The following is a 72089-nucleotide window of genomic DNA, read 5'->3' as shown; positions in this document are numbered from 1 at the left end:
CTGCATCTTGTCCATGTACCCTATAAAGCACCACATATCTATTTGTCCTTATAATTATCTTAAATTTTATGTTAAATTTTGTCTACTGGTATCATTTTCTATTGTATTTATAACACAGATCAATGTATGATTTGTGGAATAGGTGCAATACACATTATTTGAATACATTTATCTCCATTTCTCTAAAAGCAAGTAATTGCTCAAGTTCAAAATCTATATACCAGAAACCATACTTTCTTCTCCTATTTACATGGCATTCAGCAATTACCATTTGTTTTATCTCCTAAATATCAAGAGATTTGTCCCTTTTGCCTTTCTCACTATTTTCATATTGGCTCACAAACCTAACACCTTGACTCCTACAATGAGTCTTGCTCCATCCTCTTTGAAATAGGGTCTCATTCTGTAGGCATGGCTGGCATGAAACTTTCCATGTAGACCAGGCTGTCTCCTAACTGATGGAAATCCTTTTTCTCTGCCTCAGGGATTCTGGGATTAAAATCATGTGCCACTACACTTCTTTTAATCTATCTCTAGAAAAAAAGTGTAAAAGAAAATACCAATATCTTTTATACAATGGTCACATGAATAAATGTAATTGCACGTTGACAATAGAGGTTACTTTGATGTTTTTAATGGTTGTGTAAGCTGATTTTTCACTGTGGCAAAATACCTAAAAGAATCCAATTGGAGGCAGGAAGGTTTGTTTCAGAGGTTTAAGTCCCTGGCTACTTGGTACTTGGCTTTGTTGCATCTCTATGCTAAAGATCATATTGGGAAGCATATGTGGGAGAAAAATAGCTTACCTCATGTTGTATAAGATGGGGGGGGCAAGGATATGAAATATCCTTCAAAGGCATATTCCTAATAAGCCATTTCTTCCACTCCCACCCAGACCCCACATCCTAATAATTCAGTATGAACTCATTAAGGAATTAAATCATTGGTGAAAATAGTGCCTTCATGATCTAGTTAGCTTGAAAAAGCACTACCAGTTAGGGACTGAGTCCCGTACACATGAACCTTTCAGTCTCCTTTTTTTTAAAAAAAAAATATTTTTATTTTCTATATTCTTTGTTTACATTCCAAATGATTTCCCCTTTCCCCGATCCCCCCCTCCCCATATGTCCCATAAACCTTCTTCTCTCCATCCATTCTCCAATCACCTACCTCCTTTTTCTCTGTCCCTATATTCCCCTCCAATGCTAGATCAATCCTTTCCAGGATCAGGACCCTCTCCATACTTCTTCATGGGAGTCATTTGTTATGCGATTTGTGCCTTGGGTATTCAGGGCTTCTGGGCTAATTAATATCCACTTATCAGAGAATGCATTCCATGTGTATTCTATTGTGATTGGGTTACCTCACTTAGGATGATATTTTCCAGATCAAAACAATTTGACCAAAAATTTTGTGAATTCATTGTTTCTAATTGCTGAGTAGTATTCCATTGTGTAAATATACCACATTTTCTGTATCCATTCCTCCTTTGAGGGACATCTGGGTTCTTTTCAGCTTCTGGCTATTATAAATAAGGCTGATATGAACATAATGGAGCATGTGCCTTTATTGCATGCCGGGGAATCCTTTGTGTATATGCCCAGGAGAGGTATAGCAAGGTCCTCTGGAGGTGTCATGTCCACTTTTCTGAGGAACCACCAGACTGATTTCCGAAGTGGTTGTACCATCTTACAGCCCCACCATCAGTGGAAGAGTGTTCCTCTTTCTCTACATCCTCGCCAACACCTGCTGTCTCCTGAGTTTTTTGCCTTAGCCATTCTGACTGGTGTAAGGTGAAATCTCAGGGCTGTTTTGATTTGCATTTCCCTAATGACTAATGATGTTGAGCACTTCTTAAGGTGCCTCTCAGCCATCCGAATTTCTTCAGGTGAAAATTCTTGGTTTAGATCTGTACCCCATTTTTAATAGGGTTATTTGGTTCCCTGGGGTCTAACTTCTTGAGTTCTTTGTATATATTGGATATTAACCCTCTATCAGATGTAGGGTTGGTGAATATCCTTTCCAAATTTTATGGTTGCCATTTTGTCCTTTTAACAATGTCCTTTGCCTTACAGAAACTTTGTAATTTTATGAGGTCCCATTTGTCAATTCTTGATCTTAGAGCATAAGCTATTGGTGATCTGTTCAGGAACTTTCCCCCTGTGCCCGTGTCCTCTAGGGTCTTCCCCAGTTTCTTTTCTATTAGTTTCAGTGTGTCTGGTTTTACATGGAGGTCCTTGATCCCCTTGGAGTGAAGTTTAGTACATGGAGACAAGGATGGATCAATTCTCATTCTTCTGCCTGCTGACCTCCAATTGAATCAGCACCATTTGTTGAAGAGGCTATCTTTTTTCCACTGGATGTTTTCAGCTCCTTTGTCGAAGATCAAGTGACCATAGGTGTGTGGATTCATTTTTGGATCTTCAATTCTATTCCATTGGTCCACTTGTCTGTCACTGTGCCAATACCATGCAGTTTTTTAACACTATTGCTCTATAGTATTGCTTGAAGTCAGGGATACTGATTCCCCCAGAATTTCTTTTGTTGTTGAGAATAGTTTTAGCTATCCTGGGTTTTTTGTTATTCCAGATGAATTTGAGAATTGCTTTTTCTAACTCTGTGAAGAACTGAGTTGGGATTTTGATGGGGATTGTATTGAATCTGTATATTGCTTTTGGCAAGATGGCCATTTTAACTATATTAATCCCGCCAATCCACGAGCATGGCAGATTTTTCCATTTTCTGAGGTCTTCTTTGATTTCCTTCTTCAGAGACCTGAAGTTCTTGTCATATAGATCTTTCACTTGTTTGGTTAGAGTCACACCAAGATACTATATATTGTTTGTGGCTATTTTGAAGGGTGTCATTTCCCTAACTTCTTTCTCAGCCTGCTTATCCTTTGAGTATAGGAAGGCAACTGATTTCCTTGAGTTGATTTTATATCCAGCCACTTTGCTGAAGTTGTTTATCAGCTGTAGGAGTTCTCTGGAAGAAGTTTTCGGGTCACTTAAGTAGACTATCATGTCATCTGCAAATAGTGATAATTTGACTTCTTCCTTTCCAATTTGTATCCCCTTGACCTCCTTATGTTGTTTAATTGCTCTAGCTAGTACTTCAAGAACTATATTGAAAAGATATGGAGAGAGGGGGCAGCCTTGTCTAGTCCGTGATATTAGTGGGATTGCTTCAAGTTTCTCTCCATTTAGTTTGATGTTGGCTACTGGTTTTCTGTATATTGCTTTAACGATGTTTAGGTATGGGCCTTGAATTCCTGTTCTTTCCAATACTTTTAGCATGAAAGGATGCTGGATTTTGTCAAATGCTTTTTCTGCATCTAATGAGATGATCATATGGTTTTTTTCTTTGAGTTTGTTTATGTATCTGTTAAATCTGTTAAATCTGTTAAATCTAATTGGTCCAAAGCTTCAATTAGTTTCACGGTGTCCCTGTTTAATTTCTGTTTTCCTGATCGGTCCATTGAGGAAAGTGCAGTATTGAAGTCACACACAATTATTGTGTTAGGTGCAATGTGTGCTTTGAGCTTTAGTAAAGTTTCTTTTATTTCTTGTATTTGGAGCATAGATGTTCAGAATTGAGAGATCTTTTTGTTGTATTTTTCCTTTGAGCAGCAAGAAGTGTCCCTCAGAGTCTCTTTTAATGACTTTGGGTTATCTGATATTAGAATGGCTACTTCAGCTCATTTCCTGAGACCATTTGCTTGTAAAATTGTCTTCCAGCCTTTTACTCTAAGATAGTGTTTGTCTTTGACACTGAGGTGTGTTTCCTGTATGCAGCAAAATGTAGGGTCCTGTTTACGTATCCAGTCAGTTAGTCTATGTGTTTTTGTTGGGGCGTTGAGTCCATTGATGTTAAGAGATTTTAATGAATAGTGATTATTACTTCCTGTCATTTTTGATGTTATTTTTTTAAATTTGATTGGTTATCTTCTTTTGGGTTTGATGAAAGAAGGTTACTATCTTGCTTTTTCCAGGGTGAAATTTCCCTCCTTGTATTGGTGTTTTCCTCCTATTATCCTTTGTGGATAATACTGTTTGTATTGTTTGTGGATAGATACTGGGTAAACTTGGTTTTGTCATGGAATATCTTAGTTTCTCCATTGGTGATTGAGAGTTTCTCCATATGGTGATTGAGAGTTTTGCTGGGTATAGTAGTTTTGGCTGGCATTTGTGTTCTCTTAGAGTCTGCATGAGATCTGCCCAGGACCTTCTAGCCTTCATAGTCTCAGGTGAAAAGTCTGCTGTGATTCTGATAGGTCTTCCTTTATATGTTACTTGGCCTTTTTCTCTTACTGCCTTTAATATTCTTTTTTTGTTTAGTACATTTGGGGTTTTGATTATTATGTGACGGGAGGTAGTTCTGTTCTGGTCCAGTCTGTTTGGAGTTCTGTAGACTTCTTGTATATTCATGGGCATCTCTCTCTTTAGTTTAGGGAAGTTTTCTTCCATAATTTTATTGAAGATATTTGCTGGCCCTTTAAGTTGTAAATCTTCACTCTCATCAATGCCTATAATCCTTAGGTTTGGTCTTCTAATTGTGTCCTGGATTTCCTGGATGTTTTGGGATACAAGCTTTTTGCATTTTGCATTTTCTTTGACTGTTGAGTCAATGCTTTCTATGGTATCTTCAGCATCTGAGATTCTTTCTTCTATCTCTTGTACTCTGTTGTTGATATTTGCATATATGTCCCCTGATTTCTTCCCAAGGTTTTCTATCTCCAAAGTTGTCTCCCTTTGAGTTTTCTTAGTTGTTTCTACTTCTGATTTTAGATCCTCGTTGGTCTTGCTTAGCTCTTTCACTTTCTTGTTTGTGCTTTCCTGTAATTCTTTAAGAGATTTTTGTGTTTCCTCTTTCATGACCTCAGCCTGTTGACCAAAGTTCTCCTGTATTTCTTTAAGTGATTTTTGTGTTTCCTCCTTATTGGCTTTTGTATTCTCCTGAATTTCTTTCAATGATTTTTGTGTTTCCCTTGTAAGGGCTTCTAACTTTTGATCCATTTTCTCCTGAATTTCTTTAAGTATGTCCTTCATGTGTTCCTGTAACAGCATCATGACCAGTGATTTTAAATCCAAATCTTGTTTTTCTGGTGTGATGGGGTATCTAGGACATGCTGTTAAAGGAGAATTGGGTTCAGATGCTGCCATATTGCCTTGATTTTTGTTATTGACGTTCCTGTGTTTGTCTTTTGCCATCTAGTTCTCACTGGTGTTAGTTGGTCTTGTTGTCAATGCTGGACTCACCAGTGCAAGCTGCCTCTTCCCAGCTGGCCTCTGGTGCGCAGCTGACCTCCTGCAGTGCCTGGAGACAGGGTGCTGTGGCCCAGGCTGTTCAGATCCAGAAGCAGAGACACCTGAAGGCTCCAGCCCAGAGGCCTGCTGGACCTACCAGAGCACACTGACTCCTCCCAGCTGGCCTCCCAGGTGCCCCTCGGCCTCTTGCAGGTCCTGGAGATGTGGTGTTGTAGCCCAGGCTGTTCTGGATCCCGAAGCGGAGATCTGAAGGCTCCCACCAGAGGCCTCAGGACTGGAACCTAAGCTCTGTGGGGCCGGACCCACCTGAGCAAGCTGTGTCCTCCCAGTCTGCCTCCGGGTGCACACCAGGCTCTTGCAGTTCCTGGAAACCGAGTGCTGTGGCCCAGCCCTTTCAGTCTCCTTAGATCTAGCCCATAACATTTCATTCGTGCCTCACAATACTTGCCAATCTCACAATGCACACAACCCACCTCCAAGAGTCCCCATAGCCTTAAACCCATTATTTCTCAAATATTCAATTTCCTCTGATAGTCAAGGAAAGCTCTTAGTTGTGAGTCCCTATAATATTCAAGAGAAATAGATGTCAGCAATATACAATTATAGAACAGAGTATACAATCTCATTTCAAAAATGAGGAATGGTGAAATCTAGAAATCAATAGGGAAAGCAATCAATTCTGTAGCACTGTGGCTGGTATCCATGGCACATAATGACATAACGTGAAATCTCAAGAACTTTGGGGAATAATATCCATACAGTTTGTAGCCTATATGACTTTTCTATTAGAGTGGTTCTGTTGCCTTTCTGAGGACTTCTGGGTAGGTATGTCATGCTTCCACTATCCCCATCTTCTTGTGGATTCACTATTTCAGTTTATGAAACATACAGCTTCAGTCATCACCCTTGCAGGAGTTGTTCAAGAGGGACCCAACATTGTCAAACTGTCTGGCCTGCATGTATTTCCTTTAAAATCTGGGCATTGGCTTTCACTTCTCCAAATACTACTAATTTCTGCATATTTTGAAAACCATCATCATTTAGACTACATATGATCATCTTGAGCAGTAGCCAAAGTCACTTGAAAAAAAGATTGAGATGGCTTCTAAGTGCCTAAATGTCTAAGTCCAAAGAAATACTTTCCCCAGGTGTTTCTGTGCAAGCTCTGTAATGTTTTCTGCTTAGAAGAAATAAGTTTCAAATAAGCTTAGACCTTTATATTCTTGGCTTTCAACTAACTCCTGAGATGCTCTCAGGGTGCATTTGTTGTTGTCACAGTCTTAACTAGTGGCTTCATTTCATGGGACTACTACCTTCATAGCAACAATATCTTCCATGTTCTTAATATTAAACATGCTTCTTTTTAGCATCTTAAAAAATGCTCAACTTCATTAGTCATTAGGGAAATGCAAATCAAAACAACCCTAAGATTTCATCTTAAACCAGTCAGAATGGCTAAGATTAAAAATTCAGGAGACAGCAGGTGTTGGAGAGGATGTGGAGAAAGAGGAACACTCCTCCACTGCTGGTGGGATTGCAAATTGGTACAACCACTCTGGAAATCAGTCTGGCGGTTCCTCAGAAAACTGGGCACCTCACTTCCAGAAGATCCTGCTATACCACTCCTGGGCATATACCCAGAAGACTCCCCACCATGTAATAAGGATACATGCTCTACTATGTTCATAGCAGCCCTATTTATAATTGCCAGATGCTGGAAAGAACCCAGGTATCCCTCAACAGAAGAGTGGATTCAAAAAATGTGGTATATCTACACAATGGAGTACTATTCAGCCCTTAGAAACAATGAATTCATGAAATTCTTAGGCAAATGGATGGAGCTAGAGAATATCATACTAAGTGAGGTAACCCAGACTCAAAAGGTGAATCATGGTATGCACTCACTAATAAGTGGATATTAACCTAGAAAACTGGAATACCCAAAACATAATCCACACATCAAATGAGGTACAAGAAGAAAGGAGGAGTGGCCACTGGTTCTGGAAAGACTCAGTGAAACAGTATTCGGCAAAACCAGAACGGGGAAGTGGGAAGGGATGGGTGGGAGGACAGGGGAAGAGAGAAGGGGGCTTATGGGACTTTTGGGGAGTGGGGGGGATTAGAAAAGGGAAATCATTTGAAATGTAAATAAATTATATCGAATAAAAAATCAAAACAAACAAACAAACAAAAAACAAACAAACAAACAAAAAACATGCTTCTTTTTTAGAAAATTCCAAGATTTTCCTTGTTACTCCCTGAAGATTTTCATTGTACATATAGATTAAAGCAATCAATAGCCCAAATGCTAGGCTTCCTACATTTTGTTCACTGTATTTATCTGTTGTTACCTTTAAATTAAGCCTATACAAAGTCCCAGGGAATGGGCAAAGTATAGATACATTTTATTGGGCACAATACATAAGCAATGGCCCTCACTCATTTCTCAACAGAGCCCCTTTTGCTTTCTGAAACCTCACACTGTTGTCTTTTCTTGTTCCTATCAGCATTCTGGTCATTTGAACTGATAATAGAATCACCAACTAAGTTCTGTTTGACTTTTAAGCATTCAAAGGTTATATTTTTTTCCTCATCTCTATCTTGAAAATTGTCTAAATTTCTCTGACAAATCAGATCCAAACACTTCTGAACACCTAGTTAGATACTATTACAGTAACAGCCCTACTTTTTCTTGTGACAAAAAACATCTGTTGTCAATAACATAAAGAGAAGAATGATTGTCACCCACAGTTTCAGAGAGGTCAATATGTTTATGGTTTTACTAGGAAACCTCGTGTGTTGAATAATTCTTTTCCAATTCATTTTCAGAAATAGAATTTGATGGAATTGATTAGACCATGACCTATTAAGTGCCACACTCTGTTTGAAATTTATAATTTGATGTTATTTTGGGGAGCCATAAAAACTAGTAAATATGGCTTAATTAGGGGTCATAGATCACTGGGAACATAACCGTAAAAGAGTTCAATTGTCCTGTTGATCTCCTTCTTTGCTTCGTGAATATGGTGAAGTGAGCACACAGCTCTGATCCACTATATCCTTCACTACATTGTCTGCAATATGTTGCTCTGATGCATTACAGAAACGGAGGTTTCCTAGTAAAACCATAATAATAATGTTTACAGGGTTTATAAGTATGCCAAAGAATGTGCTGCCAAATGAGGGAAATAATAAATAGTGGTACAAAATTCATTATGTGATCTTGTAATGTTGCAGGAGAAAGAAAGCAGCTGAACAAGCCAGCAAGCAATACCCGTCCATCGCTTCCGCAGCAGCTCTTGCCTCCAGGTTCCTGTACCAAGTTCTGTTCCTGTTCTGATTTCCTTCCTTTTCTTCTCAACTTGCTTTGGTGATGGTGTTCTATCACAGCAATAGCAACCCAAAATAGGACAAGGAGACAGAATGAATGTAGGACTTAAGAATGGCTAAGAGTGCTGCAAAGTGCTGCTTTCAGGACATGGCATAGGCATTGCACATATAAACTCACAGCATCTATGGTTGTACATGATCATGACAGCAAATAATTTTGGCATGGATGGCAATGGGGTCCCAAGAACCCACCCCAGTAAACTAAAGAGATGTTGGTAATTGATAGCTAGTCACAAAACCTTAAACCTGCAATCTGTCTTGCCTACAAGATGTGTTGTGGTAGCTTAAATGAAGTTGTGCCACTTGGGCTGACTATGCCCATAAGCCATCGACTAACAAACCCCTAATATTAGGCATGAAAATGCTCCTAGTAAGTTGTTGGTCAGGGAAGTCCAAGAAACTTCCCTCAAACAAAATAGGCTATTGCTTTTGCCCTTTATCTCTTGGAAGTGGAAGGTAAGTTCCTATTGCAGTAGACACCATCTATATTTAGACATAGGATCAAGTTACAGCTGACTGAAGGTCTCCTCCCTGAGGACTAGCTTTCATAGTACCAGAGGATACTTCATGCTTCCAAGGGAGGCAAGCAACCAATAGTGTCACCATGCTGTGATGCCTACAAACCTATCAATGACCTGCTAGGTAGGGATATCCTTAAATGTGAAATAGTGGCACTCTTATTTTGGCCAGTAACCAATAACAGTCTTGGTTACTTATAGCCCACTCAACAGGAAGAGTGTGGATCTGAATCCCCTAAATACCCAATGCAAACAGTTGCACTCACATTAGCTCCCTCATCACAGCTCAGCAGCCAAGTTAATCAGTCAGGTCAAAGAGAATTGTGTACTAAAGCAATGATTTTCAACCTTCCTAATACCGTGACCCTTTATGTAATATCATTCCCTGCGTTGTGGTGACACCCAACCATAAAATTATTTTATTGCTATTTTTGCTACTGAATGATGTCTCGGTTCCTAAGACCACAGAAATAATGGTTTTCTGATGGTTGTGACCCACAGGTTGAGAACCGCTTCACTTATTTCATGGTGTAAGCTCTTCATCACATAATGAAATCAAACCTCTAGAGTGCAGTGTCCACATCTAGAAACCCAATGCCCTGTTAAGTTTATTGTAGCCCCACAGGCCATGACTTACTTTCCTATAAAGACCTGTAGGTGATACACACTACACAAGTGTCAACTCAAAGTTTAGGTTGCATTAGCTGTTTGTTTCAGTGGCAGTAGGGGCTGAAAGTGGGATTTGTTTTTGTTCCCCTGCAATTTTTTTTTCCTTAATGTTGGGCCTTATTCGGCCAGATACTGAGGTCTAGGGAGGGAGCCCGAGCCTTTGCTGGAGTTTAGAGACCTGTATCACTCACTTCTGTACTGGAGCACAACCTGCTTAAGTCTACCTTTGCCTACCTAACGCTGACATGGAATTTGTTGGCTCTGTCAGTTACCCAATACCCTCTGTCACTCTTTCCCCTCCCCTTCCTGCTATGTCATCTCAATCTCACCTCAGCAAAAAGCCCCACCTCCTCTTTCAGCTCTTTATACACAAAAGACTGATAGAAAGTTCCTGCTTTGACAAACTACTGGCTTGGGGTGGTTATTCTCCTGAAGGCAGGAGATCTGAGCCACAACACCATGTGGCTCAGCCCAGGAAAGACTCGGCTGGACTAGGTACTCTCCTCTCTGCCTGGACTTGCCAGCAGAGTGGTCACCTTAGAATTTGCAAGGGCTGGCAGCCTTGTAAAGGAGTGGCAAGGGGTTAAATTATTTCAACCTGCTTCCTGTGGTAACCTTTCCAAAGCCTCCCTACATAGTAATAAGTCATAAACATGTTCACCAGAGATTTTATCTCATATTTATTTATGATGGTTTACACCGACTTTAAACTTATTCTCCTGCCTTCACTTCCTGAGAGCTGGCTTCTAGTTGAATACTATACCCAGTTCATGCAGTATTGGAAGAACTCAGGCTATCCTGAAATGCTAGGTATGCACTTCACCAACCACTTCACCAAGTGGTTGCCTTTCTGTCCCATTTTCATGTATTGCCACTAGTCTTATCTTATGAGGGGTTCTCATTTATGCAAGGTATGGTTCTGTTTGATACCTTCTATAGTTTCCAAAGGGAAAGTAATAGTTTGTACTGGTTATGCATCTTCTGAGAATTAGTGGGTTAAAGCAAACCACATAGCATATACAAGAAATGAAGGTTTAGTAAGGACAACTTACTAGCAAAGGGTAAGAAGAAGCACTCATTCATTCCATTCCATCTCACTTTCAAATTTTAAGTGCATTAGTTATACCAAACTTGAAAGTTTCCTGAAAATTCTGGGTTTTCCATATATAGAAATCAATGCCATTGCCAAACTCCATGCCAGTCCTGTTTGGATTGTGGCCCTCTTCTGTGGTTTCAACTAATTCAGTGTGTCTTGGCAGTGAAAATACACAATGGATAGGAACAGTCCATTAATTTAATAACTTTCCCATCATAATTTTATCTTTAAGAAGCTTTCTCCACATAAAACATAGCTATTAATGTGGAATAAGAACACTACCCCCCCCCTTTAATCTTAATCCATAAATGTAACAGCCTAAGAGATCAAATGACTCCTCCAGCATCACATGGCTTATTCTAAGCTATAGTCAAATGTGGAATACAGTTCCCCCTCTCCCCCTCTTTACTTTCAGTTATATTGTGTGGTATCTGTTCTATACCAACAAGTTCTAATGACGGATTCTTTGAGTCCTAGCACTGTTCCTTGACACAGTATCTTTTACATGTCCTGGTGTCCAGGGAAATCTGATAAAATGCCTTAGAATTTACCAAAGTAACTTTAATTTTGAACAAATGGGTTCAATTTTCCCGCCTCAGCAAGTATCATCTGAATCCTGTGTAATACTGAATGTTAATAAATTCTAATTATTAGGATTCCTTGGAATGACCTGTTGATATTTAAATTTTTTGTTTCACTTCTCAATCTACTCCAGTAATCAAGGATCTAGTATATAGAAATTGGTTACAAAAACCTTTAAACACTCAGTTCTGAAGTTTTTTTTTTATCACGTGGCAAGTGAAAACTTTAAAGGCTTTTATACCTTGCCACTAACGTAAAATTCCTTTGCATAAAAAAGAGAAGTATTTAAAATAGTTCAACAATACATACTGAAAGAAACTGTCCTTGACTTAAATCCTGCATCTGATTAAGCTTTGAGTAATTAAGAACTGCACCTGGTAAATGGATATTTCAAAAGAACCTGTGGATGTATAGACTACAGGCTCTAGAAGAGAAATCTAGTACTATTATTTTGATAAATGAACATAGTATTATACTGCCCCTCAAAATATGTTTTACACTCAACCCTCATCAGAGGCTTCCTCTTGTAGATAGTAGATGGGGTCAATACAGATTTACAATTGGCCAACTGCAGAGAGTAAGAGAATACACAGCCCTAATTGGGAGCTTGTTATCACACATCTAGCCCAAGGCAGAAGACTGTAAGAGCCAGAGGTAGGGAAGGACTTTTTATGGAGTGTATTTTGGACATGTTTTGGCTGTTGCATAAATGAACTCAGTGACTGATTATATGCATAAGTCTGGCCTCAGTATTAAGCCAGCCAAAATTCTAGCATTGCTGAAAGTCTAACCCATATCTGACTAATTTTGCAGTTGACGGCTGCTGGCTGCAGAAGTGTAAGTTTTCTTCAGGGGACCACAGACTACACATGCTCCAGTAGATGACCCTATTCCAATGAACATACTGTTAACACTAAAATATTAGTTTTGTTGTTGTCTTGAATTCAGAGTGTACAGTACATCCAATGAGCCTGAGGACTTGAGTTTGATCTCTGGGACTCACACCACAGAAAGATCAATTTCAAAACTGTCCTCTGACCTCTACATGCATACTTTGACACACACACACACACACACACACACACACACACACACACACACACAACACACACTGAAAATAATTCTTTTTAAGCTACAAAGGCCTGCTTACTTCCCCTGCCTCTCCAATGGCAGGGTGATCTGATGTGTGCAGACATGAGTGAATGCATAATATAGTTTACTGGAATCGTATGTCTCAACATAGGATCATAGTTTTCCCTATTCCTCCCAGGACTTTTCCCACCTTTTGTTCATCCATTCAAATTGAGTCATCCCCGCCCCCCCAGCCTCTCTTTAGAAAGCACACAAACTTTCACTTTTGCTTTTTAAAAGCACATAGAAGCCAGGATCCCACCCATATTAAATGCCAACATTCAGGAGGTAAGGCAAAAGACTATCACGAGTTTGAGGTAAGACCAGTCTATACAATGAATTCCAAGCCAGCTTAGGTTAGAGTATAAGATTGTCACACTGAGAAACAGGCCTGGAGGGATGGTTCAGCAGCTAAGAGGGCGCTTACTCTTCTCTTATTAAGACCTGGGTTCAGTTTCCAGCACCTACATGGTGGCTCATAGCAACCTGTATCTATAGTTTCATGGAATCTGACTCCCTCTTCTGATCTCTGTTGACACACACACACACACACACACACATCTGCACATAGGCACACACGCACCAAAACAAAAAGAAACATGCAAAATGATCATTTGGTTTGAATGATAAATATCTCCTCCAACCCCAACACATTATTTTTGTCATTTGTGTCGAAATTTAAAACAGGAGCAAACATCTGTCAGACTAGTATTTTGCTTTTTCATAAGTGCAACTTTTTAATAAAAATTTACATCTAGATAAGATAAACAATCTTCAGATTTTTGAAACTTTAATAAGATTTTAAAAACATGACTTTGAACTGAAAAACATACACATTTTGCACACAAATATTGTAATATGAATCAACTCCAACTCCATTTGAAAACATGTGAATCAAATTACAGTTTTAGAAGTTAGTAATTCACATTTAAGCAAGTTAGCGCCTTGCTGAATTCAGCCTTTGTAAAAAAGAGGCTTAGTGCATATTTTAACGGTACATTGTGACTGTGTACCAATTATTGATATTTCACCTTATTAAACAAGATTATGTTCTTGAAAGTTGGTAAATAACGGCTAACCTCCTATGACATGTAAAATTTCCAATGGTAACAGTTACATTTTGTAACATAACACTCTCTATAGGTTTCTTTCCTATCTTAAAAATTTAAAAGCAATCATTGTAAGGATTGCATCAACATCAATTTAGCAGAGGAAGATCAAACTTTATTGAAACTGCTTGCATACAAAATATATTGCACTATAACCAAACAAATGTCAACATAAAATCCAATCTGTTGTCGCTAATATGTACAGAGAATATTGCCCAAGAGCAGTTACATTACAAGGTCATTCTACCTTGGTTAATTATCTACAGTATTTTTAAACTGAACAGCTTACAGATGATGTGTGCAAGGTACCAATTTCTGTTTTCAAATACTATACATTCCCAGAATAAATAACTAGAAATCAACATTACTGTTTGGCAATACTTTTTAAAAGACATTTTAATATTTGTAAAATCATGTGCAGTTTGTTGCCATCTTATATGCTTATTTGTATGCAAGGAAAACTAAATGAAAAATGGAAATTCAAAGAAACAAATTCACATAGTACATCAGAGGCAGAACTTCGGTTTGTACGGCTCTGTACAGATTCAGTGGTACCCCTACTCGGAGTTATTTTTTAAGAAAAATATAACATCTCAGAGTGAAGGTCCTTCACATATTTTTCTTCAGTAAATTTCATTCATAAAAAAAGAAAAAAAATCAAGAAATAAGACTCAACACACCAAAAATGAAAAAAAAAGAATTATTTGTTAACCAATTATAGGTCTGCTTTTCAGTTCTGCTTATACATTAGACTTCTTATTTCAAAGTTACAAAAACATTTAACCTGCTTTCAATGTTTCTCAGACAAAGTACCTATATACTTTTGAGGGTTATTATGTATTTATGAAGATGACCTTCATATCTCCCCAAAATAAGCTTTAATGTAAAATATGAATGAAAAACTTGACAAAATTTGGGGAGGACAAAAGAAAAAGTTTCTAAGTTGAAATTTGTCATCAGGCCAAAGAGCAGGCATATCCTACTAACTTTCGACCAGGAAGATTTGCAAATAGGTGAAAACATCTTTAGCCTCTCTCAAAAGAAAAGATAGTTATTTCTTCTCCTGTCTATACAGAAAAATTACACATCCCTTCCAATAACACTATTTGTCATACTTCAGTGCAACAAAACAAAAACGAAAAACAAGTCCTATTCTTTATACTGCCTAAGCTGATGTTTATGTAAGGAAAAAAATATGGAAAGCATGCATTCTTCTATAAAGTACTAATGTTTGACAGGGTTTGCTACATCTTCAACATTTAGTGTTTCCAACTTATCTTCCCTGAACTCTGCATCCAAATATAATATTCCTACCTGCCAAGATATAAAAAAGGCACAGATCATACAACTTTTTTTGCTAATGAAAATAACAAATGTCACATCACACACATTTCAGAGTCCACTAAAATACTGGGAAAGTGGACCAAACATAAACAGACACAGGACATGAAATGGCACAGCATTTCATGAAGACTTTAGATGAGACTGAAGACAGAGATCTATTATGATTATCACAAATGTGATTTACTCAGAAAGACTGAAATGTACTGCTGAGTTATATAGCCCAATGAAGGAAAATGGTCCTAGTTAATAAAGATCACTGCTTAGTATTTTCAAAAAATAAAAGTAAAATCCTGCCCTGAAGTTTTAAGTGTACTTAAAAGTTATGCTTCAAATTTCAAGATCGTTTTGTGCAAATCTGGAAGATTGTTGATTATGGCCAATATCAAAAAAAATTCTTTGCAGAATTTGTGTTCACTTCATGCCCTGTGCCATCTTGCCTACTATTTGTCTTTGGCCTAACAAAGTTTTCTAAAATGGAGTAAGAATTACGGAAACGGTAGAGGAAATATAACTTCTGAATTAATGTAGTTTAGGGTACTCCATTCACGAGTGGTTGCAGCCCATCCACGCTGTCTGGCTTTTCCTTCTTCTGGTTACGATCTTTACCCGTGCGCAGTCGGTTCCCTTCACTGGAGGCACTCTGTAATGATTTAGTATGGACATTCCTTTCATTATTGCAGTTAACTCTGATCTAAAACAAGTTACAGTTGTTATAAATACAGACACAGTAGATCCTACATAAATGGCCTCACGAGAAATATTAAGCCTGAAATACACATTCCACATGTTAAAGGGGGAAACAGAAGCAGATGGATCTCTGAGTTCTAGACTGCCCAGTGCTACATAAGTAGAATCCTGTCTCAAACAAATAGAAGGGGAATGCAGATGAAAATAGAACTGTAAGAAATTAAAGCATGGTAGGCTCTTTATGGGTTTAAGTTTTTAAAACAATATTGTGAGGTAACCCAGACTCAAAAGGTGAATCATGGTATGCACTCACTAATAAGTGGATATTAACCTAGAAAACTGGAATACCCAAAACATAATCCACACATCAAATGAGGTACAAGAAGAAAGGAGGAGTGGCCCCTGGTTCTGGAAAGACTCAGTGAAGCAGTATTCGGCAAAACCAGAACGGGGAAGTGGGAAGGGGTGGGTGGGAGGACAGGGGAAGAGAAGGGGGCTTATGGGACTTTCGGGGAGTGGGGGGGCTAGAAAAGGGGAAATCATTTGAAATGTAAATAAATTATATCGAATAAAATATTAAAAAAAAACCAAAACAAAACAATATTATTTAGCGGGAAAAATAGTAGACATGCTATTGTGTCCAATCTATAAGAAGAAAATCTCACTTTGTATTCTAAGCAAAATAACACAGTAAGACCATTCAAAACAAATTACTATTATTGACTAAAAGAAGATACATAAGCTATAGGCAACGTATACAGCATATCATATGGATACACATGCACACACCCAACAACACCTCACAATAACATTACATTTCAAAAAGAATGGCTTATTCTGCAACAACTGTAAAATCTAAGAGAGACAAAAAATAATGTCTTCCTATGATGGCTTCACCTGAATGAAAATTCAACTAACCCATTCATGAGCTAGCCTTTTGTTCCTACCTTTACATATATATCATGGTATCAGTAAGTTTTTTCTATACCAAAAGTTCCACTCGATCCTTTAGAAACCTCTTTTATAACTGCTTCAAGGTCTAAATAGTGGGGGCTAGGAAGATGGCTCAGCAGTTCAGAGCCCCTGTTGTTCCAGAGGACCTGGGTTCAGTTTCATTGTGCCTACATGGTGGCTCACAATCACCTGTAACTCCAGTTTCAGAGAATCCAATGCCTGATGTACCTATATACTCATACACATAAATACATACGTAAAAAAAAAAACACACAAAAAGACACTGAAATTCAAAATAAACATAATAATAAGCATAAACTTTTCCAAATAAACATAAGCATTTAATTCCAAATAAACATAATAAGTATAAATTTTTGATTTTAGTTTGTATCAGTCTAGGAACTTGTACTTCAGTAAAGAGTCAGATGGCTCTCTAACTTGAACAAATTGAATCTCGAAGAACAGAATGGCAAGGGGAAATATGGAAACAATGATTTGTAGAAACAAACTCCTAGAAAGGTATGAAGATTAATGTAATTTAAAAGTAACATTCTTAGGGGTATAAACTATTTTAAGTGTTAATGGTGAACACTATTAGCCTTTTCTATCTGGTCCTTCAGAATGGAAGATGCCATGAGGCTAAGACACCCTTAGAGTTGGGATAGATGGAGAAGATTCTACTGTAACATTTTTGAGTTAAAATTAGCTAATCACATGTATTGGTTTCTAGGCAGAAAGAAACTCTTATCACTTGCTTTAAAAATTTAGAGTTAACATTACAGATAAAGTGAAAGAGAACATAAATTCTGAGAATCAAATACCAAAGTCTGAATGATTATCACTCCACCATATGCTAGCTAAGTAACTGTGGGCTCTGAACTGCAGCATCTACTTACTCTCTTATAAATTGGATAATAAAACTTCTCACCTAAGTAGATTATTTTAAGATTAAGTGAGATAAAATATATATGAAGCACTCGGTAAAGGTGCCTGGATGTATTCAGGGAGTAAAGCTGAAATTACTTAATAACTGTTTAAGCATTGACAATAGCTCACTTGAGAATGGATCCTCAGACTTGACTGTGCATGTAAATAAACAGCTGACCCACAGGGCATGAAAATAAGCTGGACATCATAAGCCCTTGACTACAAGACAGATAAGGACAAAAGGTTATCTCTGCAGTTAAAGGGAAAGGGTACCAGACTTGGGCCACTTAGTATATTTCATTCAGAATATTTTGTTTGAGAGGGTTGGAGAACCACCACTGAGTGTGAAAATTACAATGTGGCTGCCAAAGTGTTCACAAATACTTAAAACAATATATTCACTGGAAAAAATCCTCATACTTGTACATTTGTCGTGAAAGACTAAGACTGTCCACAACTGTAATGCTGAAGAAAAAATATTTCATATAGTATGAATTTATCATCTTTGAACATGCTGAAAAATAAAACAAAGTAACCTCTCAAATGGCCATATTCAAACTACTTAGATGGAAAGAATCACCTAAGTTTTACCTGCAGGGATCCATCAGCTGTTCTTCCTTTAGCCTCTCTTGGATTACGTGGACGATTATCTGTTCGGGAATGATCGTCGTTTCCTGTATATTTTAAAAATGTTTAACAGTTAGTGAGTCTTAAAACATTTGCTCATAATTCTCTATTTGCAGATTCCCCATTCAGAAGCTAAAATGTAATGAAGAGCCTACAAATTCCAATTATACAAGTTAATAATCTATTCTGGTAACAAGAAACAAAATATTCTGAAGGTATTCTCTGATGAATCAACAGGTCAATCTGGATTAACAATCAGATGCTGGTTAGGAATCACAAAGAATATAAATTAGTTATCACTATTTAATCATAGTTTCCATAAAGCATAAATTGTCTAATATTCTGTCACCCGAAGAAGTAATCATTTGCTATGATGATAATGATAAGCATAAAACAGAATATATCCCCAAGATTTTTTACTCAGCTTCAAACAGCTAACAGTTTACTTTTAATCTTTCTTTCTCTCTCTTTAAAAACATGGTTACATTTTTATTATTTTGGGGTATATCTGTGTAGAGGCACATATACCACAGTTCATGTACAGGGCAAAAGATAAGTAGCAGGAATCACTTCACTCTTTTCACCATGTGGGTCTTGGGGACTGAACTAGGATTTCAGGATTGACAGTTAGTACCTTTATCCATTGAGCCATCTCACTGGCCCTTAACCTTTACTTCTCAGCTATACCTTTGAAGCCTCCTCCTCTTCCTCTTCCTCCTTGTCCTCTTCCTCCTCCTCCACGTCGCCGTCCGTCTCCTCTGCGCAGGAAGCTCTCCCTCTCTTCCTCTGTTGGAGCTAATGACCAATCACTGAGTTCGTCTCTGTGGTCAGATTCTGTTTCAGAAGCATTTGATGCTTCAGAATTAGTTCCTATCGAAAGTTAAAAGTTATATACCATTGTCTGACTTTAAAAAAAGGTTAACAGAAGCTTCCAGAGATGAAGTTTCAGGGGTGATTCAATATTCTTCCCAATATAGAAGCCTACTAAAGAATATACTCATCTGTGTTTTAAATTCAAAGTGAAAGGCTTGCCATATTTGAAGTAATTTTTGTTATACATTTTAAAAAGGTGTTTTGTTAGCTGTCTAAGTTCAGATCTAAATGTGCCATATCTTTAAATAGCTGTGATCAATAGAGCAAAAATTGTCTAAAGCAATGTAATACTTTGATAATCAAAAACTTCTATAATGAGAGCTTTTAACAGATGCAGGGACAAAAGGATGTGCACATTTTGGCCAACTCAAAAAGCAGCCAATAAAGGCCACTGTGATTGTTGTGTTTCAGGGAAGGGGCTTTTGTGGGAATTATCCCCAATGAAAGGGGATATGCATTCCTGATGCATGGCCCACAATCTCCCTCCCATTCTCAGTGGGAATGACTGACCAAAAGATCACTATAAAACAACTGTTTATTTCTGAGGGGGTTAATGATATAGGGGATGGGGGGGAGAGCTGTATAGTAAGATGGAAATTCATTGGTCAAAAGAACAAACTGATAGGAGGAGGGTTAAGGGTTAGGTTCAAGGTTGGCCTTATGAGTAGGTGTCTTTCCCCACTCTGGAATATCACCTCTACTACCTCTCTCTCTTCCTCTGTTGGAGCTAATGAGCAATTATAGCTTCACCATTATAGCGTCACTCCTGTGGATCTTGAAGGCTTTTCCATCTTAAAGAGTTCCCTTTTGAAATGCAAATATTTGTGAGATGGATTATACCTTATACCATCATTAGCAAGTTACATAGTAGATACAGAGTTGAGCAAGAAAGACAGTAGGAACTCGTAGCTGGGCACTGGTTTCACTGAAAGTTACTGGGAGAAAAGAAAGAAGCACGGATAGAAGAGCTGGGAAGGCAAAGAAACACTTCGCCTACTTCTTGACTGTGCCTATGGCTGACTTTGGCCATGCCACTCAAAATCATCTTATGAGCCATAGGATGCAGACCCCTTATTTACACAGTCCATCCAGCAAGTATGACCAGCACATGCCTGACAAAAAATGAGCCACAGTACACAAATGAAAAAAGTTTTGGCTATACAGTAATAAAATCAGGAGAGGTCTTAGGTCATCAACACACAAGGGCTTAAGCAGATTTATCCCCAATTAGAATATGGACAGAACTCACAATTGCCCTGTGAACTATGTGTGTCATTAACAGGCTTTTACTCTACATGTCTCTTGAAACACAATTTGACCCACTGTGAGTTGGAAACCATGTAGTGAAAACTGTTATAATGGAGTTCTAATGAATATTAGAGATTAGCAGCTATTAAGTCTAGGAACAGATAAAGTTACTGAGGAAAATGCTTAGTTTGTACCTGAAGTATATCCAGGACCGCGTCTGCCGTGCCCCCTATTTCTGTAAGGTCTACTACCTCGACCCATTCCTTGACCATCATCAGTCACATAGCCTTTTTCCTTATCTGTACGATTTGGTGGTGGTCTAGAACTAGCTCCAATTTGTCGCAACTGCTCATCAATTTGTAATCTCTCCAAACGCAACTGGTCTACTTCCTATTTAAAATATACAAGATAACAGTAAAAATAATTTGACATTTTACTTAGTAATACCTTTCTCCTTTTCATCAGATAAAAAAAAAAGTATACTGGAAATATTTCGATTTCAGCTCTAAATTTACAGTAAACATTGTTAACCCAGAATTATTAGGAAATTGAATGGTTTCCTTAAAAAGAAAGATTACTGTTGATACACTTACTGATGTCAAGACTTAGAAATATAACAAAAACACTCAGTTTTAAAGTTATATTGAATAAATTTGAGTGATTTGGCACTGCTATTCAATCAGTCTATGGATAAGGCAGAGATACATTAGTTTGGGGACTCTGATATGAAATTGACTAAAACAATACTAAAATGTATAAAAATACAGATAAAGGACAGACATTTAAGGTTTAATCAACTAACCTTAAAAATCACACATAAATGAGGTCAATGAAATTATTTTGTCAGCAAATATTCTAATTTACTTAGTATTGCACTTGGGGTATATTTTTTAAAAGAACATGTAGTATATTTGGATTTAATTATATAATTAAGAATCACTTATTTTCAATGAAATATTTCTTTATATGAAGAAGAGGAAATCCCTAGGTTTCACATCAAAACACCTAACTCTCACATTATGCCTTGAAAAAGTTTAAAATGTTAAAACTCTGCTTAAACAAGTATTACAAACAATATACATAGGGTTGAACAAAATATATCAACTCCAGAATCCACTGATAGACCCTTATACATAAATGTACAGTAACACGGGATCTGTCGAATCTAGATGAAACTTTCACTTTAATCCTTGTCTTCCTAGCATATCCATGAGCTCACTTATTAGCTAGAGGGAATTAGATCTGTAACTACAGCAAATATTCAGTGTGTCAGTCAAGAAAAGGTAATTGAAACTAAGTTGTCAAAATCTTGGTTCTGACATGTGTGGGGAAAAAACGGTCAGACTGAGAATCCACAGAGAACTTTACTTGCTCTCTAAACCAGGAATCTGTAATAAACTGGGTAGGAGAAAGGAAAGACTAGCTGAATGAGTGGCTTCCTGCAAAGGTATATTTCTAGCTAATGGAATGTGTTATCTGGAAATTGCATAAGAGAATGGTATTCCAGTTATTCTACTTAGGTAAAGCAGTAAATTTTGGTGAGATGCTAGACCCAACCAAAAGATGATTTGGTGATGATAAGAATGGCAACAGAACAGCTGCCAGTAACAGACAAAATAGTCAATAGAGAAAAATAAATCAAAATATCTAAGAAAAAGCATTAATTGAAAGAACAAGGGACATGAAATAATGGAGCTCTGTCTATCTAGGTCACAATAATTATTTTTAGTGAAGATTATAAAGTAAAACATACAACAGATTGCACATAAAACACTGTCCAACAAAAAATAAATAAGCAAATCAAAGTGGCATCCTACCCATGCAAACCTTGCTGGATGAAACCTTCCCACTTTTATTTATTAACTGACCACCATTAAGAATGAACGAAATAACCAGGTACTGCACCATTTTTTTTCTTTTCACTCTTACTTACTAGAAGACTGATTCACATTTTATTCTTTAAGTCAGCAAACACATCTTAAGTTAAATAAATAAAATAGAACTTAGATTATTCTGTAGACTTTAAAAAAAAAGACCTATAGAATAAGTCTAATATATATTTTAACAAATAAGACGTGACAATGAAAACAATTAAGATTTCATTTCATTAAATTTTATATTTGGGCCAAAGGGAAATTGAAAAAGCATTTAGTCTAGGGTAGTGACTAGCCTAGGATCACATAGCTATTTCATAGATCTATTGCCAATCCCATGCTCTTTTTACTAATAGCCTCCAGGTTCCTACTTCCCAGCTTGCAAGCTAAAGGAGGCATAACAGTAAAATCAGTAAGATGAGCATATGCAAGAAAGCACAAATAGTTTATATTTTGATTAATTCAATATAGAGAAAAGCATGAAAAGTAAATATTTAAATAGAGGACTTCACGAAATGCCAGAATTTCCTTGATAAATAACATAGGAGGGACAACAAAGGCAAGTACATACAAAATTTAGATCAGAAAACATCCATAAAAGCTAGAAGGTTCAAATATATACATGCATATATATATATATATATATATATACACACACACACACACACACACACACACACACACACATATGTATATATAACATCATTACCTAAATTGTATCTAAAGGTTTAACAGAAGAAAAAAAATATATGAATGTATTGAGAACTGGGATATTATCCCTAAGATTTACAATTAAAAATTAGCTTAAGTTTTTAGAAGAAATAAACTAAAACAATGATATTTTATCTATTGTTTTTACAAGGTCATATACTGTTTTGCACAGCTTAGAAGGATCCTAGTTTTGGAAGAATTTATTATACAGTTTTTAATAATTCAGCCCAAGATTAGAAGTTAAAAGTCATCCTGTCCTCACCTTTAAATAGTTCAGGTGATAATCCAAAAGAACAGTGGCATTAGCGATGCTGTCTTTTGTTCCCACAAAAACAAATGGTACCATGCCCTGAAAAAGAAATTTTAACAGTGAACCTAAAGAACTAGTGATGGTTCATCTGAAAGCAAAAACAAAAACACCTAATGACTAAATCCCTAACATAAGGTCTGGTGAGCAATAAACACACAAACATCTGTTTAAAATATACATCAATATGTAAAACCAAGGGCAGATCAATGTAGTTATTTCTTAAATATCACATTGTTTTAGAGACTACCATTTAATGGTGACAAAATAACAAACATTTAACTAACAATTATGCAAGCTTTACTGTGGTAAGCCAGATGAACACTTATAGTTTAATTCATTAACTCTTAAGTTTTACCTAAATCAAATTCTGTTTAAAATCAGATACCAAGGATACAAATGTAAGAACCTCAATTTTGACAACCAAATCAACAAAATCCAATTCATGAAAATTAGAATTTAAATTAAAATACACTGAGTATTTTGTATAAGAACAAAAACCAAGGCAAAATCATAAGCATATTTAATAAGTACATAAAATTTCAAAAATGTTTTATGATAATCTTACAAAGTTCAATCATAAGAAAAACTTTGCTCTTCTATGTATACCACTTTATACAGGGATTGTTTTAAAGGTACAACCTAAATATTTATATTTCTTATCAGCATAGGAGAAGAAAAAACCCAAACCATTCCATATAACAACCAGTAGGGAAGCCTAGCCACAGGTGTACAAAGAGGAGACAAATAAGACACATTCTAAGCTGAGAAAAGTTCAATTGTTTTGCTACTGAAGAAATACATGATTATTGGTACTCATACACTAATACTGTAATACTATTAAGTAGTATTACAGTTATAAGTGTTTGGCAAAATATAGGAGGCCAAGAAGCTGTCCCTTGAACAAAGTGTCACCTTTCCTAAAGAACATTGCTTAGAACATGTAGCTATTGTTGGGATGCTTTCCCTGCTTATATTCAGTATACAATAGGTTTAGGATAGGAAGGGAAGAACACAGGATTTTCTCTATCCTTGTACAAGAACATTACTTTTGATGAAGAATAAAACTCAACCATCAAGAAATATTGCTTATAGGCTGATTATCATATAGTAGGCAAGGCAATGCTTCCTAGAAGCAGTGACTATCTGAACTATCAGGTGCTGAAGAAAACTTGTAAAGATTTTCTTTTTTTTGTACAAAATAAAAGATTCCCCCCCACAATACACCTTTTCTTTCTAGCACAGTCAACAAAGGCATTACATGTACTATTTCCAAGTGCCAAATATCAAGTCATGGACTACTACATGCTTTCCAATTAATCAAAACTAAGCTTTTAATTTTGTGCTATAGATTTAATTAGGCAGAATTTGAAGAACATCATTAAACCAATTTTCACTTATAACATGGTACAAACTATTAGAGTACCCAGTGACAACTCAAGTGTCTAATTAGAAGATCTGAATAAATAGAAAATATAGAATACCAATATTAGGACAAAGTGTTTTTCTTTTCTAAGATGAGAACAGGGATGTCCAACAGAAGGAGTATCCAATTCACTTGCAGTTTTAGTTTTTTGTTTTTTTTTTTTTATAAAATGGCATTTTGCTTTTAGTTTTTTCTGAGTTATACCATCCCTATTATAAGCAATTCTCATATACCAGGCAAGGGACCCTGACATCAAAGAGCTTACAATGTGGTTGAAGAGACCAACAAGAAAACATCTAAAAACATGCTCTGGGTGAGCACACAGGAGATGGAGCAGGTGGGAGACCTGTGGTAGGTACACAAGGAAAGCTTCACACACAACAGGGTCAAAGTGATAAGGCAAATGCAGGAAAAAGAACAGTCTGGGTAGAATAAACCCATACTTGGGTCTCTAGTGTATACATCTAGAAGCAGCAGAAATTATGATAAATTTTAGAGAATTCCACAAACTTTAGCAGGGATGAAACTTCCTATAAGACACAGTGGGACTGTAGAAAGACTGGTAGAAAATGACACTGGACATGTAAGGGAAGAACTTCTAAGTGGAATAAAGATGTTTAAGATTTAGCCCAGGGCTGTGGATCCAGATACCCACAAACACTCCTCTATCAGCCCCCAACCATGAGGCTAATTTGTAGTCTTTCTTAACAAGGGGGATAAACATTAAAATATCAACTTAAAATGTATTTTTCAAGGAATGGTTTCCTACCTGCCAAGCCTTGGGTTCAGGTTTCTGGGGTCCCCCTGCTACAATTGATGAAACCACTAACACCTAAAGCAGTATAAGGAATGCAAGTGATGTGATTAACTATAATGAACGATACACAGAAGCCTGAACGCAGGACTTTCACTGCAGGACTTCTAAATGCATTTCTAAATAGTTAGGTTAGTTCAAATAGTGAAAATCAGTTTCTAAAACATGGCTTAAGTTTAAGAAGTAACTAACATATCTAATAGAAGGTACACTTTGAGTTACAACACCTGCAAAATTTAAGGAGTTATAGCATGAAAAAAAAGTCCACCCTCAACAGAAAAAAAAGTGACCCCATTAGGTTTACAGCTTAAGATTTGTCACTGTGAATAAATTGAAAAATATGCATTATGCTGTTTTGTAATCTCATATGGTACCAAACCTATGTGAAAACAAAGAGTAAGAGTAGCCTACAAATCTAACCAGAGAAAACAGCCCAAATACCAAATGTGGAATCTGTGTCAAAGAAATTACTTTTAGTTTGGTTAGAGGTGACACATTAATTCTTACCCTCTGGACTTTTGTACTGTTAGGCTGAGAAAAATGGGTGTTTTCCTTTGAATCTAAATGTTTCTTTTCTTCAGAGGAATTAGGTCCAACCCTTGAATTACTGGAAGGTAGGGAACTTGGTGGCATAATTTCCTTGATAAAAAACATAAAACACAAAAAGGTTCCAATTTTATGAGTATTTAGTTCTATTACCCTGTCATGATGGTTTTTGTTAAGCATAGCCACTTAATTATTTATAAAGAAATCTGATAATTCAACCTATTAGGAACAAGCAATGTTTAAAGTTCACCTTTTCCCATTAACAATGTTGTTTAAGAATACAGATAACTGTAAAGTTTTTTGACATCTAAAATTACAGGCCACAAAAATTATGCAATTAAAGACCAAATCAGGGGTTAGAGAGAGATGGCTTTTAGTAGAGTTTAAGAGCATGTACTGTTCTTTCAGTGGAACCAAGTTTGGTTTCTAGCACCTGTGTCAGACAGCTCACAACTGAACTTTCTCCCCACCCCCCATCCCTACCCCCTCATACCCACAAACTTTATTGAACAAAAATAAACCTTAAAAAAACACTAGATTTAACTTCAATTAAAATAATCTTTCACAAAAGATAGCTAGTTAACATGAAAATTATAAGCTTGTGTGTGGACAGTATTTTGAGCGTACAATTGCATCAAGGGTTATGCTGTCCCTTTCCACACTCCATACAAATACTTAAAAGGTTACTCAAAGCCAGGCAGTGGTGGTGCACGACTGTAATCCCAGCACTCTGGGAGGCAGAGGCAGGTGGATTTCTAAGTTCGAGGCCAGCCTGGTCTACAGAGTGAGTTCCAGGACAGCCAGGGCTATGCAGATAAATGCTGTCTCGAAAAACAAAAAAACAAAACAAAACAAAACAAAACAAAAAGTTATACCAATAAGTGTATGTCCAGGTAGATAGGACTGAGAGTTATAAAAGTCATGTTGGAGGAAGTGACCTGATGTGCAGAAAAAAGTACACACAGAATGAACTCACTTATCATATTAACTAACAAAAGCATTTATAAAGGTTGTCCATGCATGCTTTTTTTTTGGTCATTAATGGCTGAACCAGTGATATATACTTTATAGTCACAAACTCATCAATAGTAGAGTACATGTCCAGTAGGCTTAAATTCCTGGATTTGATTCTTAATATCACAAAAAGAAAAAAAAAATGGATGCAATACAGGGGCCTCTGTACTAATACATTAAAAAAAAATCAAGACAAACAAAACTCTTTCCTCTTAGACAAGCCAGAAAAATAAGCACTATTACATACCTCTTCTTGTGGAATGTTTTTCTCATTTTCAGCCTCAATCCTCACCCTCACAACTCCTGACTTGTCCACGATCTCTTGAATCAGCTTTCCGTTTTTTCCTATTACTTTGCCTAAAATAAATAATTCATGTTTGGCTCTAAGACATCACTCAAATCATACAAGCATACTCCACTATAAACTATCTTACACACTCATATATATATATATACTGGATTGTAAGATTCAAAACAGAAACTTTTTTAAATGACAGTTTAATTATAAATTAGTCTCATTGATTAGGTCATTATTTAAACTCGTTTGGTCAGGTACTTCTAGCTGATTAATGTGAACTGACTGGGTAATTTTGAGATTACAATGGTAATTCAAAGAGAACCTTTTATCTCACATAAGAGTGTATACATGAAACTCATTGGTACTATGGTATTTAGCACTCTGTAAAGTTCTACAAAAGGAATTAAGGAAAAGAAGGATAATAAATGTATTTGTTTATTTCAATTCTCATCTAGCTCTGATTCACATTTCCTCATTTATACATAGGAACTATTACTAAAATTACATATGGCACATTTGCAAATGATGCTCTTAAGTTTCAAAGGAGCTTAGAAAGCTATCTAAATATCTAAAAGGTACAAAAATTCTTCAGGCTGGGGCTGGAGAAATGGCTCAGCAGTTAAGAGCACTGACTGCTCTTCCAAAGATCCTGAGTTCAATTCCCAGCAACCACATGGTGGCTCACAACCATCTGTAACAGGATCTGATGCCTTCTTCTGGTGTGTATGAAAACAGTGATACTGTACTCACATACATAAAAAATAAATAATCTTTAAAAAAATTCTTCAGGCCAATGTTACTAACAGAATATTATTTCTATGCATTAGTCACAATATACAGTAGCATATTCATAGATAAAGCACATTTTCAGGTAACTCAAAAACTACAATGAAAAGGATTATATGTATTCTTTAGTAACATCTGTTGAAAAATCTAATAGTAATAAATAGCAACTGATTGTTTGCCTTACTGAATAAAGTTCAATTATATATAAAATTAGGACATGGCTGCTTTCATAGCTACTGCCATACATGAGTGTAAAGCAAGAATTTATAAATTAAGCACTACTAATTCTAGAAACCTACACATGAGGCAAAGCAGATTCCAAGGGGAACCTAAAGCACTTATATAAGCCATGGGTGAAATGTTATTACATGCTTATTTTGCCTCCTCACTGGAGGAAAATTGGTGAAAAGGGAAAAGTTGTTTCCTAGCTATTTTAAATAACAAACTAGCAAAAGATCTTGCAGAAGGATTCATAGTTCTTATAATCAGAGCCACAGTTTTGACAGTATTGCTGTGTGTGGCTTCCTTACTCTTTTACCCTGAGCTCTTTGGTCTGGTCAGTGGCAAAACTCATGCCACTAAAGCAGGATTTCTAATCTAAAATCTATTATTATTTCTGCTCTACTCTACTTCAAATGAAATGCAAATACGTACAATAAAACCTACCTGGAGTATTCCCACAGTTTGTTTTTTCTTGTAAAATCCTTACATATTCATGAAAGTTGATCTTTATGTTATAGTAAATTAACATAAAGAAAAGTAGGATTTTAGCATGTTTCTATTGAGATAATATCTTAACTACCCTAAGTACTTTGTCTAAACAAATTCATTGTCCAAGTGTAGATAGAACATGCAAATTTTTAAGCAAGATAAATTGGTGTACATTCGGAAGAAGGCTTCTGAAAACTAGGTAATTGTAATGGTACCAAATACATATAAACATGTTCACCTACTATAGCACTATCAAAATAAATTTTAATGGACACCCATGGTTCTACCATAATCATCAGTTCACCTGTGCTATATATGTATTTTTTATACATCTCATATGTATGTTGGCAATACTACATTCACATACTTGTGTTGTAGCATATATGTAAACTAATTTTACTAGCATTTTTTCTTTACCGTCATTCTTTTCATTAATGGTTAAAAAATACCAGGACTCTTGGACACTTTTTTGGAGTCAGGATCTTGCTATGCCTACCCCATGCTATCCTTGAATTTGTGATCTTTGTGCCTCTGTCTCCTAAATACTGGGCTATTGCTAGTAATTTAAAATGACACTGGAAGATGATTACGATTAGCTATATACATAAACTACATAGGAAGTTTTATATATCTACATTCTATACATCTAATATATTCTATATTTATATGTCTACAAGAGGATTAAGAAGCAATATGCCCCAAATTCATTTATAAATTCAAAACATATTTTTAAAAATAAACCTATACCTGGTTTTGGTTTGTTCTATTAAAGAAAAATGAATAATTTGGGAATGTTTGTGAAAAAAGTGTCTATGCTAACACCCATCACAGTGCTGATTAGGAAACGGTATTTATCAATTTATAAAGAGCTACTATTGACTCCATAAAATCCAAGGACATTTGGTGTTAATTTATCTTTCAAACTTACTATGTCTAAGCGAGACATATCCAGATTTTGAACCCAGAGATAACTAACATGAATACTATCACTTTATCAAATATCACTAAACTATAAAAGCTTCAATATTTAGTCATTTTAGAAAAAAATCCAATGCTATGATAAAAAATATGCCTTGAGGAGGCTAGGTAAAAATTATCCTTTCAGACATTTATATGTCTGAACTAACAAAGTATTTCTTGTATATCTTCTCAAAATATAACCTTTGAATATATATTTTCTATACACTATAAGAACAGGCTACATCTTAAGACTGATTCAATCAGATTACATTTTTCAGTGATAAAAAGAGATTTAACTAGTATAGAAGTTTTGTGTACTGGAATTTTAATATTTGGGGTATATACCAATAGTTATTTTTAACTTACCTACTAAATTTCGTGGAACTTGAATGACATCTTCAGCAAATTCCAGAAAGCTTCTAGCCTTTTTCACTGCATCTTGATCCTAATAAAGAAGGGTGAGTGGGTGTAGTATCAAGACAAAAGATTTGACATTTGAAATACTATGTTTCCTTCTCTGAGGGGGGGCAACTGAATTATATGGTGAAATGATTACCTCTCCATAAATATGAAATGTGCAGGTATCCTCATCTAAATCAATAGCAGTGACGCCAGGTACTTTTCTAGCTTGCTGAATATTAGCACCATGAGTACCAATAGCTAGACCCATCAGATCTTCTCGTACGATAAACTGCTCATGAAATCTTGAGGCAAGCTGCCTTGAACTCTGAAGAGAAATGCCCAACTGATTAACATGTTTTATTAATTATTAAGACAATTTCATTTAGGTCAGCCATGCAAATTATCATGATCCTTTATTTCAGGGTCCTATAAATTGCCATAGTAGAAAAACTAACTTTAGAATCACATAAGAACACATAAGTTCTTTTGAGGCTACTGAAGGTCCATGCCATTTAAAACAGTTTTTTTTGTTGTTAACAGGAAAGAGCTTATTGACAGTTTTTCAAAGTTGTGTTTACAAACCTATCTGCAAGGTTGCCTTTGTTATTCAATGATATCCACAATGTAATAATTAAGAAGCAGACAAAATATCCCCAATTAAGAACAGCTCACTAGGTCTGACAGACTCCATTCAATTTAAGTACCAATTAAAAATGCTATCTTTAATAAAATTATTCACTGTACTTATTATGGATATATAAGTACTTTTTCTATAAATGGTGCCATTTTCATAATATATTACCAGGTATGGTGGGGGGTCTAAACATCCTTCTGCTGAAATGCGACATTAAGACAACACCCCCTTTCCCCAAACCCAAGGAAAAAAATTCCTAAAACTTTGTGATAATTTATTACAATAAAGATAAGTGAACACTCCCAGAACACAGAAATCTCAATTTTGTATTACTTATATGTTCAGCGTCTGTTAGATTTTATAATATGAATCCACAAAAACTTGATGAACTCTTTAAAATATTCAGCAATGACAAAATTAAGTTCCAATGACACAAAACATATGTGGATAACCACTCTTTAAGTAGCATATCAAAACTGAATGTTTATTTCTAGCATGTCATTAATGAAAACCAAGCAGATTAGTGGCTTATGTTGAAAATGGGTATTTCTTATAAGGATTTATGAACCTCTTTAATACTAGTAGTGAAAAAAATAGGCATGCACATAGTATATCATTACTCAACACACTAGATAATTGAATAAATATATCTAATGTAAGCAATTTTAAAAGAATAATAGTTTTTTTTTTTTTTTAATGTAATGGTAGTAAAGTATACAGAATCTTCGAGGATTTCCCAAGAAGTCACATTTTTGGATCTTGATTTATTACCCTGGTTCATTCTTCCCATTGATAATTTATGGATATAAGGAAACCAAAGGTATGATAAAGAACATTTAAGAAGAACTAGATGCTTAAGAAGAGATATATGAGTACATGTTCATAATACAATGAAATTAAGAAGGTTTCTATGGCCTAAAAGGTATAAAAAAAATCACTAAACTACAAAAGTGTGAACATGGGGATAACAAGAAAGAATGAGAGAAATAAAACTAATTAAACAGACCTCAACAGCCATTTGGCAAACAAAAGTAAATGTTTTCTGTTAAGAGTTCATCAATCACATACCAAGTTGGAAAGTGGCAATTTTCACAGCCTTGACAACCTTTTTTCATAATCTGCAATTTGAAACTCCCGTTTTCTTTTGCTGTATCAACTGATGATCCCCCCAACGAAATGAATAATGATGAGGGACTATTCAAATTGACAGTAATCTACTTGAGTTGGTACATTAAAACAAAACCCATTTAGTTTCTATGGTAATGAATGGAAGTACCAGATAGTTATCAATGAAAATAAATGCATGGTGATGGAAATTATTGGAGAATTAATAAAAGTAGATAAAATGCACCTTAAGAGACGAAATAGTAAGTTAGGAAAATAGCCTCTGGCAGGAATCTGAAGACAGGAGTTTTAAAGAGTGACAACCAATTAGAATGAATAAGTTCTATACCCTTTTAAACAGAGATAAACATACATAATGAAGATTATCTAATAAGATTAGATATTTAAATACTCTCCAGTACTTTAATGATAACATGTTACAAAGAAGAAGCATTGTCTCACTTTATAGCATCCTTGACAAACTTTTGGTAAAAATATGTCCAAAATTTCCTTAAAATACATGACTGCTGTGTAATTTCAAAAATCAGGCACGAAATTTTTAGTATGCTTATATTTTGTACAATTTAAATGTCCATACTGGAGGAAAATAGGAAATAGTAAAACAAGCTGTCCATACTTGAATTTGAGAACCATGTAATTATTTCTGGACAGCCTTACCAACAGTACTAGGGAAAGGAGCATACCTCCAGTTGTTTACTGGCTTCTTCATTTCTCAGTATAAGAGACAACTTGGTGCGCAGACTTCGAAAGTGCATGTCAATCAACATGTGGGCTCGCTTTGAGGTGACTTCATTGATGGACTGAGTGATTTAAAGTTAACAACACTGTTACCAAAGCAAATTCTCCAAATGAAATAAACCCAACTAGACAATTAAAAAACACTCACCAAAATTACCAGCTGATAATTTTCTGGATCATAAGTTACAGAGAAGGCACCAACTGCCTTTTTAAAATCCTTATGTGCTGATTCTTTGGCACACCTAGAAATAAAACATATTCATCATTAACATGAATGATCAACCAATCACTAGCACAAATATATACAGATAGAATTACACTAAAAACCAAAAATTTATACTAAATTTCTTCTATGTAAAATGCTAGCTCTATTTACAAAAATGTTCTTTTACTGTAAATCTGTGAAATAGAGCAAACATTTGACACAATAACGGGTAAAAAAAAAAGCAGCTAATTAACACATTTTTTATTTTTTGGAAAATTTTATTCATGAACACTGTACCTACATCACCCCTATCTCCTGTGTCACTCTAGCTATTATTTTAAGCATTTATTTACCCATGTGTTTCTGCATATGCACATTCATGATGTTATCCTAGATTAGTCTTAAACTCAATTACACAATTGAGGCTGGCCTCTACCTCCCTTGTTGAGACAACAGGTATGTACCATATCTGGCTGAACAGTTATGCTCTTAAGGAATTGCTATCAGGGTTATTAGATTGCTGAATAAACCACATTTGTGGGAATCACTTTTTTTCTGTATAATTCTTGATTTTCTTTATATGTCAATATTTTGTGTAGGCAAACTGAAAAATTATGAAGATAAACTACAGGGTATCTTAATTCTGTTTTTCTTTTAAAGAAGAGCAGCTATGTTTGTTGAAATAGAGTTGAAAACATAATACTTGCATACATCATCTCTAGAATTAAAAATAGAATTTCTATGTAGTCTGAATTATAATATGGCATTTATCTAGGGTAATAGTCCCACATCAAATTTATTGTACCTTTAAAAATTAATCTCTTATCTGAAGTGTTTAACATCATTCCAGATAAAAAATTAGAGACAGGATTTTCCAAGCCTCTTCAGCTCTAACTTAGTATGTATTTGTCCTGAAAATATTTTATCTAAAAGGGAAAGCATCAAGAGAAAACTTTGTAGTCTACAATGTGACTTTTGATAGAATTATCATTTTCAAAATCTTAAAAGCTTATGAAAAAATATGTTTGCAGAACTCAATGTAGATTTACAAACTTTAGCCATATATCAAGTAACAAATACAGGACTTGCTTGATTATATAACTAGGAAAAAAAGAATTTTTTCCCGTCACTACTGCAACCAAAGTACTTTTGCCAAATACAAAACATACTATATTAAAATTGACATTCTGAATTAGTAACCTGTATACAATATCTTAATTTATATATGCAAATATATATAGTAACCTGTACATAATATTTTAATTTATATATACCTATATATGTGCATATAAAAATGTGTATTTGTAAAAATACACACCCTTGCATGTTCCTAGCACTTTGTCATATAGCATTTTTTTTTTGTATATTAACTTACATTTGTCTTAAATCTTCTGGCACCTCCAGCTTGATCTTATGGAAAGTATCTTTAGTAGCAGGTTTGTTGGGATTAACGGATCGTAGACGCTCAATTGTGACGATCTCATTATATGTAGCATCACATGCTGCATATTCTATCACATAAAACTGAGAGAAATAAACAAGTCATTCTTAGCCATATTTTTAAAGGAAGGGAAACCTACATAACTTTTACTATTTTTTTGAGACAGGAACTCATAATAGCCCAGATTACCTAGTAATTACTATATAGCCACAGATGACTTTGAACCCTGATTTTTGTGACTCAGCCACTTAGTGCTGGGATTAAGGGGATAGATCACCATGCCTAGCTCCTATCATTTTAAAATATAAACTCTTGGGGGGGGGGACTTTAATCAATAGAAACAAATAGCATATAGTAAACTATCATGAAAATGTTTTTATAAAATGACTTAAAATTAGGCGGTAATTCAAAACAGACACCAAAATTAAAATGTGGGTTTAGAAAATGTAAATAGTATGAACAAATATGCATTTTCCTACCTCACCCTTTATCATCCTCACTTTAGCTAACCACCAACAGCAAGGTTCTTTTTCATTTGCTCTGGAATAAACCTACATAAAAATTATAAAACAGAATATTCATGATTAACATAATTCAGAAGCAGCAGACAATAGACATTGAGGACATCTTAAAAAGTCCTTATGTATCTTTGAAATCATATGCCATATGACTTCAACCAAACTGTATATTTATGTTGACTTAGACAAAGATACATAATTGGAAACAACTTGAGAACTCACGGTTAAAAGCACTTTGCTTACTTCTCTGATCTATGTCAGTAATATTTAGTACTCTTGACATGGACACTTGAGAAAAGCTGTTATCCATTACATGACTAGATTTTCTTCTGTAGGTATTCAATGATCTACAAAAATGTATCTGAAATCATGTAAGCATCATTTTATTTTATTAAAAAAATAATAAAACCAATCCAAAGTTATAGACAAAGGTGACAACTACCTGTTCACTAACAACTACCTGTTCACCTGTTCACTAATGATCGCTCAGCTCACTAGGGTCCTAGCCTTCATCTCTTCTGAAGGCTACTCTGCTTTTCTGGCTCCCCCTCTCCATGAAAATGGATAAATTTATTCTGGCAATCTTTGAATATCACTTTTCTGGCTTTCATACACTACTAATTTCAGCTCTAGTAATTATCTCTAAGGAAACCACTTCAAGTTCATTTGCAATAGAACTTAAGCTCCATGATCTGCTGTGTCATCTCACTAGCTTCTGGAGTAAGCTTTATAATGCATTTCATTGGGCTTCAACTGTCATGCAACTAAGTTGAAAAAACAAAATGATATTCTTTACCCCTCCAAAGTCTTACCATAGAAACAAACACATAAACTGGCCTTTAACACAGCAAGAAGACCACAGGGAAGGAGATACCCAAGGGTTTTTGAAAAAGAAAGGACACATCTATTTACTTGGTAATATTATGGGTACACATGTGGAGGTCAGAGGACAATCCCCAGGTTGGTCTTTCCTTCTACCATGCCAGTTCTGGGGATCTAACTCAGATCATCAGCCCTGGGAACAAGTACCCATATTTACTCAGCCATACCAGCAGCTTAAAGACCCACAGAGGTTTAGATGACATCTGTATTTACAATTAAGATTTCTTGTAAAGCCAAACCCAGAATACACTAAGTACAGTTTTAGGCTAATAAAAAGTATGTTATTTCTCATTTAAATTGCAGAGAAAAGAACACAGGTTTGAACATTCAGAGACCTCCAACTAGACCCTGAAATACCATTGCTGCCCCAGTATTATCTTCCATTTAGCTTTCTCTTCCTTCATATAACTTTCACCTGTTATGACATTAACTATTCCAGCTAGAATATAACCTCATCAAAGGAAGAAGACTGTCCCATTTTGATGTACCTGATAGCCTGAGAAGAAAATTAGCATTAAGGACCTAACTTCATGTTGCTTACCTCTAACAAGTACCTATTTATTTGCTTTCTTCATACTATAAATATGCATGAAACTGTAAAAAAAACAATGCATTTTTAAAAAGATCTCAAAATCAGGCTTAGGAAGTAGGAAGTAAAAGAGACTATAAAATTGTAAGATAAATAAGACTATAAGGACAAAGTTTAATACAAAACCAATTTTAAATGAGTAGAGAATCGCAAGTACAATGATTTTGATTGAGTTTCAACAGCACCTTTTATTCCAAAAGCTCAATGGTAGATGAGCAGGTAGTTCACAGTATGCCCTATAAAAGGACATTTGGGCTATATACGTGATAGAAAAGTTATAGGTTTAAAAATATATATCAGAAAGATTACTACTACTAAAATTAATTTTAGATTACTAGTCTATCAAATAAAATTAGTTCTTTTGTTTGTTTATTTTAAACAGGGTCTCTTTATGTAGACTTGGTTGTTCTAGAACTCAGTACCATAGACCTGGTGGACCTTGAATTCATGAGGTCCACATGCCAGTTTCCTGAGTGCTGGATTTAAAGGCCATGTGCCACCACAACTGGCTCTAGAATTCTTAAAAAAAATTCCTTTAGAGGTAAGGCTCACATGCATGAAGAACTGGCTTCTAACTTGCTATGTAGCCAATGATGAACTATAAATTCCTGATCCTCCAACCTCCACCTCATAAGGGCTGAAGATCATAGGCATAGAATATCATATTCATACTTTGTTAGAATTATTACTTTCCTTTGTAAAACTATTTTTCCAAATTCATTTTGCTTAAAAAGTGAATAGAATAGTAACAAATATAAAAAGTATTATCTACACAAAGATTTAGAGATATGGCAAAGGTATACTAATGGGGTAAAGGAACTTGGAACAATAACAAGATATTCCCTGAGTGTGGCTGAATAGCCAAATATAAGTACCATATAACATTTCAAATCATTAACTAAAAGGGATACTCAAAAGAATATGCCCATTTCAACTTTAACACTCAAGGTAGTTTAAATACTGTTAAAAGCAAGGCATATTTTAAGAGAAAATTACACAGATGCCCTCAGTCCTTGGTTATTTCACGGCTTGGGGAACTCACCTCAACTTCATCACTTTCGTTTATATCTTTATTATAACCTACAGGTGGTGGGAATCTCACATCATGGAATGGAATCTGTCTGTCTGGCTGCCAGCTGAAAATAAACAAAATATTATTTGACATGCTTTTGGTGTTTAATGCAAACAGTGAACATGCTGCAATCACCTTTGGTTAAGTGTGACTCTTTTCCTGGTTTAGAGAAGCAAATGCCTTCAAATGGCCAGTTTTTGCTGAGCAGTGCATAATGGCAATATACAGACATTTAAAAGAAATCTACATGCAGCATAGCAACTTGGGTTTCCACATAAGTTTTTCTAAAGACAACAGATCAAAATTATTATTAAAAAGGTTTTTCTTCTAATAATTTTAACTCAGACTTTTAAAACCCACATTTATAACAGAAATTCCTTTGATGCTTATTGCAATTAGTATTGACAATTGTTAGTATTATCATCAACATAGTTCTACTTGCAAAATAATTCTGACTACATTCCATCAACCACAGAAACTATTCTCTACTTCCCAAAGCAAAATGGCAGTCAGCACATTAGCAATTCTTGACTCACTTGTCCCCCTTTAAATTTTAGATCCCACGAGGTAGTCAATTCTTGCCATAGGTAGCTGGATGCTGATCTACCGATGTATCAGCATGGACTGGGTTGGTGGGGGGGGGGGGTGTCTCCTAAACCATAGAAACCCAATGCAGACAGCCTACAGGAGTTCAATTAAATTGTCTAATTTCTTAATTTAAAATACTGCATAGTTTTAAAACACCATTTTTTTTTTTACTTACAAAGACATAAAATACCAAGTAACAAATTTTATAAGGACACTAGATGATTCAATCTCTTAGAGCAGTTACTTTTTCCATTAAGAAAACAGATCTGTTCTGTATAAAAACTTCTGTGCCTACGTGTCTATGAATGTGCGTGGAGAGGCCAGAAGAGAGTATCAGATAGCCTGGAACTAAAGTTTCAGGTGTGGAGAACTGAATAACAGTCCTTTGTAAGAACAGCAAGTATCCTTAACTGCTGCTGAGTAATCTTACTAGCTTCATAAAATGTCTATATTTTGATATAGGATATTTTAATAAAACTGTTGAGGAATATTTATTTGTCTTTTTTTCCTTTCTGTTTACAAGAAATATTGCACAAGAGGACAAATAAGTCAGAATTTGTGAAAATCTGTTGAGTGATGAAATTAGACTGACTCCTCCTGTAACTTATGAATATATTTGGAAAGAGTATAATTAAAATAAAGCAGAAAGGCTTTCTTGTATCCACTGATAACTAGTGACTTTTAACTTGTTACAAACTGTGAGATACATTTCAGTTGTATCCACTGATAACTAGTGACTTTTAACTTGTTACAAACTGTCAGATACATTTCAGTTGTATCCACTGATAACTAGTGACTTTTAACTTGTTACAAACTGTCAGATACATTTCAGTTGTATCCACTGATAACTAGTGACTTTTAACTTGTTACAAACTGTCAGATACATTTCAGTTGTATCCACTGATAACTAGTGACTTTCAACATGTTACAAACTGTCAGATACACAAATGCAAAACATAAATATCTTGGTTCTAAAGAAGTAACAATGACTTTAACTTTAACAAAGACTTTGTATCTTTAAGTACAGATACAAAGATGTTAAATACAGAAGGTTAAAAACTAAGCTATTCTTTCTAAAAGAAAGGATCCTATTCTATGAAATATACTGTGCTTCCTTTTACATTTTCCCGATGAATCTTTTTCTTCCTTCATCCCCCTTTTTAGATAGAAGCCAAAAAAAGAAGCACACAAAGAAAAAAGATTCTGCTTAATAGTTTACAGTTCATAGGAGAAACTAAGAGTAGTGAATCAAAATGACTATTTTTGAAAACAGTGTTTTACTAGTGAAGGAAATAAGCAGATAAAAATATAATCGCAATGAAGCTAAAAGCATGGCTTAGCAATTAAATAATTTCTACAGCGAATCTTAATTTGTTCTCAGCCTCCTTGTTGGGCAACTTACAAATAAATGCCTCTAACTCCAGCTCCAGAGATTTGATGCCTTTAGCCTCCATTAACATCTGCACTCTTGTTGCACATACTCACACAGATACACATTCATGAACATAATTAAAGTAAAAATAATAGTTTAAATACAAAAAAAAGATTATCCCCCAAATTACCCATGATACCTTCAATAGATGTGTGATATTATACTTGTCTATTGTTTAATGATGGATACTTAAAAAGTAAAAAGGCAATTATGGAACTTTTGTCTTTACACATTCAGGCAAAGATATTCTATTCAAACTTGTAGACTAACATTATTAGTCTGGAGCACTGAACAGGGTTTAATATTCTGTTAGTGCTTTCATCTATATCCTTCTAAATGTGTATCAGGCATCAAAGGTTACTACTTTGTCCTATTGATAGCTTAAAGAATCTAAGCTTATGGTCTAACTTCAGATTTTTATAGACAGTGAAATACAGGTCTATCCTTAATATTTTAGAAGCAAGGTATTTGTTTTATTGCTCAGTAACTGTGTCACCGACTGAAGTTTGGGAGATTTACTGAGATATAATTTATCAACCAATGAAATGATAATATTTATACTATTGACTTTTTCATATAGCCCATATTCCTAGATCTTTAAGTATTATTTTATGATCTAGAAACAAAAAGCAGTAATGATTACCTGCCATTATTATTGATTAAAAATATATAAAAAAATAAAAATAACCTAATAAGAAAGCATAATTTCTTCTAGTAAAATCAACCATATAATTAAAAATCAATATAAAATCTACAACCATTTTTATTGTAAACATCCATAAATTCCCACAAACTGTTTAAACTTTCAGCTCATTGAGAAGAATGTATTTTTGTTTTCATAATCAAATGGACTTAAGGATCAAGATTATATAGTAAGGATCTCTGAAGTCAATCATTAGCAAAAGAGGGCCTCCCACTGATTTAATACTGAGTTCTCTGGGAACCTCATTTTGTAATAGGAAAAAACACTCAAATCAGAATTTATTTTGCAAAACGAGGAAAAAAGGAATGGGTATAAAACATTAAAAGTCTTCAACATTAAGATTATATAGTGAGAAACTTACTTGTTTTCAAAAGCAACTGTTATAGAATCTTCATGGACATCTTTTACAAATGCCTGCAAGGAAAACCACAACAAATTAACTTTTAAGCTTGAAGAGCTCTGAAATTAAATTTTAGAGATATTTAAGAATAAAATGAATCGTTGAAAATCAGTTTCTGATGTCCCTTTCTTCACCAATCTATTTTGCTAGGTACTATATATTAGGCTTTAGGACTACAAATAATATAATACTAAATAAGAAAATTTGTCTCAGAGTTTAGCATCTCAAAGAGATTGCTACACTGGCCATGGAAATTTAGTGTTGAGTATGAAGTTAGAGGTACACTTTAGGCTACATTATTAAAAATTAAGAAACTTATTCTAGAACCACATGCCTAGCAGTAAAAATATGCCCGTAACTTATCCATAAGTGCTCTATTGACCTTTTCCTCTTTTCACTTACCTATCTTCTATTTGCTTTTTAGGTTTCAATTCAGGTAGAAACTGCAACTAACTTAAATTTAGATTATGCACTATTATCTCGAAAATACTTAGAATGAATTCAATGAACATCTACTAAGTAAGTGGACTGCTGCCTAAGATGTTCCTCTCCTAGCCCTGGTGTAAGGTCTGTTTTTTGGTAGTGCCATTACTTTGAAAAGGGAAGATATACTGGAAAGGTGACGTTTCTACTGACCCTTAAAGTATAAGGACAAACTAGCCAAAGACAGTAGAGGATAGAGAAAGACAACAAAAAGCATCTTGAGATTGTAAAAAAAAAAAAAAAAAAAAAAAAAAAAAAAAAAAAAAAAATCAATAAGAAAGCTGAGACGGAAGAATACAACTCAAGCAATAAATCTTCCCTTGAGAAGACAGCAGCACCAGCAAACCCTGCTCAAACTAGTGACAAAGTTATTTCCCCAGGATTCATTTCAGCAATATGGCACTGGCAGCACACCTTGGTGACTACCAGCTTTTACATGTATAATAAAAATTATGGAAAGTCCCACCCAATTTGCAAAAGTAATATCAGAGGCCAGACAAGCAATATGTGTATCAGGGATAAAATCCCTATTGGGAGCCCCTAAATGATGATATAAAGCCAACAATACAAAGGAGACTTCAAACAGCAGGAATATGAACTATGAGTCCATAAGCTGCAGGGAGCAGGCACAATATATCCTTATATTTACAGGTTTAAATAACGATGAATCCAAATTTTCTTCCCATCCATCTTATGTTGTTTATTTCCCATATGTATTTAAATGATTAAAAATTTTACAATATATTTGAACAACTGTGGTTTACTATTATTCTGATACTTTAGTATATAGCCTATTTCATAAGCAAGCATGCATCCAGTGTGCTAAGGAATTGTTTATCCTATTCAACAATAACTGTACCTGATTTTGAATTAAAAGTTGTGAGAACAGTTCACTCAGGACCTTTGTTTTATATATTATAGAATAAAATTATGGAGAAGAGGAAGGTGTCCTTTGTCCTCAGACAGAAGCTAATACCAAGTTAATAATGTATTTCTGGGGGAGATTATTAGACTGCCATCTAAAATCAAGACATCTATTATCCTTCATTTACTAAAAACAGGAAAAGGTAACCACTGTCCTCATAATCTTTGAAAGCTGTATGATGTTTGCATGCCTTGGCAACAGTACAACAGTGTATGTAACAGTACTAGTTCTTTAGAGTACAGTATATACTGAAAAAGTTAAACTCTTTAGTCAGCAAACCGAACTTTGGTACAGTTGGGTGGAAAATTGTCCTTTGCAAAGCAAAGTCTTTCAAAAGCTGGTCTTTGCTGTTTGTATTGTCTATGGTAGCCAGAAATGACCTATGGCTATTTACATTAAAATTAATTACAATTAAATTCGGTCACCCATACACCTGTCACATTTTGAGTGTTCAAGAGCTATGGATGGATCAATGGCTATTGTAGCATGCCCTATTGCTTTATTTACATTTACAGAGTTAAGAGTTTTCAAACTAACCATAAAAGTCAGCCTTAGTCTTATGGCTATACTATATGGCTGTATTCTTTTTTTCTCCTTACTTGCCTAAATTATTATCTAGTTTAATCATTATGCATTCAGTACATTTGCCTATTTCCTAAAAATGAAGTGTTCTTTCAAAGGAGAGCTGTAAATGGTATAACAGAGAGAGAGAGAGAGAGAGAGAGAGAGAGAGAGAGAGAGAGAGAGAGAGAGAGCAAAAAAGCCAAAAAATAAAAGAGGCAAAAAGAAATGTTTTCACAGTCCTAGAATATAATTCTGGATGAAAAGTGTCAGAAATAGTTTGAGTAATCATCGCATCCCCACAGAGCCAGTGCCACAGTGTTAATGAGGCTTATCTATGTATAGATATTTGCATGATTGTTTCAAAAATCAGTCGTTTTAGTCACTGTTTGCATTGTAACTGATATAGAAGGCATTTAATACCTTCTGGTTACTGCTTTACTAAGTAAATAAAAGAATCCCATCTGTGGACTCTGCCCTGCACACACAGTAAAGACAAGACATCCTGTCAGTTCTAAAGTCTTTTAGCAAATCTCCCCCACAGATTTTATATCTTTCTATGTGTTCTTATCATACTTCTTTTTTAAAACCTCTCTCTTAACTCATTCATAGGGTTTCTCTAGAGAGCTATCACCTCATCTACCAACTTGAAAAACTTCATTTTGCTGTGATTCTTTCCTATCATGATAAGTTGATGTTTGTAAAAACAACAGGTTGAGAAGATTTCTGTGATATACTCAAAGGCAGATTAGATGAATGCTCAAAGAGTTTCACCGCACCTGAAATGTAGGGCTATTAATGGGATCAGAGAACTTAGAGGTTGAGTTTTGTTATGAATTAAATATAGGCTCTAAAATCTTGGCTCTATCACATAACAGTTGCAGGATTTAGGAACCTCAGATTCCTCATTTTTTAACTAAAGACCTAGACCAGCCTTTTAAAGTTGTAATGTAACTATATACATATATAATTTTCATAAAAGATACAGAACTATAAATGCCTTTGTATTTCAGAATGTTAAATTCTCCCTCTATACTTTAAAAAGGCTTTAATGAAGCTATCAAACCAGAAGTTCTTAAGGGCAGGACTAAAGATTACATACAGTTCTCTACAGGCAGTCAGTCACTCGACAGTGCTAATGTTTTCCTAAGGAGAGATAAGACTTATCCATTGATAATCATGACAGATCCAAACACTGCTATTTAGGAAACTAAATGAAAGTATCAACAGTCAAATAAAGGGTAAAGGCTTAAAAAGTAAGATACACCAAGAAGGAATAGTTTGACAAAATTACTAAATAATAATGGTAATCTTTTGAAAAAAAAAGATTAAAAAAAGCAGTGACCAAACACACTAAGGTTGTTCACCAGGGGAAAAACAAAAATTAAGTCATCATAGCATCCCCCATTTAATGACAACTGGGCCAAGTCATAGCCAGAGGATATATAATAACCAGAACTATCTAATGTAAACACTACTTTATTAAACTGGTGCAGAAAGAACAAAAAGTCCAGTCGTATTTGGGTAAACTTTTATTCCTTTAAGACTTCTTCACATAGCTTAAGTTTTAAGATATCAAACTAGGGGTTAGAAAATCTAGTACCTATATTCCAGCTCATAACAATCTGTACATCTAACCCCAGGGGACCTGATACCCTCTTTTATAACTTCCTTGGTGCACAGACATACATGTAGGTAAAACACTTTCCTCCTAGAGCTAAATTACAGGGACATATAAGATGTGCGAGTCAAACCCAAGGTTTCATATATACAGTGAACTTTTACTCTCCCCACTTCACATGCAGGCCCTAGCAATATAAAAGAATGAACAATAAAACAATAGTTCTTCCATAAGTTCTAAGAATATGATTCACTCTGACTAAAGACATCAGTTACAAAGAAAACAGCATCTACTGACCTGTTTTCCTGATGTTTATATACTGTTCATATAAGTTACAGTTTTTCAGGTTTAGTGAGTTCCTAGGGTAACTAACAAAAGCAAGTTTCACAGCAGAGTCAAAGCTTTGTAATCGTATCTTTCCTTAATAAGAATTTATAGGAAATTATTTCAAACCAGAAGGGTTAATAAAAATGAATACTGATACATTAACTGGAGATTAATGACATCTTTGTGTCCAGTTTAAAAAACAATTATACAATTGTAGTTACGGGATGCTAAGGCAATGCCATAGTAACAAATATGAGCAAAGTATAATTATAATGAAATTGAAAAGTGGGCAACAAATAGAATCTACTTTATTTCTTCAAGCTGAATTTTATCACTTCATTGTTAAAAGTCTGATTTCAAATCCCAGATCCAAAACTTTCAGCATCCTGACAAGCACTAGTAATTATCTCATCTCCCTGAATATCTATGCCCCTTAAATAAATTAAAACATTGGGAGGAAATTAATAGAGGCAAAGTAGTGCCTAAGACTCCACACTTGGTAATAACTATTACCATAACCATGATCCCCACCATCTCCCAGAGTAGGCCAGAATCTGAGCTCCTAAGTACTACACTGCATAAAATTAGTAATTTTGAGGTTATCAAAATACATGAGTATAGAACTGGAATTGGACATTTTCAAGGTGGGGTGTTGCATTTACAAAGACACAAAATCTTACAAAGGATATGTTGATTTAGGAAGATAAAATATGGTAATTTACATCATTCATTTCTTTAACATGCAAATTAACACCGATACTTGAAGATTGCTAGATTTCAGAGAAAACCATGAATGTGAGTTTATTTAAATTTTATGTAGGCTTATAAATTTCTAAAGCTTGTGAAAGTTTGTGGTAAATCATGTATTTCTACAAGCCAATGTAGCTAAAATAATATATACGCTGAGCACTAAATACTTTGTAACCCCCTCCCCCTTTAAAGATAGGGTCTTACTACGTAGCCCTGGCTGGCATGCAACTCAAGAGATCCACTAGCCAATGCCTCCCAGGTGCTAGGATTACAGGTGTGATCCACCAAACCTGGCATTAAAAGACTTCAAATGTATATTATTGTGTATCAATAAAGTACTATATATGGTAACAATATTCAGCTAATGGGAGTCTATTCTCAGATGCTGGGCTTAAAACTAAGATGACAATATATTTGTGAATTTGCATAATTACACATAATTAGATATTAGCCATTATAGCTTGAAATTTAAAAGTTTTGTATATATCTTTAACATGGTTTACTAATTTTTATACTAGAATATGAAACCTAGAAATCTTTGCATATGGAGTACTCTCACATCTGAATGGCACACATTCTATATCAAAATGAAGTTAATGCATTATCATTCTCAACATACTCAAACTGTAATACACAAAAAAAACCTACAAGGGGCAGATGCATCTTGAATAAAGATGTATAGAAGTGCTTTGCAACATTACTGTTTTAAGCAATGCTTTTTAAAGATCATGTGAGACACAAATCAAAGTTTCTTCAGATTTTAAATATAACAGGTCTGAAAGGCTCAAAAACTAGTGCATGTTACCAACTTTTTCCAGGTTAAACAACAAAATTACCAAAAACAAACAAACAAACAAACAAACAAACAAAAAGGCCTAAAAGTAGAAGCCCTGGTGAGTACTAAGCCTAACTTTCAAATTTTAAAAAATAAACACCAAAAAAAGAGCCAGGTCTTGAAATGGCTCAGAAGGTAAAGGCTTGCAGACCTGAGTTCCATCCCCAGTAGCCACATGGTGGAGACAGACAACTCCTGAAATGTGTCCTCTGACAAATTTGGCATGAGATGTAAATAAGCATCCACTCACCCTCATAGTCACAAATAAATCTAATAATTTTAAAAATTAAACAGCAATAGAAAAAAATCCAAACTAGAACTGGTTGGCCGTTACCATGCCAGAAGCATGCTTTGTGAATTTGAAATCTTCATTTTAGTGATCATTTAGAGAAAGAATCAAATCATCCCTACAATGTGTTCTATATAGTTATTCTGTAAACTTAATGTGCTCAGGGGATGTATAACTATCCTTTACAATACAGTAGTTCTAGAAAGCAAATCAAAGACTAAATTCAATTATATTGAATTTGACTTACTTCGTTTTAAATTTTTTATTTCTACCAATTTAATGAACAAGGTCCCTTGTTTTTCCATAATGGTCTTTACTTCTCATCTGTGTTATCAGTTTCACCAGAAAACAACTCAGCATGTCTCCACTTTATGTTTCCAGTCAATATTCGAAGTGATGTAAAATTTAAACCTTTTTCAGGATACTCAGTACCCTTCTCTTAATATAGACCAGTTGAAACGTAACAAAACAAAACAAACCCCACCAAAACCAAATTTAAACACAATAGCAATTTTTCAACATTTAGAAAAAGTACTACGTGACCCCTCAGGGAATCAAAGGATAATTTATAACCTATTCCTTTTTGTTCACCTTCAAATTAAGAAGTTGCTGAAAAACAATGCCAGGAAAAGAGCCAGGGGATTAATAGTGAAAACAGAGCACTTAAAAAAAAATTTCCACTCAGTTTTCAAGCAAAATTACTGGGGCCAAGAAATCCTTCAAGAGTAGGATGTGCTACTTGTCTTACATGGCAAGCCAACTTCATTAAAAGCCACTAACAGTGGACTCAAATCTAAGCTGGTATTAGAGATGAACAAAATACTACTTAAGTATTATCCCTTGCTCATCTGTGTCTCAGTGCCCCAACTCTAGCAACTAAAACTGTCATTCTAGAACCTAGAAATCTTCTAATGCAAACTAACCCAAACTAACTGGAACATTTTTTATTACAGCAAATTAAAAAAAAAAAACTGCACTGATAAAATTAGTAACATAAATGCTGTGTTCTGTCTCCTTCAATATACAACAAAAAGGATATATTTTAGTATAAACAAGTATTTTACAAACTTCCCTCATTCAGTAATTATCTTCCAGTCAATGTCTCCATAAAAAGCAATTTACCAAGTCACTTTTCCTGAGTTTAGCCTAGTATGTCGCATTTGAAATGTCCAAGTTATTCTACAATAAACTTAAAACTGCTGGACAATGGCAAAAGCTACTTTTCATGCTTCCTTCTTCATGCACCTTCTGTTAATAAAATATTCTAGTGAGGTGGGCCTTACAGAGCTTTTAAACATTGAAAAAAGGAGACTCTATAACATTGCTAGATCTACATTGCAGTATCAAGAATCATACTACAGTACATATATTTTAAGATTCCTTTAAAATTATACGATGTTACTTGATACTCAATGGTATAAAAAACTCTCAGTAGTTCCATGAATGCCTTATTTAAAACCTCAAGAATATAGCCAACTACAACACTGCCAAAGTCAAAGCGAATATACTCAAGTTTATACACTTCAGCGCACAGAACAGACATTCTAAACCGTCCTGGTAAAAATTCAGTAGCAATCCTACAGTCCCCGTTAATTTCCTGAAGTTCTGTGGCACAAATTCGGGTCCTTGAGAACTTAAACACAAAGGAAAATTTAAAATAAGCAGACTTAGTAATATTTTTAGAAGGCGCAACATGCGTATCCCTGAATTTCTCCCAGTTGGTTAAGAGGCTAGGAGGCCGTGGATATCGGCTTTGGCTAGCGGTTTAAACGGCTCTCAGATGTCATGGTCTTTCAGAAACTTTTAGGTCTAAAACCCTCCTTCGAAATTCACAAAGAGGCCACTAAAGAGCCATTGTGATTCCGGGCTGCCTATAGCTTCTTACTACTCCCTCCACACCCCTCGCCCAGAACCGGGGAGCTCTCCAAAGTCTGGACTGTGGGCCAAAAACCGGGAGCCCAAGACTCCTAACGGCCGTCCCGCAGGGCAGGGGGCGGCGGGGCTGAGGCTCCCCCGTTTCCCTCACGGCTCCCCGCGCGTCAGGCCCCGAACCCACTGGGAGAGGATTATTTGGGAAAGCAGGACTAAGCCGCTGCTGCTACTTCCAGCGGCACCGGCCCTATGGCCAGATCCCCTGCCCTCGCATTCTCGCTTAGCTGACCGAACTCGGCCGCTCAATCGCCCTCAGCTCCCCGGGCTCCTTTCGCGTTCTGCCAGGCGCCGGGGCCTCAGGCGGGAGTCAGAGCGCTGAGGCGGGCTCTAGGCCCCGACTCCGCCGCTCCCACACAACCGACAGCCCGCCGCTCCCACCGTGCCTGAGGGGCCCGCCCGCCGCCCTGGACACAAGGGAGGGAGGGAGGCCGAGGACCGGGCCTGTCCGGTAGCCGGTTACCTTGTAGAAAGCGCCATTGGAGCCCCGCACTTCCACCACCAGCTCCTCCATCTTCTCGTCCGTCCTCGAGCCGGGAGCCCGCCTCCGAGAGGTGGGCTGCAGGCGCTCGTGGCCCAGCCGTCGCCGCCGCCGCCGCCGCGTTACCGCACGCCACCCGGCAGCGGCGCCGCCGTCACTGCCACCGCCCGCGCTCGCCGTCCGTTGGCTTCACTGCCCGCCCTCTCAGGCGCGGCCCCTCACCGGAAGTGAAACCGAAACGCTCCCCAGCGCCTGACTGACTGAGGCGGAGGGCTCAGCCGCGCCTCCTGTAAACAGTCAAACGACATCATGTGACCAGCACAGCCCCTCCCCTTTGACCCCGCCCCCTCCGCTCCGCCCTCTTCTCCTCCTGGGCAGCCAAGCACGCGCATGCGCCCTCCTAGGTACCTGCCAGGGTACCGGGGCGCACCCTTTGGCGCGCGCACGCAGAGAAAGGCGGGAAAGCTTAAAGGGTAGTAACAGGTCTCTCTGCCTATGGCCCTCCGCAGGGACTAGAGGCCTCTTCTATACAGGAGGAAGCGAGATCATGGGAAACGGCCTCCAGTTGTTGAAAGTGGGGCCCGACCAGAAGTGGAGGGGCTTTGGGTAGATTTCTCACCGCACTGGCTTGGGACCTGTCTGAACTGGAAGTCGGGGCGAGAGGGGAAGCCAAAAAAATGGTAAATTCGATTGGAGAACACTTTGATCTAGGAACAGTGATAACCACATTGACCCCGTCTTCTGGGACCCTTATGGCCAGAGTGCAAAGTACATCACTGCTCTACTACCTAGATGTTTGGGGAAGTATTGTGGGAACTTTGAGTATTTTTTAAGGGCCTATAGGGTGTGCCAGAACTTCAGGAAATGTTATCACTTTCTCAGACAGTGCTGTCCTGCACGTTTCCGTTCATACTTTTACTTGGAATTCGTAATAAAAAGAGGAGAGAGAGAGAGAGATACACTTGTTAATTTCCTTTTACTTGACTTCTGCCTCTTCTAAGTGTACCAGAGGGAGGGCATCAGCAAAACAGTCATGCAGCTCTCTGCCTTTGCTTTTCTATAGCAGAACCAAAATAGCCTTTCCCCTCTTCGGCCTCTGTACTGGGCTTATATCCAGTCTGACCCATGCTCCCTTAATCCAGAAGGCTTGCATCCAACTGAGAAGTTCATTGAATGTGCCAAGCACTGTAGTAAGTACCAGTGAGTCCTTGGTGAGGTAGCAGCAAAAAACTGTCACTGTTGAAAATTGAAAGCTACATGAGTAGATGGGCAAAATTCAGCTTCTCAAAACTGTAAGTGTGGGGCTGGAAAGGTGGCTCGAGGGAGTAAAACATTTGCTATGTGAGCATGAAATACTGAATTTTCAAATTCCTAGAATCCATATAAAGCTGGGCCTAAGTGCCTAAGTAAGCATTCCCACAAAGTTGGTTCCCCAGAAGTTCACAGGCCAGGGTGCTGTATCTAGCTTTGAACAACAAAAAGAGAGTCTCTGTCCCTGAGTAGAAGGCAAGAACTGCATTGGAAGTTGTCCTTTGACCTCCACACATATCCTGGGGCATATGTGTGCCCATACGTACACACATGGATGCATATCTACACATATTCACATGAAGAAAAATATAAATATGGAATTGCAACTGTGATGAAATCTATAAAGTGTAGATATATCTTTTACAGTTGGATATGAACCTACCTGTCTGTGGTGTGACATTGGTGAGCACAGAAGCAACATGATTCCAGCTGGAATGTGACAAGAAAGACTTATTTGGAAGTGTGCATTTCAAAGAGCAAGGGTGAGTTGTCCCAGGCAGATGGCATCATACTAGGACGAAGAGCACATGAGGCTTCCAGTTCCCAGCCTGCCCCAGCCAGAACAATATTAATGCTGTTGGAACTCCACCTTTAAGGCACTGGATCAAGGTCCACATTCCTTGAGGCTATGATAAACAGCAATGACCCATTGAACTAGGGTCTTCGGACTAACCACAATATATTATGAATCCTGTAGGGCTGAATACAAATTTCACCATAGACCAGATGGGGCATAACATTACCTTTAACTCAAGTGTAATAAAAGAAGACATGTTGATTGTGAAGATTCTATCTTCCAAGTGTAAGATATGTAGTTTACTCAGGGCTTTCAAACATATCAGTACTTCACAAAGGTTATTGTCCTAAGGCATAGTTTCATGATTTCACAACCCTGTGCATACCTTTCTTTTCCCTTAAAGTTATTAGGAGTATGAGATAGAATTTGTGTAGTTATTTCTCTTCAGATACAAAAATTTCAGTGAGTGTTTATTTCAACTCTGAGCATGCTCACCATTAGTTCTTACATGGTCCCTCTTTTGCTCATATTATTGTGTATGCTACTTGTCTCATTTTTCTAGAAAACAGTTGTAATGTTTGACATATCATTAATAGTTTAAGATAGTATTTTTAAAGACAGTTTTTCTTGTAGGGTACGTTGGCCAGAACTCAGAATTAGTTGAGGCTATTCTTGAATTCCCTGTTCTTCTAGAGTGCTGGCATAAAAGACATGTCCCACCAAGTCGGCCAAAAAATAGATAGTATATGGATATGCCTTTTGCATATACAGAGATGGTACTAGACTGTAAATCTGTTTCTCATGGCTACCATTAAATTTGTATTTTTAAATTTTATTTTGAGACAGGGTCTCAGTATTTAGTCTTGATGGGCCTTGAACACATGGTGATCTGTTTGCTTCTGCTACCCAAGTAATGGAATAAAGGCATGTGTCACCATTCCCTGGGTCATGAAAATTCTTATAATTGTCTTCATGCACCGTGGCAAGAATTTTGTGTGTGAGTGTGCTCTTACAGAGATCTGTATGCACTTTCTGTTTCTTTCTTTCTTTCTTTTTTTTTTTTGCACTGATTATAGAACAGGCTCTGAATGCTTAATATTTTACTGTCACTTACAATACAATAGAATTGTTTATTTAGAGTTATTTTTTCATTGGACTATTAGTACTATCGAGGCAGAAAAATGTTTTATTCACCCTTGTATTTTAGGTAGATTTAAAGTGTTTGGTGTTTGTCTTCACTATGGGGATATGTTGTGGCATTATCTTTCCTCTTTTTTATTTCTCTGAGGTGGGGACATACTTTAAACCTCACCGTGGGGGGGTCTCTCAGTCCTAATCCCATACCAAGTCCTTTCAGAGTCCAGAATCTACTTCCTACCACTGTTGCACTATCCAGGCTTTCATTTTCCACCTGCTTTCCTGTAGCCACTCTTGTCTTCTTTTTGTCCAGTCCAAACACAAAATAAGCTTATATGTCACACCAATCACACTGCCATTCCAAACACTCCAATGGGATTTCTGGTAAGATTTCTTTGGTTAAAGCTAAAGTCATTATTTATTCAAGTCTTAATGTTTTATACATTCTGTCATCTTTTATCCCTTCTGCCTCACATTCTAAATTTCACAATCATGATACTTCCTTTGATGTCTTGAAAATATCAGGCAACTTGTAAGTCTTTTTCACTAGAATACAAACTTAATTTTGAAAAATTATTTGTCTTTTATTTATTTTATTCATTTTCTCTTATGTGCCTGTGTCACCAATGTTGGGAACACAGTATGTGGTTTCTAACTATTTATTGAATGAATGAGTAAGTGAATGAATGAATACATATTGAAGACTTAGCATAAATGCCATCTGCTCCCACACCTATACTTCAGCATGTCTGGCCCCACTTTGGCCCCTATCTTCCATTAAATAACTGTCTGTTGTCTCTGTATCGATTTCTTCTATATTTCATGGTTTTGTAACTTGAGCCCTCTCTGCCTTTTTGTTCCTCAATCCTAGCTGAAATGCCCTTCAAGGCACTACTAAAGTCAGACTTCTTTCATATTATTTTCTCTGAACATGTCGCCTTGATTTAACCTCTCTTTTAAAACAGATATTCAGAAAATATAATACAATGTTTTAGATGCATACCTCTAACTAAATCTAGCATGGAGATAGAAGCAGGAGGATCAAAAGTTCAAGGGCATCCTCAGCTGCATAATGAACTCCTGTCCAGGAGGTGCAGACCCCATCTAAAAAAATATCAAGGTAATGCTTAGTGTAGGAAAATATTGAATGACAGTGTATTTGCATTTGAATGAGAACAACTATAGTTAGAGTGGATGATATCCAAACATTCTAATATATTCCTATGATATTTTCACAACTGATATCTAGCTACATCCAGAAGACTCAAAGAAGAAAAGGATTGACCTAAGTTTATTATTCGTGAGAGATGAGAAGCCTATCATGAAAGTTCACATCTGGAATAGATAGGTTAGCCAAGTGTAGTTTAGAATTAGACAACATCTTAGAACAATGAGACTGATTCAAAACTTGGTGTATCATTTGCCATTCAGATTGTGCTCTGAATCCCTAACCATGGCCTCCTGATAGAGTTCAAGATCTAAGAGGAGCAGCTAGAGATGCTATGTAAGGCATCACTTGTACTTGACCTAAGTTCCTCTCCAATCAATCTACCTGACACCAATTGTTTTTCAATCAACTAGTAAGAATGGGCATCTTCAATTCTTTCATGGCAATAGCTTGGCTTGTGTACCCATATAGGAATTCCTGGACATAGATAGCAGCACTGTTATAATTTGAAGACAGATATTACCAGGCATTTTTTTTTTAATCTGGCAGTAGGAACAGAGTTTTAGAGATACGAGCTATCAGAATAGGAACAGGGAAATAGAAAGTGCCATCAGAGGAGAACTCATTAAACATTAGTAGGGGAATCTTCAGAATTAGTTTTAAGAAACAGAAGAGACTACAGTATCCTCTGAATTATATGGGATGGAGCACCGTCAGAGCAATACAATTGTAGCACTGCTATTGTAACTTCTATTTTTACATCTAGGCTGATATGACTGAGAATAAATATACACAAGAATGTATGTCACTAAGCCTTGCAGCAGAATTGATTGCTATTTGATGGTTTCCTTTAGTACTGAAACCTGACTTATGAATGTTGACTAAAGTACAGTATACTGAAGAACAGAAAGAAATGAAAGCCAGTTTGGCTTGAAAGATTATATTTGATAATGCTTTTGCCTGCTAAATGGTCGTTTTGTCATATAAATAAGAGAATAATAATGCACACTTTGGTCAGACAAGTATTATTTATAGAAACTGACCAATTAATTATTCAGAAGAAATTAATTCTTCAAAATTGAGGCTGGGTGCTGGTTTTATTGTGATTACTGACAGTTTGGTCTTCTGAGAAAGCTATATCAATACTAAAAATGGAACAAATCTTGTAGCTTTTTAAAATCAAAATTTTCTTTATTCTAATAAATCAGAAAATGATTCTAATAAAACTGGATGGAAAATTGGGCAGAGTTTTAAAATTTGAAGTCAATTTACAGTTTAATATTTGTGCATTACAAAGTTGTACAAGTGAAAAGAGATCCTTTCATACATAGTTCTCAATTCCAATCATTCTATCTCTCTTAGGAAAGTAGATGTTGGAACCTCCAATTGTTGGGAACACATCAAACCTTGGATTTTTAGGAGTAAGTAAGCTGATAGAGAATTTCTTCAGGAGCTGCAGGAATATGTGGTTATTAGTATCCCAGATCATTGGGCCAAGGAAGAAAATGCTGTACAGATTTTCTTGGTGGTGGTGGGGCTACCTTGGTTGTCAAAATGAGAGGGAGGTTTGTTGGTTAATTTTGGTTATCTTGACATAAACTGGGATGTCACCAGGAAAGAAGGACCCTCAATTGAGGTATTGTCTTTGTCAGATTGCCTGTAAGCAAGTGTTGTAGGGTTTTACTGATTGATGTGGGACTGCCCAGCCCTCTGTGGATGGTATCGTTCTGGCCAGGTAGTGCTGGCTTATTTAAGAAAACTGAAGAAGCAATGGGGGAGCAAGCCACTAAAAAGCATTCCCCTACAACCTCTGCTGTAGTTCCTATCTTTAGGTTCCTGCCTTGAATTCCTGTCCTGACTTCCTTCAATGGTGAGCTGACTTGAAAGTGTAAGTTAGAGAAGCCAGTCTTTTCCCCAAGTAGCTTTTGGTTGGAATATTTTATCGCAGCAATAGAAAACAAATTAGGAGGGAAGGTAAGACTAGTTTCTACTTAACTTATGTCTTTTTATAGTGTTGTTTTGCAGGAGCTCTTCTTGATCAGTGTCGCCCTGCCTGAACCTGAAGTTACATTACATTATACTTTTCTAAAATCCAGAACCACTGTCCCCCAAAGCAAAGTTACTGTAGTATAAACAATCACCTCATATATTCTGCAGCCAGAAAGAAAATTCATCAGACACATCCAGGTAAATAGACTTGCTAGGAGGCATAGGATGTTTGGAACAGAAAGGCACAGACAACATTTGAGAAATTGGGAGAGCAACTAAAAGGATAATTTGATAGCCAATGTAAAGGCCAGAACTGTTGAGATTATAACCCAAACACTAACTCAAAATATAAAATGAAGAGATGGCCACCATACTGCAAGGCTTAGTGACATACAATTTAGTCTTCCTGCTTTTTCTGTGAGTGTGATGTATGCACAAGTGTATGACATAGATGTATGAGTGAGTGTGGAGGAAAGAGGTAGATACTAGTAGTTTCCTGCAACTGCTCTCAGTCTTGTCTTTTTGAGAAAGTCTCTGCATTTCTCTGGAGCTCACAGTCTTGGTTAGGTTTGTTGGACAGGAAACCTGCCTCTGATCCCTACCCCCGAACCCTGGTAGACATGGCCACATCCAGTTATTTAATGAATGCTGCTGATCTGAAATTAGGTCCTTCTTATTTCATGTAAGCACTTTACCCACTCAAACATCTTCACAGCCACCTTAGTTTGTAATTTTTATTGTTTCTATACTTTTAGTTTTGATATTAGAGAAAAGATCATCTTGCATTGCTTTGGCTAGCCTGGAACTCATAGATGTCCACCTGCCTATACCTCCATGGTGCTCACATTAAAGATGTGTGCTAAAAAAAAAAAAATAAAGATGTGTGCTACCAGGCCTGGTCTATTATTTCCATTTTGTGAGTCTTTTTATGCTTATGTTTGGGTGTAATGTTTTTTGGCTGCATATATGTCTATGAACTGTGTGCATGTCGGGTGCCCTTAAAGATTATAAGAGGGCTTTGGATTCTCTCAATCTGGACTTACAGAAAGCTGTAAGCCACTATGCAGATGCTGGGTTATGATGCTTGAAGAACTTGGAAGGGGTGACATTAGAGGTGAAAAAGCGTTGCATTCCATGAAGCTGATGCTCACAGAAATGTCATGGAACATGGAGATTAAAAAATCAGAGGATTTTTAATTTTTATTACTTAAAAAATTTTAAATGTAAATATATTTTGATGATACTCTTCCCCATTCTCAACTTCTTCCTAATCCTCTCCCTCTCCCTACTTGCCCAATTTTAAGTTCTTTCTCAAAAAAGAAACCCAACCAAAGAAAAACCAATACAAGAGAAACCTCCAAAAACAAACCCAACCCAAATCAGAAAACCAAAACCAAAAAACAACAACAAACAAAAAACCCAAACAGAAAAAAATTCAAATCACCAAAAAAAGCACACACTGGTGTACTCACAGACGGACAGACAGACTGACTGACAGACAGACAGATACACACACACACACACACACACACACCAGTGGAATCCATTATACTTTAGTCAACTGTTTCTGGAGTTGTTGATATGCCCTGTTTCACTCCATTGTAGAATACTGATTTTCCCTCATCCAGCATGTATAAATGACAGTTTTTAACCTTTACCCTAGTGTCTTCTAGACAGTATCATTCATTCATTCATTTTAAAAAATATGTAACAAAGTAAATGAAACAATGATAAAATAAAAATTATCATATTGAAATTGGACAGGACAAACCAACAGAAGCAAAAGAGTCCAAGAGAAGGCATAACAGATACCTACATATTTGCACACTAAGGAATCCTATATTATGGCATCCACAGAAGACTCAGTGCTGCACTTTGTGGCCCCTGTGAATGCTGCCTAGGTATCTGAGTTCATATGAGCTTTCCTCAGTTGATTTAGAGGGTCTTTTCCTCTGTCTTTTACACTCACTCCACCTCCTATTTATTGGGGTTCCCTATGACTGTGGGGAGGGACTTGGTGGAGACATCCCATTTAAGGCTTGTTCAAAGATCAAAAGCAAAGGATCTAAATAGCTGTACTTCTAACTGTGGAATATTATAATAGTAATGCTAATAAAAAATTTAAAATCTTTGTTTTATTGACTTTTCCAGAAAAATAAGGCCAAGAAAGAAATTGGATCCAAGTTAAAGATTTTTGTTGAGAGTATCTCTATTCAAATATGTGTTAAAACTTTTTGATCTTCAAAGAAGCTTAGATTTGATTCATAAAGGTGAACTCTGTATTTTTTCAAAAATCAAGAATTCAGGAATGACTTTCTGTATAGAACAGAACCCTCCAAAATATATGCAAATGAGATATAAATTTCCACTCCTTAAAGGTACCAAAATATTTGCTGTGTGAACTTTTACTTATAAGGTGAAAGGATCCATATTGTTGTCTGGGAAGATAAATAAGACAATGTTTAGATTATTTATGGTCACTAAGTTTCTGGGTTTTCAGGGTGTTCTCTGCATTCTGTATGTAAAAACTTTGAGACTTAAAGGTACTTCTTTATTTGATAAGTTTAGAAAATAAAAATCAAATGTTTAATGATTTTATTTTTAAATTAAGTTGGGCATAACTGGCATTGGGGCATGGGGAAATTCTAAGTCAAGAAAAATGTTACTGAATAGTTCCTTGGAGGTGGGGATAATAGTTTATTTTTCTCATGTTTTCTTTGCTTTTAACATCTTAGCTTTTGGTTGTCATTTTGAATGGACATATGAAGAATTTTAGTTTTACCTTGGAAGGTCATAATGTGTTTCTTTTGTTTGTGGACACAGAATCAGCCACAATGATGGATGCTATAATACAGAGAGATAAAGGACATCAAATAACTATATCCACCCTTATCCAGGGAATAAAAGTATCCTTTCTATATTACCTTCTAAAAGTTTATAGTTTTATCTTTGATTAGTTCTACCTTGCATTGTACTTTCCCTTTTGTATGTGGTTTGTTGTACTCATTTAACATGAGGTTTTATCAAACAAATAGTACATTGTTTCTGGGTCACATGCATGGTTATGCAGAAAGATGGTCAGAGAGAGGAAATAAAAACCTTACAGACAGGGAGAGAAAGATAGACTGGAATAAAAATATCCTATATGCTTCATCTTACTGGAATGGGAAAAATGAGAAAAGGAACATTACATGATAGAAGCAACATTCAGTATCTTACTCAAATAAACAGTAAAGAAATATATGTGTCAGAGGAAAGAAAAATAGCAATAAGAATGCAAAAATAAATAATGAATATAAAGCAAGATAGAAAACACAAAACAAAAGATACTAGATATCATGTTATATTTGAGTAGATGGATATTTTCCATTAGAATACAGAACAGTGCCAAGAAGATGTTTTATCAAAGTTGTTTATTCATTGCCAAGATACATATTTCTCCTGAAATCCCAGTGAACCTTGGATGATTTTTTCCTGTATCAGAAGGCAATATGTAAGTATAGCAGATGGCAGAGACCATTTATAATGATGAAGACCTTGAAGGAAGTATGTATCCAGAAGTACAAGAATATCAGTCATGTTTGCACTTGGGATTTAGATTCCCTGAAGCCTGAAATGGACTTAACACTGATTTGAGGCACAAGCTTTGTTTAGCTGTACTACTTCAATAAGTGCCATCAATAATGTCATTAGCCCCAACAGTGGGTGTCTAGTAAATCTTAATTGGTGAGACTTAATTCTATGAAGACACAGACTTATATTTATGTGTTCTTTTAGAAATTTCTAGTAACAAACCTAAGAGTAAAGTAGATATAGAAATGAGGCGTATTGTGTGTTATTATTTCTCTTCTTAACCTATATTCTCACATTTTTTTAGACTAAAGGCCAGGATAAAGAATCAAGGCAAGTGAGATAGATGTCTGAGCCATGAAGCATAAATATTGAAAGATATCATTTTATTTAGCAATTACAGGAAATTCAAGTTATATAGATTTACACTTCTAAGTCCCTCTCACCTGACTTTCTAGAATGTACATTTTCCTATATTAACCAGTCTCCCCTTCATTTCTTCAGTTAGGATAACATATTCCTTCTTCCCCAAATAGTTTTGATTGCTAGTATATGTCCTGGATTATTTTCATATCATTCATTTCCCTTCTGTAAAATGATGGTTTTTGATTTTTTTTTAAACCTTGTGACCACCAAGTTTGTAGAAATGTATGCTTTTTTATCTGGTAGTTGTACCATAACTGAGCTGTCAAATTGAGAAGGGTGAATAGCTAGTTTATATATATATATTTAAATTAACAGTTCTTCCTATTCTAGTTTTACTAACATCTCCATTTTGGTGGGCCCATCTCTACATCAGGCTTGTTACTCTTTACATGACTAATTATGTAAGTGGTTATAATGAAATGTATTTCTTTTCTACATAAGAAACTATTACTCCACTTTAAATTCTTTGAAAATTTCCATTTTCATGCAAACTTATGGTTTAGCATCTACTGTTTTTAATAGGCTGTATTATACAGCATCTAATTTATCTGAGCAGTATTCACTGAAATCTACCTTATCTCTGTTTATCACTACTGACATGTAAAATTTCTATATATTCATAGGTCCATTTTTTATACTATGTTCCACTTGATTACTCTTTTCATTGTGCCTGCATTCATTGTTGTTTTATGGAAATTTCTCACATGCAATAAGGCAAAGGCAAGCCTTGGATACTGAAAATATAAATGTATTTCTTAAATATATGAAAATGTAAAGAATAATGAAAAGAAGACAATCCATTGGGGTTGTGGATGTGGCTGAGCTGGTAAAATACTCATTGCTACATAAATTGGGTGTGGTAGTGCATGCTTAAAATCCAAGCACTTGGGGAGTGGAAGCAAGAATGATCAGAAGTCCACAGTCATCCTCATCTACATTGGAAACCTTAGTTACAAGAGACCCTGATTAACATACCTCCCCACACACAGAAGAACACCTATTGGGACTTTAGTTAGAATTACATTTTATTACATACTACTAGACATGCCTTTCCATTTTAAGCAAGGCATTCCTTTCCATTTTAAGATATCTTTGATGGGAGTCCCCAATGGAGGAGTTAGAGAAAGTACTGAAGGAGCTGAAGGGGTTTGCAACCCCATAGAAAGAACAACAGTATCAAACAATCAGACACCCCAGAGCTCCTAGGGACTAAACCACCAACCAAAGAGTACACATGGAGGGAGCCATGGCTCCAACTGCATATGTAGCCGAGGATGGCCTTGTCTGACATCAATAGGAGAAGAGGACGTTTTGTGAAGGCTTGATACCCCAGTATAGGGGAATTCCAGGATGGGGAGGCAGGAATGGTGTAGGTGGGTGGGTGAGCACCCTCATAGAAGCAGGGGCAGGGAGGATGGGATAAGGTGTTTCTGGAGGAGAAACCAGGAAAGGGAATAACATTTGAAATGGAAATAAAGAAAATATCCAATTGAAAAGATATCTTTAATGAATAAATGATATCAAAAGTAAGTATAACACAGTATTAAACCATGTAGAATTGCATCTTTATAGATCACACACCTAAAATATTGAACCCTGCTCACATGCCATCTTTGAGGTAGTCATTTGAGGCTTCTATGTGCATTCTATCAGCAATACTCTCAAAAAATAGTAGAGATCTTAATACAGTATTTAATGTTACCTGTGTAACTGGATAAGAATTAAAACTAACAAATATCAAAAGTCAGGAAGATGAATGAGGACCAGAAGGAATCATGTGAATTATGTGCTAAACTTTCCTATGAATGCCATGAGGATGTTTCCAGATACAAATAAAAAAAAAATAGAAGCATAAGCAAATCCTCCACATTTGCATGGAGTGAAAAAAGAAAAAAAAAATAACAAAAAAGGTTTGGTTTGGAATAGTGTACTTAGGGTTTGAGGAATTTGAGTTCTGTGGTCTTTTGTCAGGATTTTCTATATCCTTTGACTTGATACCATTTGAATGAATTACTCAGCCCTCAGATGTATTCTCAGCCCTCTCCACCCCCTGAAATATTGACTTTTCTACCTTTGACTATGGAAATTAATCCTCCATCATCTGCTAAACCAGCAGTGAATTTCTCTAAAGGAGGTTCTAGACAGTACAATTCTGATGTCCCACAGGGCCCATACCAATTGACCTATAATCAGATTTAAGGGTAAGCAGTCTCCTAGAGAGAAGATAGAAAAAGTATAGTCCATGAGGAAGTGTTCTACACTACTAAAGAACTTACCAAGTTTGCAAATTCATTTAAGCATAAGTCTGGGGCATCTATGTAAGGATAGTTTGAAGGGATAGATTTGATAATGGTGGGATAGATTTGATAATGGTGGAAGGAAACTAAAAACTGAAGCAGGTTTAGTTTATTGACTATGGGCCCACTGAATGCAGATTATAGGTTTAATATGGAAGCTCTCACAGTTAAAAAGTGTCAAAAGTGTCATGACTCCTTTGAGGGTTGAACAGCCCTTTCGCAGCGGTTATCTAAGGCCATTGGAAAACATAGATATTTGCATTATGGTTCAAAGTCGCAAAATTATAATTATGAAATAGTAATGAAAATAATTTTATGATTGGGGGTTACTAAAACATGAGGAACTGTATTAAAATGTCACAGCATTAGTAAGGTTGAGAACCACTGCTTTAGGGCATCTCTTCATGCTCTAATGTCTTATGATTAAAGCCAATGGAAAACTACAAAAACTTAATCTAGACAAGATGACAAAAGTCACATACCTTTCAGGAAGGTATAAGTCACTCCTCAAGAAAAAATGCCAAGACCTGCTGAGGTACTTACTGAGGGTGGAGGGAAATACAGAATGGGTAATAGAGGAAGACAGTTATAAACACCAGCTAAATCCATATGACCAGCTATAGAAATGAGAACTATAATTGACATGAGAATTTCTGTCATTTTATGTTAAGAATGTGCTTGTACAGATATTTGTGTTTCCTTTCCTCATCTTCTTTATCGTGTAATGTAGCATCAATTAAGGGAATATCAGTGGTTATTTTATTTAATTTAAAAATAGTAAAAGATATCCCTCAAGGGACATTGGCACCTATTCTAAAATTTATAATGTATTTGTAGTTGTATGAGGCATAGTTATATCATGCTAGGTATAATTATGACCTGGTTAAATATATTATAGATTTGGGATTGTATATTGGACAATTGTGTCATGTTAGATATAATTATGACCTAGTTATTGTTATCATTTGAAAAATAAGCATGATATAAGGACACATGAGTGTGTGTCATGTTGACAAGGGGTAGAATTGTGGTGACTATTCTTGGTTGTCAACTAGACTACATCTTGAATTAACTAAAACCCAAGATCTTATGTACCTGTGAGGGATTTTTTCTTAATTAAATCATTTGAAATGGGAAGGCCTATTTTAATCTGGATCTTTAGAGGTAGGATCTTTAGAGACCAACTTTAATCTGGGTCATACCTTCTGTTGGCAGCTTATGTAGCAGATATTGAAGAAGGAAGCTTGCTATCTTTTTTTTTTTTTTGAGGTAGCTGTGTTTATTTCTTACATAGAGATCTTGGCTGGACATGTGGCATTGCAGGGAGGCATTGCAGAACATCTTCAGGTCTTTGCAGGGTTGATGGAAGGCTTGACTTTATAATCATCAATGCTGAAAATACCACATGAACAGGTAGTATAAAATTACAGAAGAATGTTTAGGGCCATTTCAGAAAATTTTAGAAATTCTGTCCAAATACCAAATCCTAATTCACTGAATGGTCTCTTATGAGACCAAAATCAACAACCCAAACAATAAATTTAGAACCAAATATTTTAACATGATATGATCCCCAAATATACTAATTTGGTACTAGGGAAGGATGGTAGGAGAATATGTGAAGTCTGTTCTCCATATCAAGCTGTAATATTTCTATAAAAGCAAACAGTCTTGTATATACACCAACAACACAGTAATTTTTAACATGCAGTTGTCATTTTTCTGAGTAAAGTGTTGCAGATAGAGTTTGTTGGCACTGTGTGGTGAGAGGCATGCACAGTATAAAGAATGCTTGTTGTGTGTTCACACCAAGGCTGCAATAAGTCCCATGGTGCTAGATGGGTGAGAGTTTTCAGAAATGCCTTGGATTCATTATGCATTTGATTTCCAATTTTGCAGGCAAATGAATGGAACTATAAAATATCATCCTGAGTGAGGTAACCCAGACCCAAAAGGACATGCATGGTATGCACTCGCTGATAAGTGGATATTAGACATAAAGTACAGGATATCCATGCTTCACTCCACAGACCCAAAGAAGCTAAATAAGAAGAAAGGCCCAAGAGAGGATACTTGAATCTCATTTAGAAGGGAGAACAAAATACTCATAGGAGACAGAGGGAGGGCAAGAATTGAGTGGGAGAAGGGATGGGGAGCAGAATGGGGGGTGTGTCAGGATCAGGTATGGAGAGAGACAGGAGAGAGGGCCAAAGGGAAGCTGGCTGTCTTTGTCTGCTTGGCTCTCACTTCCACTCCCAAGTCTATTCCTTCACTGGCATTCCATTCCTTCTTTGTGATTCTGGCATATACACTGCTTCATGGACTGAACGACTACTGGAGAATTGGGCCTTCCATTCGTAAACATCAATTGTTGAACCAGTTGGACCACAGGCTGTAAGCCATTGTAATAAATCATATACATACATATATTTCTTTATTATTTATGTAAATTACATACCTAGAGAGTATATGTATAATTAAAGGAACTTAGAAGTTCAATCAGCTAAGTCTTTAAAAATTATTTAGAATTGATTAAAAATTCTGTAAATTCTGTTCCTCCAGAGAATCCTGGCTAATATGCTAATTAAATAGCACCTGAAACAAAACAACTGTTAGCTTCCTATAGATAGTAAAGAAAAAAAGTTTTAGAAGCATCTCTACTACTGAAGAAATAGTGACAGAAAGCAACAAGTTCATATATTTTGATTTCTAAATCAATTTGAGGCTTTCGGTCTTGACAAGTAATACATGTTTTATTAGATTGTTCATTGTAGAAATGTATATATAACTTTAAAGTTCAAAGATAAAGCTAATGGATTTTGAAAAAGTTCTTTACTTCTGAAATACTCTTTTGTTGTTTATTTTTTGAGATTGTATTTTAATTACAATTCTCACTTACCTTTTTCTAAAACATCCCATATACTACCATCCTTCAAATTCATTGACTGTCTTCTCCTCAATTGTTATTGCATATATATTTGTATATACATATATATTCCCAAATATAACCTTTCAAGTCCATACAATGCAATATGTATGCATTTGTTTTTGGAGCTGACAACTTGACAATGAACAATCAATTGGTGTGCTCTTTCCCTAAGGAGGGTCACCTTTCCTGATGCCAGCTTTCCTCATTTGTCTCTAATTCGTTATGTAGGGTCAAGTACTTGTGGATTTTCCCTACTATTACATTTGTTCATACCTACCTACCTGCTTATATACATACATACATACATACATACATACATACATACATACATACACACACACACATACATACATACATACATACATACATACATACATACATACATATATACACAAACTAGTTAGAGATTATTCAGACCAAATTTAGAATACATCCATCTGGAAGCATGGCTTTCCAGAATCATCATTATACTGTGTTCACTCTGAAAATCGAAATTACAATTTTTATTGGTTATTTTATTTACATTTCAAATGCTATTCCCCTTCCCGGTGGTTTCCCCTCCACAAACCCTCTATACTATCCTCCTCCCCCTGCTTCTATGAGGGTACTCCCCCACCCACTCCTACCTCACCGCCATAGCATTCTCCTACACTAGGGCATTGAGCCTTCACAGGACCAAGGGCCTCTCCTCTCATTGATACCAGATAAACTACCATTTGCTACATATGCAGCTGGAGCCATGGGTCCTTCCATGTGTACTCTTTGGTCGGTGGTCTAGTCTTTGGGAGCTATTGAGGGGAGTACTGGTTGATTGATATTGTTGTTCTTCCTATGGGGCTACAAACCCCTTCAGTGCCTTCAGTCCTTCCCTGAACACCTCCATTGAGGTCCCTGTGTGCAGTTCAATGGTTGGCTACAAGCATCCACATCTGTATTGGTAAGGCTCTCGCAGAGCCTCTCAGGAGACAGCTGTATCAGGCTCCTATCAGCAAGCACTTATTGACATCCACAATACTGTCTGGGTTTGGTGACTGTATATGAGATGGATCCCCAGGAGGGGCAGGATCTGGATGACTTTTCCTTCAGTCTCTGTTCCTCTCTTTTTCCTTGTATTGCCTTTAGACAGGAGCAATTCTGGGTTGAAATTTTTGAGAAAGGTGGGTGGCCCCATCCCTCAACTAGGGACCATGCCTAATCTCTGGATATGGTCTTGACATGTTCTCCCTCCCCTTTGTGGGGTATATCAGCTAATGTCATCCCCATTGGGTCCTGGAAGACTCTTGCTTTCCTGGCATCTGTTACTTTGTGGTTGCTACCCCCAGTTCCCCATCCCCCATTGCTACACACCTCTGTTCAATTTCCTGATCCTTTGTACATTTCCCTGTCTCCTCCCACACCTGATCCTGCCTCCTTTCCCCTCTAAAATTATAATTAACATACAATTCTCTTTATTCTCTCATTTCTTGCCTCCCTTTCTTCCATAAAGAGAAACAGATACTTGTGTTCAATTTCTAAAAGAAAACATCACAAGAAAAACACATTAAGTGGCACGGTGGTTCACAACTGTTGGTTACTCTACTAGCAGGGGATCTGAAATGTTCTTCTGGTCTATGTAACACCTGTCATGCACATGGAAGGCAGGCATGCATGCAGACAAAACATGAATACATATAATTTATTTTAAACAACAAATGCTATAATCTTAATTTCACATACAATTGTTTTCAACAGCAATACTTTGAAATTTTCGGTCAATTCTGAAAATATGCCTTGATGAGAATATATATTTTTAGATTATCGATGTTAAATGTTAGTGTTTATCAAGTATGGTTTGGAAGGCTTTTAAAAATAAATTTTATTTATACTGTGAGAAGAATGTGTACAAATGTAGCATGTGTGGAAATCAGAGGACAATTCTTTGGAAACAGTTCCCTTCTTTCACCTTTATATGGGTTTGGGGAATGCAATTCATGTCCGCAGGCTTATTTGGCAAGTATCTATACTTACTGATCTATTTAACCAGACCAAGATTAGAAGTTTTGACAGAGTCTTAATAATTTGTAAGACTTAACCAATTGGAATTATAAGTTTCTTCATTTCTCTTTTTTAACACTTATTTTATTTTTTGAGATTATAATAGAATTACATCATTTCTCCATTCTCTGTCTTCCCTTCAAAGACTCCCATATATCCATTCTTGATATAGAAGGTCAGGGAAAAGCCCAAGAGTCCACAATACTACACAAAATATTATAGGCAGCCTCAGAATGCTGAAAATGGAAGGAGAAAATCTTCCTCATGGAAGAGCATACAAATTGGTTATCCAATAGCAAATGGTCATCGTTGAAAACAAATACAAATTCCTTTTTATGTCTTCAGGATGCAAATACATCATCTATATACACAGTACCACGTATCTTTGGATACATGCTGTCTTAGAATTAACACTGCCTTTAAAAAGAAATACTTATATCACTAATGTTCGCTTGGGTATGGACAATTATTTGGTGGATCAATAGGACATCTAATCCCTTAAAAGAGCTCACTGATGAGGCACTGGCCTATGATTATAGCTGACTATTATTTGGAATCATTTTATTGTTTGCTCTGTGCTAGCTAATTATTGTTCTTAGTTACACAAGCATGTCAGGTGTGGGTTACATCGGCTTTGGGTCAAATCAGACATTGCTTGGTTCCTCCCACATGCCACCATTAATTGTGCAGGCAGGACAGATCAAAGGTCAAAGGTTTTGTGGGTGGGCTGTTACTCATGTTTCTCTTTTGGTAGCCTACAACATACCTTCCCTCACCAAAGACACTAGAACATATGGGTGAGGGCTCCATGTAGGCACCAGCTTGACTTCTCCATGTTCGATTAGATATGTGGATGCTATCTTCAGAAATGGGGCCCCATTGGCTATTTGTAAAGGGTAAACTTTATCTTAGAAACCTTGGGTTGTTTGGGGATTTCCATGGGATCCCTTGGTCAAGAAAAGAGGAAGTGGAAAGAATGTAAGAGTTGATGGGTGAGGGATGGAGGGGAACAAGGCCCTCTGAATCAACTAAGCAAGTGACATATGAACTCAAGGAGACTGAAGCAGAAATCATAGGGTCTATATGAGAGACATAAAGGTAGTGGGTCTTATGGGGAAGAGAAGCGGTGAAGAACTAGGAGTAGTAGCAGAATAATCAGGATGTACTGTAGGAAAATAATTCATTTTCTTTTCTTTTTCTAAAAAAATGTTTTAATTGAATATCATCTTCATTTACATTGCCATGGTAAAACCTTTCCCAATTTCCCCCCTCCCCAAGACCCCAAGCCCTCCTCCATCCCCCTGCCTCCACATATATGCCCCCCACCCAACACATTCCCACCTCCCCCCCTCAGTTTCCCTTTGTTGGGGCCTCTATTGATCCTTTACCTGACCAAGGACCATTCTTCCCACTGATGCCCAACAAGGCCTTCCTCTGCCACATTTTTGGCTGGAACCATGTGTACCCCTTGGTTGATGGTTCAGTTCCTGGGAGTCTTTGGGGCTTCTGGGTGGCCGAAATCATTGTTCTTCCCATGGGGCTGCAAACCCCTTCAGCTCTTCTGGACCACCCTCCAGCTCCTCCATTGGAGACCCCATGCCCAGTCCAATAGTTGGTTGCTAGCATCTGCTTCTGTATTTGTAAGTCTCTGGCAGGGCCCCTCCAGAGACAACCATTGCTCCCTTTGGTATACACTTCTTGTCCTCCTTAGTAGTGTCAGGGTTTGGTGACTGTTTATAGGATGAATCCCCAGGTAGGGCAGTCTCTGGGTGGCCTTTACTTCAGCCCCTGTTTCACACATTGTCTCCCTTATTGCTCCTGTGAGTATTTTGCTCCCTTTCTTAGAGGAACCAAAGCACCCTTACTTAAGTCCTCCTTCTTCTTGAGCTTCCTGTGCTCAGTGAATTGTAACTTGTTTATTTTGAGCTTTTGGGCTAGCTTCTGCTTATCAGTGAGTGCATACCATGTGTGATCTTTTGTGATTGGGTTGCCTCACTCAGGATGACACTTTCTAGTTTCATCCATTTGCCTAAGAATTTCATAAATTTATTTTTTAATAGCTGAATAGTACTCCATTGTGTATATATACCACAGTTTCTGTATCCATTCCTCTGTTGAGGGACATCTGGGTTCTTTCCAGCTTCTGACTATTATAAATAAGGCAGCTATGAACATAGTGGAGCATGTATCCTTATTACATGTAGGAGAATCTTCTGGGATATGCCCAGGAGTGGTATAGCTGGGTCAGCAGGTAGTACTATGTCTAATTTTCTGAGGAATCGCCAAACTGATTTCCAGAGTGGTTTTACCAGCTGCAATCCCACCAACAATGGTGAAGTGTTCCCTTTTCCCCACATCCTCTCCAGCATCTGTTGTCCCCTGAATTTTTCATCTTAGTCATTCTGACTGGTGTAAAGTAGAATCTCAGTGTTTTTTTGATTTGCATTTCTCTAATAAATAAGGATGCTGAACATTTTAGGTGCTTTAGGGCCATTGAGTTTCCTCAGTTGAGCATTCCCTGTTTAGCTCTGTACCCCAATTTTTTTAATAATAGGGTTATTGGACTCTCTGGAGACTAACTCCTTGAGTTCTTTGTATCCATTGGATATTAACCCTCTATGGGATGTAGGGTTAATAAAGATCTTTTTCCAATTTGTTGGTTGCTATTTTGTCCTATTAACCATGTCCTTTGCCTTACAGAAGCTTTGAGCAATCATGATAAAAACTGTTTGGTGAAGACCTTTTCCCAATTTGTTGGTTGCCGATTTGTCCTTTTGATGGTGTCCTTTGCCTTACAGAAACTTTGTAATTTTATGAGGTCCCATTTGTCAATTCTTGCTCTTAGAGCATACGCTATTGGTGTTCTGTTCAGAAACTTTCTCCCTGTACCGATGTCCTCAAGGGTCTTCCCCAGTTTCTTTTCTATTAGCTTCAGAGTGTCTGGCTTTATGTGGAGGTCCTTGATCCATTTGGATTTGAGCTTAGTACAAGGAGACAAGGATGGATCAATTCGCATTCTTCTGCATGCTGACCTCCAGTTGAACCAGCACCATTTGTTGAAAAGGCTATCTTTTTTCCATTGGATGTTTTCAGCCTCTTTGTCGAGGAACAAGTGGCCATAGGTGTGTGGGTTCATTTCTGGTTCTTCAATCCTGTTCCATTGATCTGCCTGCCTGTCACTGTACCAATACCATGCAGTTTTTAACACTATTGCTCTGTAGTATTGCTTGAGGTCAGGGATACTGATTCCCCCAGAATTTCTTTTGTTGCTGAGAATAGTTTTAGCTATCCTGGGTTTTTTGTTATTCCAGATGAATTTGATAATTGCTCTTTCTAACTCTGTGAAGAATTGAGTTGGGATTTTGATGGGTATTGCATTGAATCTGTATATTGCTTTTGGCAAAATGGCCATTTTAACTGATCCTGCCAATCCATGAGCATGGGAGGTTTTCCCATTTTTTGAGGTCTTCTTCCATCTCCTTCTTCAGAGTCTTGAAGTTTTTGTCATACAGATCTTTCACATGTTTGGTAAGAGTCACCCCAAGGTACTTTATACTGTTTGTGGTTATTGTGAAGGAATACCCAAAACATAATCCACACATCAAATGAGGTACAAGAAGAATGGAGGAGTGGCCCCTTGGTTTGAAAAGACTCAGTGAAGCAGTATAAAGCAAAATCAGAACAGGGAAGTGGGAAGGGTTGGGTGGGAAAACAGGGAGGGAAGGGGACTGATGGGACTTTCGGGGAGTGGGGGTCCAGAAAAGGGGAAATCATTTGAAATGTAAATAAATATATCAATAAATTAAAAAATAGAAAAAAAGGGAGAAAGAAACTATTACCAGCAAAAAATAAATAAATAAATAAATAAATAAATAAATAAATAAATAAATAAAAACTGTTTGGTATTGGTATGCAGACAGGCAGGAAGATCAATGGAATAGAATTGAAGATCCAGAAAAGAACCCACACACATACGGTCACTTGATATTTGACAAAGGAGCTAGAAAAATCCAGTGGAAAAAAGACAGCATTTTTAACAAATGGTGCTAGATCAACTGGAGATCTGGGTGCAGAAAAATGCAAATCGACCCATTCTTATCTCCTTGTACAAAGCTCAAGTTCAAGTGGATCAAGGATCTACACATAAAACCAGACACACTGACTCTTATAGAAGAGAAAGTTGGGATGAATCTTGAACACATGAGCACAGGGGAAAAGTTCCTGAACAGAACACCAATGGCTTATGCTCTAAGAACAAGAATCGACAAATGGGACCTCAAAAGAATTCATTTTCAATAAAATAAAAATGTGAAACAAAACCCAAAACACAAACAAACAAACAAAACCAACGATCTCATTGATGTTTGAGTAAATCTTATGGAGAGAAGACTGTATTTTTATATGGATATTTGGAATGCCTTAGAAAAGCTTTCAAATGTTGAAATTTGTCTTGGAGAAACTAATGAAGTTGGCATGTTCTGCTACATGATTATCTCATATGATCGTTCTCTGACATTCTTATGCAATACTAAAAAAACATTTTAGATGACTTACTTATTCCTACTTTATGTCCATTGGTGTTTTACCTGCATGTATGTCTGTATGAGGATGTCAGATCTCCTAAAACTGGAGTTATATACAGTTGTGAGCTGCCATGCGGATGCTGAAAATTGAACCTGGGTCCTCTGGAAGAGCAGCCAATCCTTTTAACTGCTATGTCAGCTCTCCAGCCCCTTTATTTAGTCAAGACTCCTGATTTTGAGTGACATCTCAAATGAGCTTATGCAAACTAGATTATCTGTTGGTTCATATAACCCTAGGTGGATGTGGGATCATGAGAGGTAGCCTTGTTCCTGGTTGAACTAAGTCTTGAAACTCCAGAGACTTTGAAGGGACAGTAGGCATTTTGCCTGTTCCCGGGCACCAGGCCCCTCTCACTAGCCTCAGCCCTCCATAGAATTGTGGCCATCAGTCACATATGGGCAAAGCCCCAAGCTCCTCCACAGATAGAGTACATGACCTGTGGTCAAATAGACTCAATACAGATCTCCATTTTAATGAGGTCCCTAAAGGCCTAGACGACTTAGACAATAAGCTTTCCTTCCCAGACACTTCTTCCTGCAAAAGATATTTAACCTCAGACTGGCCCTGAGAAATGGGGTACCATTTTACTCATCCACATTTCACCCTGACAATAAATGACTTAAAATCTTAGGCAAATGGATGGAGCTAGAGAACATCATACTAAGTGAGGCAACCCAGACTCAAAAGGTGAATCATGGTATGCACTCACTAATAAGTGGATATTAATCTAGAAAACTGGAATACTCAAAACATAATCCACACATCAAATGAGGTACAAGAAGAAAGGAAGAGTGGCCCCTGGTTCTGGAAAGACTCAGTGAAGCAGTATTCGGCAAAACCAGAACGGGGAAGTGGGAAGGGGTGGGTGGAAGGACAGGGGAAGAGAAGGGGGCTTATGGGACTTTCAGGGAGTGGGGGGCTAGAAAAGGGGAAATCATTTGAAATGTAAATAAAAATATATCGAATAAAAAAATTAAAAAAAATCATGGACTGCCTCTTTTTATCAGGATCTGCCATGTGGCCTCATGGAAAGGGCCTTAGCCCTTAGAAGGCCTCTCTGTGCTCCCAGCCACGGCAGCCACCAAGACCCACCAAGTGCAAGCCAACTGCCAACAAGCCAAGGACTCTCCCAGAGGGACTAGCCAGAACTTCCCCATTGCCCCCTCCAACCCCCGCCCAGCCTTTGGGGGGGCACTCCATTCTCATCTTTTCCGTAGCATCCAGCAGCACTTGGGTGTTCAAGAGCCTGACAACCAGATGGCTGGCTTGTGGAAGCCCTAGGGACCTCTAAACCATCTCCAGCTGTCCAGAGCCTCAGACTGTGCTTC

At 36.5% G+C, this 72089-nt stretch overlaps 1 protein-coding gene across 9 annotated transcripts; it reads right to left on the bottom strand.

Moving 5' to 3' along the window:
* Positions 1 to 13364: 13364 nt before the first annotated feature.
* On the bottom strand, positions 13365 to 49068 carry Fmr1 (fragile X messenger ribonucleoprotein 1). Of its 9 annotated transcripts, none has more exons than XM_052170623.1 (17): positions 48782 to 49067; positions 40560 to 40612; positions 37446 to 37539; positions 34894 to 34965; positions 34349 to 34497; positions 32917 to 33010; positions 32714 to 32830; positions 30426 to 30596; positions 30236 to 30314; positions 27362 to 27471; positions 26062 to 26193; positions 25510 to 25572; positions 23270 to 23356; positions 20617 to 20812; positions 18989 to 19171; positions 18266 to 18348; positions 13365 to 15746 (listed from the first exon to the last, which is right to left on the bottom strand). In XM_052170623.1, exons 1-17 carry the CDS (start codon positions 48830 to 48832, stop codon positions 15636 to 15638), a joined length of 1845 nt encoding a protein of 614 aa, XP_052026583.1. In that variant the 5' UTR covers positions 48833 to 49067; the 3' UTR covers positions 13365 to 15635. The 9 variants fall into 9 exon arrangements, with proteins under 9 accessions (XP_052026583.1, XP_052026584.1, XP_052026586.1 ...); XM_052170624.1 differs by having other exon boundaries at positions 18989 to 19135; XM_052170626.1 differs by having other exon boundaries at positions 18989 to 19096.
* Positions 49069 to 72089: the final 23021 nt, after the last annotated feature.

This window comes from Apodemus sylvaticus, chromosome X (genome assembly GCF_947179515.1).
Source record: "Apodemus sylvaticus chromosome X, mApoSyl1.1, whole genome shotgun sequence".
Taxonomy (NCBI): domain Eukaryota; kingdom Metazoa; phylum Chordata; class Mammalia; order Rodentia; family Muridae; genus Apodemus; species Apodemus sylvaticus.
This window is presented reverse-complemented; position numbering and strand designations above follow the sequence as displayed.

Bases quoted from the DNA above. Each gene is read 5' to 3' on its own strand.
- Fmr1 (XM_052170623.1), bottom strand. From the start codon at position 48,832: ATGGAGGAGCTGGTGGTGGAAGTGCGGGGCTCCAATGGCGCTTTCTAC. The intron at 20,813-23,269 runs GTGAGGACAGGA...TATTTTAAATAG, and splicing joins ATCACCTGAACTATTTAAAG to GAAGTAGACCAGTTGCGTTT. The intron at 19,172-20,616 runs GTACAAACTAAG...AACTTTCGATAG, and splicing joins CGGTCCTGGATATACTTCAG to GAACTAATTCTGAAGCATCA.